Raw genomic sequence first — 72,089 nt, forward strand, 5'->3', positions numbered from 1 at the left:
CCGAGGTCCCACACCTCCTTGCCGAGGTGTTGCCTCGATGGCCACATTCAATGGAATGAAGTCGGGAAAAATCTAGGTTTCCCTTTCTTGAAGAACATGATGAACATGAAGAACATGAACATGAGGGAGATGAATGCAAAGATCGTGATTTGCTATTACCAATTTCTGAGATTTCATGCTATGAGTTCAAAAACATGGACCTGGGTACCCATATTCAAGGATCTTGTGAGAACAAACACAAAAACATGAAACTTAATATAAACTTTCAGATCAAACAAGACCTTCTTTCAAGAACACATGAACACCATTTTCTCTTTCTAAAACCAACTTTAAATCGATGCATGACATGCAAGACGGGCTCGATCATGCAATGCAGCTAGATGATCAATAAGAACGACAAGGGTAAATCAAGAATCTAACCTCATTACGCGAATCTAACGGTTTGATCTTTAGGAATCAAGCTCGAAGACCCACTCTCTCACTCTAAACTTCTTCTTCTTCTTCTAGAGTTTCTCTCTCCTCACAAACAAAGACATATAGCAAATGATACATTTCTAAGTCTGCTGGCTGACTTAACCCTCTACAGAGGCACGTGGCAGTGACTGGTTGGTGCTACACAGAAAGGTGGTTGAGGGACAAGACAAAACTATGACAAAGTGTGTTCAACAAGCAAGACGGCATGGGCACTCTGGCGAGTAAGGATCTCGGCTAATAACAAGACATCGACAAGCAGGGAATAATGACCTCGGCTAGGAAGGACAACACTTGACTAAGCTGTGCCACACCTTGACCTAGATGTACCACACCTCGGTCTAGGTCATACCTCTCCGGGACAAGATCACTTAGGTTCAAAGGTAACATCTCGGCCTAGATGATTCGCACCTCGGCCTTGGTGATTCACACCTCGGCCTAGATAATGACATATCGGCCAATATGTCAGGGCGAAGGTGGAGGTCAAACAAGGTGGTTCCAAGGTAATCCTATACAGAAAAACGACCTCGGCTAAACTCACACCAAGCAAGGTACAAAACATGCTGGAACACTTAAACGAACAAGGACAAGACTCGAAATGCAAGTTTACAAGACAAGATCACATGAATGCACATAAGTATGGTTAGGATAGCGTGAGGGTTATTACATTGTGAGTAGTATCTTCAAACCATTTTCAAAAAACAAGCATGAGATGTTTTGTTCCAAATCGAGCAATTTAATCTATACTTGTGTGTTGTGTGCATCACATAATAAGTTAGCTAATAATCAAACAAGAACACATGTGTTTTCAAAAACAACATATCATGTTAGTAGTGGCCGATCCTTTGATCGGGCCAGCAGGGGTGCTCATTTCAGGACCTTCCCCTCTCGTACCCAAGTTCCCAAGCCAAGGCAACTTTGGTGATGACAGACACATGGCATTTGACACGAGTTAGGGTTTCCTAAATTTCCCAAAAAAAAATATTTAGGTGGCGACTCTGAAATCTGGCAAAGCAATCCATGTTTGGTGCTTTTTGATTAAAATCGATTTTCCAAAACGATTTGCCGGATTTGGACTCTTTGGTGATTTATCAGTCTTACATTGCACTTTGTGAGATTAGATTCAGAACCGTGACAGGAGTTCGAACTGTAGTAGCTTGAACTACAATTCGCGCCTTCGCGCGCGGAGAGAGTTTCGGGCGGTCTACACCTTGGCATCTGGGTTATCAACCCTAGGAATACCGGACCCAGACTCAGAAGAACTGGAATCTAATTCCGACTCCACAGACTCTATGGAATCAGATTCTGGTTCACTACCCGACTCAGAACTGCTAGACATATAACCCTCCTCCAACTGCCAAATGAGGGATGGTGCGATAGATGCATCCAAGATACTACTAAAAGGGTTCACACCTGGTTAGTCCCAGATCATGGAAACAGTAAGGTTATCTCCCAAGCTCTCTGAGTTGATCGGAGGATCCGAAAGGAGACATGCCAGCGCTGCTTCCACTTTAAGCTCCCTGCTGTTGGAATCACTTTATATGTTTTTCATAGCTTCATCAGTTGGTTTAGCCATTTCTTCCGCATCACTGCCTTGCAACTGCAAGTCGAAGAAGATCTCAAAACGAGGAACCCGCTGCCTTTCAGAGTTGAACCAGGGTTTGGGGAAACCACAGAATGGGAAGTCTTCTCCCTCCCAAACAAAATAATCATTCAGGGTTCCCTAGTTTAGTCGGTGCAAAAGCTCGTAGCGCTTCTCGGTCTGCTTAGCTCTGACTCTACCAGCCATTTCTTTCCCTTTCCTAACCCAGTCCTTTTTGGTGGGCATATAGCCAAGACCAAAGGCATGCGGGTTATGTGGCACATCAGCCAATGCAGTAACGCCCTTCTGGCCACTTTTTCCCAGTCCCATTCCTGGCATGTGTTGGAGCTTGAGTTTGTTCATGAAGTAGATTGACTGGGCACTGACATACAAGCCCTCATCGACAACCAAGATATTTTGCACTACCTGGGCCTCAACTAAAGGTAAACCCCAAAAGAAAAAACATCATCTTTGCCATGCACAATCTCCAGCACAGGTGTAGTTACCTTTAGCGGAGGATGAATAGATGAATTCCCGAAGACTATGGCCACTCTTTTCCCATGGGGGTACTTCAGCATTTGGTGGAGGGTAGATGAGACAGCTTTTACTTGTTGCAGCTAGGGTCGCCCAAGTAGTAAGTTGAAAGTGGCTGGAATATCCAGGACATGGAACTTGATATCCTGTTGAGCTGGGCCAACCTGTACTCTGATCTGTACTATTCCCATTACCTCTCTATTGGAATTGCCATACGCCCTGATCACCTGGGCTGCAGGCACGAAATCCGTCGGTTTCAGAACAAGAGCATGAGCCGTGCGACAAGGACAGACGTTGATTGCTGACCTGGTGTTGACCAATACCGCTGGTATCCACTTTTCTCGGCACTCCATTGATATGTATAGAGGCTTATTATGTGCAAAGCCTTTCGGCGACAGTTCCTTGTCTGAAAAGGTCAAAGTTGGTGCAGCACCTCCTGGGAAGACTAATCCTACCAGTTGTTCTGGGGTAGTGTCGATGGACAACTTAGCTTTATCCATCGCTAACAGTACAACCTATCTGTGCACTCGCGAAGCCATAAGCAGACCCGAGATAGATATATCAGCTTGAATCTTCTTTAACTGTTTCAACACAACGCCTTCTTTCAACTGTTTTTCTTTCTACTTCTTGACTTCTTTATCCTTCCTAGATGCTTCGGGTTGGTCTAAATGCGGTGGTTTAAAATATCGGCCACTTCTCGTCATATGGTCGATCTCTTCCACATACCAAGTGTTGTCAGGAAGGTCTTCAACCCAATCCTCATCAGTATGAGCTAGGTGTAGGTCGTCATCATCCTGCCAGATTCCTTCGGTAGTCGACAAGCATTTGTCTGACTCCGTTCAGATTACCTTCTCATCACAAAACTCCCCCGCAGGGTATTGGGCTTTTCTAGCTTTCCACTTGTTTTCACCTATTTCTTGCTCAAAACACTTCAGCGCGACTTCTGGCTCTGTATGTACAGTGCTAACAATGCCTAGTTCCTGAGCTAATTATTCTACACCAATGTTTTCCAGCAGTTTACTCTTCCCATCGGCCATTCCGGCCATTGCAGCAGTTCCCGCTCTCTGTTCTTCCAACTTCAATTCAGTTCCCTTATCTCTATCGCGTTCATCGCTTAGCCACCCAAAATTGTCTGTCGACCAGTTCAGATCAAACCAATTAATATGCACGTCTCCTTGATCTTGCTCATCAAAGAACTACAAATTGTCTATGTCCTCCTCTTGGTCGGCCAAATCATCCAATCCCTGACTTGGGCTATCCTTTTGAACTACACTGACGTCCATCTCAGTTGGCAATACCACTTCCAGCTTAGCTTGATTGATTGGCACAATATAGCAGTACGGATATTACACCTCTTCAGATAAGTCCTCAAAGCCCTCGAGCAACGGACTGACATTTTCCACCAAGATCAACCTCCTTTTATCTACCACTATCACCACCACGGGTTCAGTTTGGAGTGTAGATGCGTTCATCATGCACAAGTCTGTGCTCTCAGGGATGAACAACGCCGGTTTAGTAGGTGAGAAGGGGTGATATATATATTGGGGTCATAAGGGACGGCCAGTGTGTGGATGAGGTTTATATATCGCGGTGGAGGGACTTGATTATATGGTGGGAGAGGATTTGTAGTGACGTTGGGCTTTTGGGGAGGTGTTATAACCTTATTGTCGATGAGATCTTGAATCTCAAGATACAGCCTATAGCATTGATCAATGTCATGACCATGCTCCTGGTGAAAAACACAGTATTTGGCCGAGTTGTGTTTCAGAGAGAGAGGATCGAGTAGAGGGCGAGGCTCTAGTGGCTTAAGATGCCCCTTTTTTTATCAAGACCCCTAGGGCTTTGGATAAAGGCATGTAGAGCGGGGTAAAGACCCTTTGAGATCGGGCCTGGCTAGTTGAGGCTTGTGGAGTTGTATTGGCTGTATTGGCGAAAGGGTTGGCAGTTTTGGGTGTGGTGGTGACCATACTCACATTCGAAGGCCGTGCAGAGGTGCTACCACTCGTGGTTACATTGGAACTGCTTGTAAAGGGCCTCTTGGGCTGTTCATTCTCATCCGCTATTAGCCCCTATTTCATCGCATCCTCAATTTGAACACCTATCTAATGGAGCTCAGCGAATGTAAACAAAGGCAACACTATCATCTTCTGTAATAATCTCCCTTGCAGGTTGCAGACCAACATTCTGATTTGGTCCTTTTCAGATGGCCTAATAGTCATCATAGAGGCCTTGGCCCTCCATCTCGTTACAAAATTTGAGAAGCCCTCCTTTGGCTCTTGACGAGTCGCTTCAAGATCATGGGTTGTGACCTCGATCTGGGTATTGTAGGAGTACTGCACGATGAAGGCCACAGCCATTTCCTCCCAGCTCTGTTTCACAGAGTCCTCTAGCTTTGCATACCAGATGGCCGCTATACCTGATAGGGTTCGGTCAAAAAGCGACAGCTTCTCAAGTCTAGTCAAGCCCATTGGCTGCAGGATGTCTGAGAATAACCATAAATAGACCATGGGATCCCCGAAGCCATCGGACCGATCTATGTGCGGCATCTTGAACCTGTCTGGTAGAGTTACTGTGGAGTCTGTATATCCATCCTCAATGTTAGGGATCGAGTTCACACCCTGTGCCCGCTTAAAGTGCTTTTCTAGCTTATTGACCATCAGTGCAATGGGGTCAACCTTGAATTCAAATGGTGCCTAAGTGTGGTATACTGGTGCCTTGGAGGTTTGTGGTGGAATCAGATCTACCGCAATGCCCAGATTCTCTTGGACGTTGACAGTGACTCCGGGTGCTGGAATACCTGCTGGAGGTGCATGGGATACAAAGGTTACTGTCGGTTGTGGTTGTTGTTGCTGAAGCCTATTTATCATTTTCGCTTGGTGGGCTATGACCTCAACTTGGCGGGTAGCATCTAGCAGCATGGTTTCTATGGTCTACTGAAGCTGACGAAGTATGTCTTCTATGCTAACCGAGGGATGTTGAGCCATCAGATCTGGCAAATACTCTCTCACTGGAGTAGAAGTAGAAGATTGAGTCTGGCTGGTCGCAGGTGAAGTAAAAAGTGATTGCTGGACTTATGAATTATGCCTAACCCTCTTCCATCTAGTAACCAGTGGGAGTGAAGCAAACACTGGTTGTCCTCTAACAAGATCCCTGGATCTGTAAAGTCTTCTTACATGGGTCCAGAGTGCTTGGGGAGTAACATTATTGTCTGAAGCAATTGTGAAAAACTACATTGTGAAAAGAAATAAAGCAAAGAAAGCAAAAAAATCAGAAACCGCACAACACCTCAGCTTAGATACTTGCAACACGTAGTTGCAATCATAAGCTGTAGAACTGTACTCAACACTGATTCCTGGCCCCAACATTGATTTTGAAACTTGCAACTGATATATATGCATTCTTGTAAAATTTCAGTCTAAAAGCACATAATAGATAAGTGATAACCAAAACACCCCTATGATAGGGTGGGGTTACCCTGTCCTAGTTTCGTTAGGAGCTAGGGTTCACTATTCACACGAAGTGTTTCACACAATCGTGAATTTGGGTAAGCAACCTGTCCTAGTTTGGAACAGTCTCTATGGTTTTCGATTTGCAACTAGGTTGATTGGTAAAAAAGCGTACCACAGGAAAACTACCTAATATACCTCTCACACCTAACATTGAGAAGTGAAAGGAGGATCAAATGGTACATCAGTAGTCCAGATCCAAGGGTTGTGTTTCCTTCGTCGCAGAGTCCGCAACTGGTCAGCTAATTGGCAAGCTTTTCCAAGAAAACCTCCGGCAAACCGTTCAGGAATAGCAGATGGCAAACACTGTGACTTAGGCACACTGATGCAAATGCAAATGCAAAGAAACACGTAAGTGTAGATAAAATAGCAAATCATGAGTTCGAGTCAAGTTCTGTAAATCCCCAGCCGAGTCACCATAAACTGTAGCTCGACTTTTTCGACCCCTTTCGAAAACTTGAAAAGAGCCCTACAGTTCGGACTCCTACGATTTTGAATCTAATCTCATAAGGGCAATGTGAAATTGATAATCATCGAAGAGTCCAAATCCGGCAAATCTTTTGAAAAATCAATTTTAGGATCAAAATGCCAAAATTGGACAGCTTTGCTAGATACAAAGTCGCCACCTAAATATTTTTATTTTGGAAAAATTTAGGAAACCCATGACTCATGCCAAAGGCCACATATCCGTCATGACCAAAGGTGCCTCGGCTTAGAACTTAGGTACGAGAGGGGAAGGTCATGAATTGAGCACCGCCACTCACCCGATCAAAGATCGGCCTCTACTAATCATGATATGATTTTTTATAAACATTATGTGCTCTTATTTCAGTTGTTAGGCTAGCTTTACTATGTGATGTGCACAAGCAAGTATAGACTAATTTGCTCAATTTGGAATAATTCAACTCATGTTTGTTTTTGCGAAAATGGTTGGAATTTGCCACTTCAAATGGGTTTAAAGTTTGCGAATTTTCCACCAAACATAGTGGGTTTAAAACTGGTTTGACACTCAACAAAGTGGGCTTAAAAACACGCATTCGTTGAATCGTTCCAATTCAAACAATAAGCCTTTATCTACAGGCATTCAAGCAATTTAGTAAGTAAGCATTTAGCCTCATGGTAAGCATGCTAGTCATGGTAATCACTCACGCTCATGCAACTATGCTAAAGCACCAAGAACTCACCTAGTACTCCAAGCTAAGAAAATATGAGTTAGAAAAATATTCATGATTCCTAACTCTACAAGATGCCTAATGCAACACACGCAATATGCAATTTAATTGGCTCGGCTACTAATATGGCACATGAATTAATTTGATAACATGCAGTTAACAAGTATTCAAAGAAGTATTGAAACAACAATACAGTTTGAACAATGCGCCGAGCTTCGGTGCGTGCAATACGAATGAATGGATGTAAGCATAATGTATGCTAATTGAAACATGTCCACAATCTAACCATCAAAGCAATTAAGTAAAAGGGAGAAAGACGTGTGGTTGGAAGACATACACATTATTATATTTTGTTCTCACGAAGGAGAGTCTGAAAGAATAAAAGCTAACTAACTAGCAACTAATTTAGGGCTAAGCTAATTAAGCTAATCTAATTAACCTAATTATTACAAACCAAATGAAATAAAAAGATAAGTTAATTACTTAATTGTTTCAACACTTGAATGAACTAACTAGTAAGCTAACTAATTAATTTACAATACAAATGTAAGCAACCTAAGTAACTAAGATATTTAACTACGCTGCCACTACTCCGCCTCGGGAAATAGAAGATGCACATGCTCGGATACCACTGAAAAAGACCTCTGTTTTGCTCTCGAAAGCCTCTGTTTGCCTAGTTTAACATTTCTAGAACCATTCTGTGCCACCTTACCAACATTCTGCCTAAAGTGTGTATCAATGGCCAGCCGGCCATGGATGAATGCTGCCGGGCATGAAGGTGGCCTGCCTACCATCTATGGCGCACTGCTACCCATGGATGGTGGCTTGCCGGCCACTGATGCACTGGATCATCATGCTACAATAGAGTACAAACAAAGCAAAGAGAGGGTATTTCCAATAATTGTCTGCACAACTCACCCCTCATTTTCATGGATAAATCCAAGGAGTTGTGAACTTAAACCACAAACCACCAATCCAAGCAATTTCATTGCATGATGGCTTGTGATTCAAGATGTGCAAGCTCAATAAATGCAAAACATGACATTCAAGAACCATCACCCTATTGTAGACGTCCCCCGAACGCCCCGGGAGGGTGAGCTCCCGTTCTGTTCATTTGGGGTTACTACAGCTCGGACTCTAAAAATGTTGCGGTTCCTAATCTGAACCAAAGAGTCCAAATCCGGCAAATCGTTTTGAGAAACGGATTTTTGAAAAAGTAGTGCCAAACATGGACTGCTTTGCCAGATACAGAGTCGCCACCTAAATATTTTATTTTGGGAAATTTAGGAAACCCTGACTCGGTGCCAAAAGGCCACGTGTCCGTCATCACCAAAGTTGCCTCGGCTCGGGAACTTGGGTACGATTGGGGAAGGTCACTTCGTGAGCACCCCCGCTCGCCCGGTCATAGACCGGCCTCTACTAACCATGATATCAATTTTTGAAAACATTGCGAGTTCTTATTCCGGTTATTAGCCTAGGTTACTATGTGATGCGCACGGCATACAAGTATAGACCAGGTCACCTGAATTGGAACAAAACATTTCATGCTTGTTTTTGAAAGTGGTTTGCTACCCGCAGGTAGGCTTGAAACATTTGATGATTTATTCCAATTCAGATAACCTAACCTTCACCCACAGGCATTCAGGCAGTTATATCATATAAGCACATAGCCTCATGGTAAGCATGCTATTCATGGCAACACTCACACGCATGCAAGGATGCTAAAGCATAAAACTTACCGAGTACTCCAAGCCAAAATAGGAATTTATTAGAAATCATGCATGATCCTAAGTATACAGAAATGCCTAATGCAACACATGCAAAATGCACCTATAGCAGGCTCGGCTATTCTAAGATGGTATATGAAATGCTACAACTACCATGTATTCAACTTGGAATTGAAAGTACGATGCAGTTAGTATGGTGCGCCGAACCTGGTGCATGCAATACAGATGAATGAATGCAAACATGCTGTCATACTGTATGCTAATTTAAACATGCCCTAATCTAACCATCATAAGCGGATAAATAAAAGGGAGAAAGACGTGGGGTTGGAAGACATACATCACACTCACCCACACTTATTACAGTTGTGCCCTCGCGCAGAGGGTCCGAATAAATATACAGTCCAAATATTACAGTCCCGAATAAAAGAATATTACAGTCCGAAATATTACAAAATCCTAATTAATTAATGAATTAACTAAGAAAGCAAATAAAACTGGCGTGCAAGCCAGGGACTGCCTTGCTTCTGATGGCTGATGCATGTCCGGGTCGTCTTGCGCGGAAATCCACCGGAATGCCCCAATTAGCCTCTGTTTACACCCGTTCTCGAAATGCGTGCCAAGTTCCAAAAAGTTGTTGATTCCTGATTTTGCTGCAATAGAGAGCAGGAAAAGGGCATAGCAATGTATTTGCACAAATATATGCATGTCTCGATCCTCGTGCCACCAATCACGCATACCGAGGCATGATGGCCGAGGAGTCGAAATGCACAACTCAATATAGGATGAATGCATATGAAACTACAGCTAAAACCTAACTCCATCATGGATAATCCGGAGTGTCGATGACTGGGGAATTGAGACACATTCCGTCACTCGGAGTACGAAATGTACCTCGTTTCCCGTGCCCGGGCTAACTCCTATTCCGGACACGATGCAATATGCATGATATGCATGAAATGCAACTAAGATACAATCCTAACATACACAGAATGCTATGGAATGACATGCCTCGAAATGCGTGCACACAGGCACGCAAATCGAGAAAATGACAGGATGCAATCTAAGATACAACCTAGTATGCACAATGCTATGAAAATGAGGTGCCTCGAAGTGCGTGCACACGGGCACGCAAACCGAGGCGATGATAGATGCAATGGAATGACATGGAAATGATAAATGGGCTTATACCAACATGAGTGAGCCTCAGCCACACTCACATCGGATGCCGGCGGATAGAAAAAGGAGTGCCTCGAAATGCGTGCACACGGGCACGTAAACCGAGGCGATGATAAAATGAGATGGAATGACATGGAAATGATAAATGGGCTTATACCAACACGAGTGAGCCTCAGCCACACTCACATCGGATGCCGACGGATAAAAATGGAGTGCCTCGAAATGCGTGCACACGGGCACGCAAACCGAGGCGATGATAAAATGAGATGGAATGACATGGAAATGATAAATGGGCTTATACCAACATGAGTGAGCCTCAGCCACACTCACATCGGATGCCGACGGATAAAAATGGAGTGCCTCGAAATGCGTGCACACGGGCACGCAAACCGAGGCGATGATAAAATGAGATGGAATGACATGGAAATGATAAATGGGCTTATACCAACATGAGTGAGCCTCAGCCACACTCACATCGGATGCCGACGGATAAAAAAAGGAGTGCCTCGAAATGCGTGCACACGGGCACGCAAACCGAGGCGATGATAAAATGAGATGGAATGGCATGGAAATGATAAATGGGCTTATACCAACACGAGTGAGCCTCAGCCACACTCACATCGGATGCCGACGGATAAAAATAGAGTGCCTCAAAATGCGTGCACACGGGCACGCAAACCGAGGCGGTGATGAAATGAGATGGAATGACATGGAAATGATAAATGGGCTTATACCAACATGAGTGAGCCTCAGCCACACTCACATCGGATGCCGGTAGATAAAAATGAAGTGCCTCGAAATGCGTGCACACGGGCACGCAAACCGAGGCGATGATAGAATGCAATGCAAATGACATGAAATGACATGCAAACATTCTAATGGAACTTCAGCAGTAAAAATGGGGGAAAACAGTCCCGAAATGAAGCGAAATGATACCAAATGCATGGAATTGTCCCGAAATGAAACATTAGGCACCCGAAATGGCCTATAGCTATGCCAAACATGCACAATATGGACATGCAATGCAAAGACAGAAGCTAGACAGTCCCAAAAAAGGCACTTTCACAGTTATAAACATGGCCAAACAGCAAGCATAGGTATGGCAAAAATAGCATGCAAGAATAGGGGCCAAAAGAGGGGTAATGAAGCAAGTGATATAAGAAAAACCCAAACTGAAAAATTTCCTTCTACAACACTGAAGAGGGACCAAAAATATGAATATTTACAGTATATGGAAGCCTCAAAATCAGTATACAAACATGCTAAAAATGTGATGCAAAATGAGGCTCAAAAGGTACTATAACATGAAGTATACAAAATAATCACCAAACAGAAAAAAAATGTTAATGAAACATGAAGTATAGGCCAAAATAAGGCCACTTTCAGTTCGGACCAAGGTCCAAAAGCAGAAGCAAAGGGGGTTGCCAATTTATGCAAAAATGGGGCCAAATAAGGGATATAACTACAAGTGACACATGGAGGCATCAAATGGTGAGGGGCCCTTCAACAATGTTGAAGAGGGGCCCAAAATAAGCACATTCACAGATTACATCATGCTCAAAAACAGATTAATCATGGGCCAAAAATAGCATGCAAGATTATGACATATAAGAGGATCAATGAAGCAAGTGCATCATGGAGGGCTCAAACAGGGTTGAGCCCTTAATGAAAAGTGAAAATGAGCTCAAAAGAGGGCCACTTTCAGTTAGGGCCGGAGCTCAAATTAATAAGCATGTATGGCTTAGAGATGGTGCAAAAATGAGTTAGAAAAGAGGGAAATTGGACTTACCTTTGAAGACCAACACTTTTGTTGCTTCTTGGACCAGATTTGGTGACTCTAAGCTGCTGGAATTCTTCCCCTTGCTGCTGGAATGGAAGGGTGGTGGTAGAGCTTGAAGATGATGAAGAAATGGAACCCAAAACTTGAAGGAAATGGGGTGCTATGTATGTATCTCCTCCAAGCAAGCCTTGTAACCCCTTTTTTTGAGTTGGGAGGCCAGCAAAATTCAAGAGAGAGAGAGAAGAGCCTCCCCCAAAGTGTAGAGAAAAATGAGCCTTTTTCTTCTTTCAAAAGGGTCCCCGGATGTAGATAGTTTTTGGGGGAAAACCAAGGCACAGCTGGAATGCACTCAACCTGAAGAAGCAGGCTGGCCAGGTACTTTTGCTGCAGGTGGCCGGCCGGCCACTTAACATAGCCGGCCGGCTAGGTCAAAGAAAAAAACGGCCGGCCGGCTAGAAAAAGTGGCCGGCCACCGCCTAGGATGAAGCCCCAGAAGTTAGCTTTCCAATGGCGCAAACCTTGCATTAAAATTCCTCCTGTAGAAAACGTTATGCCCTTTTCCGTGAAGCCGCGCAGATTCAGTCCAAGCGGACTTCAACCAACCACATCTCTCCCCCCCGGACTTGGACTTGGGAGATTCTTGAGTGCAAAATGAAGCCCCGGAAGTAAGCTTTCCAATGGTGGTGGCCTCATATCTTAATTCCTCTTGTACAAAGAGTTACGCCCGTTTCGGTGAAGCCGCGCAGCTTTTTCTCCTTCCCGGATTCATGCTGAAACACTTTTGACCAAAAAGAAGTTGGCTTTTCGGCAAAATTACTAGCCTCCCACAACCTTTTGGTGTCCTCTCATGTGTGTAGATCACATATATGTGGTCGAAAGTTGGCAATACAGGCTCCAGGGTGTTCAACATTGCATGTGAAGAGAGGGGTAAAAAAGTAATTTTACAATTACTGGCCGGCCATGGGTATTTAGGGGCCTCCCAGGTGTGTAGATCACAGATATGTGGTCGAAAGTTGGCAACACTAACTCCAAGGTGTTCAACATTGGCCCGGAAGAGGAGGGGCAAAAATGGAAAGAAAAATTAATGGCCGGCCATAAACTTTTAGGAGCCTCCCAAGTGTGTAGATCACAGATATGTGGTCGAAAGTTGGCAACACTAACTCCAAGGTGTTCAACATTGGCCCGGAAGTTGGAAAAACGGGCGCCGGGAGGCTCCGGAGGAGAAATAACTGGTTGCTGCAACAATTACTAGCCTCCCACCCTTCAGTGACCTTCCTGGTGATAAAACAGAGGTACCTGCCAAAAATGAGCAAAAACCGATGCAAAACGAATGCTCGGGGGCCAAAACACGCAGTTCGGAGTCCCGAAAATGGGCTGTTAAGCACCGAAAATGGAAATCAGCCACGAAGTGGGTTTCTCAGACCCCAGTGTCCCTCAAAAGGGAGCAAATAAGAAGTATGCCGAAAATCAGAGCAAACGGAGGTGGCTAGGCGGTCCCGAACCGAGGCACACGGCCTGACGGCTCCGAAAACCGAGAACCGGGCTCCGAAATGGGCAAAATGGCCTACGGCCACCAAATGTAGCTCACGGCCACTGAGAGATGGTCTACGGGACCTCTCCCTCCCCTCAGGAAAAGAAACAGAGAAAACCGAGTCTGGTTCGCAAACCGAGGCAAGGCACAGAAGAGGGTTCGGAAGCCCGGAGGCAGGGCTCGCAGCCGCGACTCTGAGACTTCTGAACAAGCACAACATGAAATATCACCGAGTGCTCAATTGGTGATGTCTGAGTCTTAAGGTTGGTCAAAAATGGGGTGTCTACACCTATCATGCATGATCAAGGGCAATGGAGACCAAGTAAACTTGATACATTTGATCACTTTGAGTATGAAAGGTCCCAATTTTTCTTGTGTTCAATTAGCGTTTGATTGAATATACAACACACAAGTTATTATCTTGCTCAATGTTAGTCCCAAGTTGTTAGTTACTCATTGTAACTTACCAACCATTCTTTATTCTAATTAAGTCCAAAAGGTGAGTTAGAGTCCTCTAATGGAAAGAAGGCTCAAAATACAAATTGCTTTGGGTATGAAAGAAGTCTCATTCTGTTGGTAATGAACCCCCAAAGGGATTAAACCATTACGTATAATACCTTAATTCCACACTTAGGCAAACAAATGACTTCAAACAACTTTTAAAGCAAAAAGAAAAACCAAGAAAGGAAGGATGCTACAGAGGTGATTAGTGCTGAAATGAAGTGCAAAATAACACCAAAGCATGTAATCAACTCAAACAAGAGGTGCCTAATGGCCTAAAACACCACCCTTGTGAGGACCTTTACACTACAACCATGAAACAAAAAAAAAAAAACTCAATTGACCCAAACAGCCCAAAACAGAGCTAAAGCAGTCTAAAAGAAATGCAAAAACATGCTGGAATATAGTCACAAAAAGCTGGAAAATCATGCTAACACATGGAGTTACTAGGCTAGCAAACAAGACACAAGGAGGGGAGGCTAAACCCTCCAATTTTGGGCTTCAAAACATGTTTTTTACCACTGAAAATACTCTAAAATTCAGTGGTTAAAAGCCACAAAAAAGATTATTTGAAAATGGGAAACAAAGGTGCAAAAGCCTTAGAAGCAAAGAATAAAGAAGGGTGAGACACCGCCCCTAACCTTAAATGACTTAAAACACCAATCTCAGCCCATTAAAATAAAGATTCTTACAACTCAAAAATAGCCCAAAAACAGTGGAAAGAAATAGAGAAACGAGTATACTAAAAGAAGTTAATAGACAAGTGTTATACCTCTTGAAGCCAAGCACAACTTTAGGCACAAATGCTAGACAAAACCACCTTTAAGAACTCCAACATGACCTCAAGAGATCTCAGCTCAAAGGTGATCAATTTTGGTTAAGGGTGTGTATGCAAAAGAGTGATATAACTAGGCAAGTATGCACAAAATTGCAAGAGAGAGAGAAATCTAGAGAGAAAGAGAGAGAATTTTTGAGTTTTAAAATCTTCTAGCCTCAAAACATGAGAGTGGGACTCCCTATATATAGAAAACATGAATTCTATACAAGGAGATCCAGCCCTTCACATGTGGACAGATGCAAGCATCTGTGCAAACAGCTGGCACAGTTGGCATAAAATATCTGCAGAAAACACTGGTGGTCGGCCGGCCATCAGTGATGGCCGTAAAGGCATCATTGATAGCCGACAAGGCACATTAATGGTTGGCAGACCAGAAGCTCTGGCCGACAGCCTTCATAGATGGCCAGCAAGCCACCAGAGATTGCTGGCTGGCAAGACCGAGGCATGGTCCAAAACAGAGACAAAATGGATGCAGGGTTTAAAAGGCTCAAATCTGTGGCATTTCGCTAAGGACTTCAAGCGCTCAGTGAGCAATTAGACTCGTCATCGGATGTACCTGCAAGAATATCCAAGTCTTGAAGGGCCATCAAAAATGGGGTGTCTACAGACCCCTTTTGATTTTTCCATGATTACGGGGCTATGAGTAGGGGGTGATCCGATCCCCTTCGATCTTGACATGGGCCAGTGGGAGGCTACCTCAATCTATCTATCTGCTTGTAACATGCCCTCCCTTGGACAGGCCGGTTATGGTGGGGTACAACTGGTTCTACGACCACTTCTATGGGAGTCAGCCAGAGACTTAGGAACAGATCGAGCTGTACACCCAGAGGCTCCTTGATCTATCTTCTCAGTACCATCTTGTTTACAAATAGGTGGAACACTGTAGGCCTATACCTATTCAGTGACCTAGTGGTGTTGTTGCGGGTCCGCTATTACAACTGGTGTGGCTCTGGCCTTGCCACCCTGTACGGCTACATGAGTTCAGGTTCCCGCAAGAAGGGAAACAAGGTTGGAGGATACTGGAGAGCTTGGGAGGTACATACTGCACTTTCTGTTTCCATTTCTATTGTAGACCATGCTTTCTGCTTTGCATTTTCTGCCTTTATTTCTGTTTCTTCTTGTTAATTTACAAACTATTCTTTTCTTGTAGCTCTAGGTCTATGTTTCCTTCTCCGTCCTTGCCCCAGTTCCACGGGATGAGGCGGTACTAGCTGTTCCCCATTCAAGGCTATATGATAGCGGATGTTATCCTTGTCGCCGCAGTGTCACCACCTTCGCCTACTATCGTTTCTTTTTTAACAAAGTGACGGCTCACGAGGTACCCTAAAACTCATATTCACTTCTATTCTATTTCTATTGCTTTGATCCATTTATTGACAACTGATTTCAACTACGAATTCTCTGTTTACAAGTTACCTGGTAGCCGTGGGCGACCATGCCGACTGGGACGAGAGATGACTACGCCACTTTGTGGGAGATTTCCCGGCTGAGGATTTTGCTAGACGGTCCCTTCTGTCGGACATGGTACTTGGGAGAGCGATTTGTGCACCAGACCTTGGGTCTTCCCGACTCTATTGTTCTTACTTCTCCCCCCACATCCACGAGGACTGCCAATAGCCTACCAGTCAAGGCTATTGTGATGTTTATGGCAGAACAGGATGCCGATTTATTCCATCGTGTTGGGGACTACACGGATTTCATCCGGACCCACCTCATGCGCCTTTGACCAGAGTTCACGCGACTGGTGTTATTGGTGTAGCCGTTGCTAGAGGCGCCATTCTTGTGGCTGAGCCAGATGCTCAGGGTGCTCCCCCTGTCGTAGATCTTGCTGGTCTGCCTGCGATTCCAGCGGCGATCACTTACTGGCAGCTAAATAGGGCAGCCTATTAGATTCTACTTGAGCGCCCAGAGGAGCGTGAGTATGTTTGGGACCTCGATGTCCAGCAGGTATGCACTTTGTTTCATAGTTTATACTTTCTACTGCCTTTTCTTTGTATTCTGATGGTCAAACTTAATTTGCAAGTTCTTGTAGACTACGTGGACATCCTCCTCGAGCTAGTTGACTCCTTAGTCCACATGGTGTGGACGAGGGAGGTATTGCTCACTTTTCATGGTCACCAGGTACTCTACTTTTCTTATTCATCTTACTACTCTGATTTCCTTTCTGCCATACTCATATTGATTTTGCACTAGGCTATTCTAATACTCTGTTTCTTGCAAACTTTTTTCAGCCTCCACTTGTACCAGTGGCACTTGTGGCACCAGCGGTACCTCCTCCGGCTGTGGGGAGGAGAGATAGACGAGCTCCTGTACACGGTAGGAGTGAGGGTAGAGGTCGGGGCAGAGGTCGAGGTGCCCTGTGTTAGAGTGGAAAGTCTTAGATATAAGAGACTTCCTCATTGTTAGAACGGACTTTGAATGGAGCTGATGCCAAGACTAGCAGCATAGAAGACATAGTGAGTGAGCACTCTAAGTCTAAGAGTAGAGAGGATGATGCCGGCTTTGAGTCACACTCTGATGACAACGGTGTTGACGGTGACAGTGATCTTGAGTTCCCTCCTCAGAAGAGGACAAAGAAGGCCTCTCGATGCAGCTGAGGCGACTGACACTGATTTTTGAACTCTTTTTATTTTTTCTTTTGTTTTGGTAGTTTAGAACTTTGTATAACTTAAGATAGATCTTTTACTTTTTCGTTGCTTTTATTTTTTTGACAACTTGCATTCTTTTGTAAAAGCTATGATCGAGGTTTGACCCTACAATTTTATGAAAGGAATTTGTTTTGCACATCATGTTAAGAATGGCACATCATTTCAAGCATACAAAAATGGATTTCTGAAATTCAAACTAAGATGAGTTCTTAATCGGATAACGAGCAAACAACCAACCAAAGAAAAAAAATGACTCAACAAAATAAGAAATGAAGTAAAAACAACTAAACACACTTATGAACACTTACCAAAATAAAAGACTCAAAACATGACTTAAACAAAAACAGGAAAACACAAAACTGTAACAAAACCAAAAATGGTCGGCCCACTTGGTCGGCTGGCCACTAAAGTGGACGGTCGGTTGATGAGGTGGCCGGCCAGCCAAGACTCACGACTGGACGGTTGGAAACAACTGTCAACCACTCACACACCCTTCTCTCCTATTAAGGTCTTCTCTTGCTGTTTTTCACGCACCCTTCTCTCCTATTAAGGTCTTCTCGCATCACTTTTTTGCTAGTTTTCTCTAATAATGGAGATCTTCCTTATTGATAGGCTCAAAGATTGGACGATCATTTTCGATGGCATGGAAAAGGTAAATTTTAGTCGTTTAAGCATAAACCCTCTTTTTTCCTTGAGCCACACTTCACTTTGCTTTCTATTTCTCCATGCTTCTGCTCGCTATTGGGACCCAGTTACTCATGTGTTTAGCTTTGGATCACAAGAGATGTGTCCCACTCTTGAAGAGTTTCAAGAATTAATAGAGTCCTGGCGTAATGAAGAAATTATGCCTCAACCCCCCTTTGGCCATGCATGTGCTCTTGAATGGATGTGCGGCCTCTCTTTTAACGAGGTTAAATCTTTAGCTCATGATGGAGAGTTGAACATTCTTGGTCTGACTCACCATTTTGCCGACATTAGAAATAGGCGGAATCTTCTTTGGCGAGGTTATCGCCAACATGCTCTCTGCATATGCTTGCTTGCCCATTATCTTCTTGCCCCTAGTGGCAATGGAGTCAACATCCAATTGATGGAAGTGGCTCAATATCTTAAGGAGGGCCAAAGAGGTATAGGCTTGGCACTAGCCGAAACCATAATGGGTTTGGATGTTTTCCACAGGTGAGAGTCTTCTTGGTTTGCGGGCAGTCCACTGCTTCTTCAGGTATTGTTTCCTACCCTTTCTCATTTTTGATTTCTCACATTACTTTGGCACTCACTCTCTATTTTCTCTCAAAGCCCTTTTTTTACTTTTTTTCTCAACGCATATCTCTCTATTCTTTAATCTCTCTTACTATTTTTATCCCTTTCCAAGTGTGGTTGATGGATAAGTTGAAAGTGGAGGACCCTTGCCCTGAGTATTCGATCATATCCTACTTCTTTCAATCGTAGCTAGTGAGCTTTCCCACAGAGGGGTTGTGGTGCTACTGGATGTGTAGCAGATTTGCGACTGACATCACTTGGCGATGCCCCTGGCTTAACTTGTCCAAGATGAGCTACAACATGTCTCGCCAGCCGGGTATACAATTGATTGGCCTTAAACACTGTGTTTTCTACTTCTTATTTTGGTTTATATGCCAATTTAGGCATGATCAGACCTGTCCAAATGAGGGGATGGAATATCCTGCTCCATTTCCAGTTTGTGCTTCGCACATGGCTTGATACCTCACCTGTTGGAGGATGCGAGAGATTTTGGCCCCTGTAGCTAGCTTCAGTTGTGCCCTTTCTACTGAGTGCTTGGCTTGGCTTGAGGATGAGACACAGGTTGGGCCATCCTTAGCAGCATAACTTTTGAGAGTGAGGTAAAAGCAACCCCTAATTAATTACTTTGACTTTTCTTTTCAGGTTTTATGATGTAAAAGCAACTTTGATTTAATCTGTGAATTGAAGGGTATACTTGTGTTGAAATCACATAATTAAAGTCGTGAGTACTGAAAAGTTTCCTTTTTCGTCCAAAGAATGGTCTATTTTACAAGAAGTAAAATTATGAGAAAATCAACTTCATTAAAATTCTTCAAAACAAATTTTTGCGAACGGTCAATACCAGATACACATGGAATTAATGTTTAAGACATACAGCCCTGAATCAAGAAGATCATAACTGCCCACAATTGCATTCACCTTCACTATTGTTTTGCCCCTTGCTTCATCTTGCAACTGGCCCTTTTGTCAAATGAAGGGAAAACAACCAAGCTGTGGGGCACTCTCCTCTGTTACTGGTTGGCATTGGCCTCACTCTCCTCTTGTAGCTCATCTGTTACTGGTTGGCATTGGCCTAACGCTTCCTCTTGGGAAGTGCAGGAAATTGTGGGGCACTCTTCTCCTATCATGGTGCCAACCATTGGTGGTAGAGATGAGATCATTTGGCTGCCCAATAAGAGTGGGTTGTTTACTATTGGGTCTGTTTGGAATCTATGGAGAAAAAAGTGGACTAAGGTATCTTGGGCTGCTATTTTGTGGGGTCCTTACAACATCCCTAAAGCTAGCTTTGTTGTTTGGATGGCTATCATAGGGAGACGGAATACTGGGGACAGACTTGCAACCTTTGGCATTAATAGGGTATCCAATTGTCAATTTTGTACTCATAATGGGGAAGATCACCAACATCTTTTCTTTCAATGTCCGTTTACCTTGCGAGTGTGGACTGTCATCCAAGACAAATGCCAAGTAAATTGGCAGAATATTCCATGGAGTGACCTGCCTCAGGTTGTGGCTGCTGACTGTAAAGGTAAATCCTTAGCCACAATCATTAGAAGATTGAGCTTCTGTGGCTCAGTCTATCATATATGGCTGGAAAGAAATAATAGAATATTTTCCCATGAAAGGAAACCTGAAGAAGTGGTGGTCAAAGGCATTGTTTCTCTTGTCAGATACAGACTTTTGGCTATCTCCAATATCAAAAGAACTCAAATTGATGAATGGTTCCTCCATGAGTGAAGGCTTCTTGCCTCTATCCTTAAATGAGTGGTGTGATGTGGATTGAGTTGTTGGTGAGCTAGTATAAGAGGGCCTAGTGATGCAAGCCAGATAGTGAGGTTTTAAATCTAATCTTTATATCTGTTTGGTTCTAATGTGTGTTATTGCAGATTGCAGGCTGTCCAGTGGAGGTATGAGTATAGTATTTGGAGGGTTGAGTGTAGTGAGTTCATACATTCTGTGAGGAGAGTTGTGAGGTGTGGGTTGAGTGGAAATAGCCCTATAATAATTTCTAATGCTGCTGCAGGTACATATGCTGGTACAATTTTTTAGGGATTTCCATTGTCGAGGGTTGAGTGATTAAGTGTATGAATTGTTGGTTATTAGGTTTCTTCTCTAACCTGCTATTAATTGTTGAGTGTCCTTTATTGGTGGGTTGAGTGACTAAGGAATTTATATGAGTGAGATTTGTTACGGGTTTCGTTATTTTCATATCCTTATTCGAGATTATATATAGCTTAATTGCTGTTGACTAATCTGAATTGGATCAGGGTTATCAAGGTTCTTACAATTGTTTTGGTTGTTAGGTTTTATTAATCTATGGAGGTAGTGTTTGCTGCGTTGCTGCTGTATAGCTTGCAGTAACTGGTTGAAGACTCTCATGGTTGAGGCTGCATTGGTGCGCCAAACCTGATGGACTATAGTTGGAAATTCTTTGTCTTTGTCTTTGTTATTTGTTTCTTTGTTTTTCATTATTTTAGTTGGATCTTTGTCTATGTTTTGAGTTACACAGTTTGCATGGTTATCTGCCTATCCCTACGGGCTGTGTAGGGTTTTTTCTTTTTTTGTTGGGACTGTTTGGCCTTTTGGACATGTTGACTTCGCTAGGTTTCTTCTTGCCTATGCTACAAAGTTGGTTCTTTCCCTGTTCATCACCCCTATGGTATATGGCTGCTGAACAGGTTTGGTAATTGTTTTGGCATGGATCTCGCTGGTTTGCTGTTGGTTGTCGCTATGAAGAATATTTTAGCGTTTGGTTTTGTTCGTTGGCTTGTTGCTTAGCTGCTATGGTGCGTTATCCTAGTGAGATATCCTGTTCGAGTTTTTGTTTTTTTTTTGTTTTTTTTTCTATAGCCTGTTCTTAGCTCATTTGCTCTTATCTGTTGGGCTTCTTATTTTGTCTACAATTCTTTGTTCATTTTCTTCTTTCTTTTGTTTTGTTTTGTCCTTTTTTGTTTGTATAGTTAGCTAGGTCTTGGGGCATGCCCCTTGCATTCCTGTATTTCTTATGTTTTTATTTCTGACTTTTTCACCCAAAAAAAAAAAAAAAACGCTAATAGATGGTGAGATGGATCGATTAAAAATGGATATGACAATTGAGTTGAAAATAGTTAGGGCTGAACTTCAAGATAAAGTTTCCTACGTATCCCAAAGATGGAAATCAGGCCTTACGTAGTTCGGTTAAGGTTCATTCGGGTATTAACTCTCTCCTTTTGTGCTCTAACTTTTGCCAAAGCCGCCCTTTCGGGTTTTCAACCTTGCGAGCTCTAATTTTCTTTTTATTTCTAATTTTTCATACTCTAACTTTTGCCTAGGTCGCCCTTTCAGGTTTTCAGCTTAGCGAGCCTCTCAAGGATAGTATTTCTTCAAGTTGTCCATGTTGATCTATTGCGAGAACTCCAAGCCATCTAAATCCATGAGGATGATTGCTCCTCCTGACCAGATAGATTTGATAATGTAGGGACCAATCCAATTGGGTCGGAACTTGCCCTTAGGGTCATGGATGCGAGCTTGGTTGTCTTTGAGCACCATATCTCATTCTTTGAGGTTTCTGGACTTGACTTGACTTTCTTGTTGAAGGCCCTGGCGATTTTGAGCTGATATCCCTAAATGTAATACAACGCCTTCAACCTCCTCTCATCAACCAACAACAATTCTTTGAACTTGTTCTGCTGTCAATCCGCCTCTGTTAGCTGACACTCGGCCATATTTCTCAGTGACGGTACCTCGATTTCAATCGGCAAAACAACTTCCATTCCATATGCCAAAGAGTAGGGGGTTGCCCTTGTAAATGTTCGAATTGACATTCTATAATCCCAAAGTACGAAAAGGCAGTTTCTCTGGCCAGTCCTTGTAGGTTTCCACCATCTTTCGCAGAATGTTCTTGATATTCTTGTTTGTGGCTTCAACAGCTCCATTGGACTATGATCTATATGTTGATGACTTGTGAAAGGCCACATTATATTTCTTGTGCAAATCTACCATCTCCTTCTTCAAGTGTGAGCCATTGTCCGAGATTATCTCATTTGGCACTCCGTACCTGCAAATGATGTTGTTCCTGATGGATTTGGCCACATGCGACGCTTTCAACACAGAATACGACTGCGCCTCCACCCATTTGGTGAAATAGTGAGTTGCTACTAAAATGAACTCATATCCATTCGAGCCCTTTGGCGAGACTGCTCCAATGACGTCAATTATCCAGACTGAGAAAGGCCATGGTGAAGTCATATTATAGGGCTTTGATAGCAAGATATTCATGCGATTGGCATGGATTTGATATTTGTGGCATTGCCGAACAATGTTTGATACAATCATCCTCCATGGTTAACCAATAATAACCTTGCCTGAAGATCTTCCTGGCCAACATCACACCATTGATGTGTGCTCCACACTCTCCCCCATGAATGGCCTCCATGAGATGTTTTGACTATTCCTCTTTGACGCAGAGCTTGTGCATTCCTAGATGCCCTCTTTTGTACAACTTTCCTCCGCATATTATGAACTGGACGGCTAAACCGATATTCCTATTTATCCTTGGCATTTGCCCCTAGTGGATACGCATCCTTCTCTAGAAAGTTCAAAATGTCATAATACCAGGGGTTCTTGTCTTGAACCTCGTCTATTGCGACTATTGTCTCGTAAGCAGGAGCATACTTTTGTTCAATGATAATCGGACACATCTTAACCCCGACTGGTATGTCTACCATAGAGGATAGAGTTACCAGTGCATCAGCAAACCGATTGTTCTCTCTTAAGAAGTACGTAAATGTCAGTTTTTCAAACCTTGGAATCAGAATGTCTAGGGTCTGGTAATGAACTTTCATTTTCTCTTCTTTGAGCTTCTAATCTCCATTGGCTTTATAAACACCCAAGTTCGAGTCTCTGATGACGTCGAACATTATTGTCCCTAGTTCTAGGGCAGCTTCTAATCCAGCAATACACACTTCATACTCTGCTTTGTTGTTGGGTACTTTGAACCAGAGTTTGAAAGCTGCGGATATATGGGAATCATCGGGTGCTATAAGTAACACGCCTATTCCATAACCATAATGATTAGCCACTCCATCAAAGAACATTTTCCATGTCTCTTCTTCTACTTGCAAGATCTCTTCATCTAAGAATAGGTACTCTAGTTCTTCCTCTCCTTTCACTGGGTGGCCTGCCAAAAATTTCGCTACAGCTCTTCCTTTGACTGACTTGCGAGTGATGTACTTGAGGTCAAATTCAGAGAGAAGAAGCAACAAATGAGCTAGCCTACCCGTAAGTACCGATTTCTCAAAGAGATATTTGATGGGCTTCAATCTCAAAACCAAAATTACGGAGTGGGCTAACAGGTACTGCCTCAACTTCCTAGTGGCCCAAGCCAAAGCTAAGCAAGCCTTCTCCAAAGGAGTGTAGCGGGTCTCATAATCCAATATCATTTTACTCAGATAGTAAATGGCCTTTTCCACCTGAGCTTCGGATTCTTGTGCTAGCATACATCCCATGGTTGACTCTGTCACTGACAGATACATAATCAGTGGCTTCCTCAACTTTGGTGGCGACAATGCAGACGAATTCGGAAGGTACTGCTTAACTTGCTCTAAAGCGAACTGACATCGATCGTCCCACTGGAACTTCTTCCCCCTTTTCAAGAGACCAAATAGTGGTTTACAAGTCAAGGATAATTTTGAGATAACCATCTTATGAATTTCATTTTCCCTAGAAAGTCGTGCATGTGATAACCCCACCTCGTATTAGACTTAATTATGAAAGTGCTCATGTGTATGATGTGAATTTTCATGTTTACTTGTGTGAATTATGTGGTTATGAATTTCTGTATGTTGGGTGTAGGAAAATCTATCAAAATCACATCTTTGAACTGCAAATTAACAATCTTAAAGGAGACAAAAACCAAAACAAGTTACATATTTGTGATCAACATGATTTTTAGACTCTAATGAGAATTTTTGTAATAATTTGATTCGGAATGAATTAATTAGATTTACTAAGTGAAACTTTAGCTATTTAATCTTAACTTGGATTAACTAATCCTATTCACTTATGAACCTAAGTTAAGAATACTAAATATGAGCTTGGTATGAAATTATGAGTTAATTAGGTTTGTATTAAGTGTGATTTAACTTTAGATCTGTTGATCGTAGAATTATCTATTATGATTACGACTTTGAAACTGAAATTGACGGCGTTAATGGGTCCAGAAACCAAAATGGAGTACATGGATAGGTTAATGGGAATTCGTAGAGTCATTTGAGAAGTTGAATTGAAATTTGATTGTGGCTGATTTGTTATGTCATGTTTGGCTCTTGTTATTGAAGTAACCTTTTAGATAGAGATATTTATGAGACAAGTTATAGATATAAGTGTATTGAGCTCATATTTTGCTCATTCTTATCCCCTAGGAAGCAAATATCTGAGGGAAAGAGATAAATAGTTCTAGAAAGAGAGAGAGAGAGAGAGAGAGAGAGAGAGAGAGAGCTCTAAAGAACTCAAAGAGAATAAGAGGAAAGTTAGAGATTGAAGGGAAAACTGAAGATTTAGCTTGGATTCTCCAAGATTGTGCAAGAATAAGGGTTAATGAAGGCTTTAGGTAAGATTTTACCTCTCAAACCTTGAAGATCATGAATTAAAAGTTGGATTTATAGATTTTATGGAAGCTTTTACATGTATTTTGTCATAAAAGGCAAGAACATGGCATGATTTCATGAGATTCATGTTTATAACTCATTTTCTTGCATGATTTCTAAGATTCTTAAAGATTTCAATGGACCTTCTCCATGGATTTTGGAATTAGAACTCATCAAATGCATAGCTCTTGATTTTGTTCTTGACTTCAAGTCTTTGAGCTTGTAAATGGAATTTTGGTTTTGCTTTGAAATTACGATTTTGATTGAAGTTAGAATTTTTTTAATTCAACATGGTTTCGATAAGTTTGGGCCTTGATTTGTATAAAATGAAGTTGATTTTGTAAAAGGTTGAGCTCCAAGTTCAAGTAGAATTTCAGACTAGTTTTGAACCCAGACCGCACATGAGGCCTTGAGCCTCGCATGTGCAAAATGTTTTCTCTGCTTCATTTTTTATTCTGCTTTAATTGCACATGCAACCCGCACGTGCAGAATTGGCTACCACACATACGGTTTTCGGGGCAGACTCGGTTATGTTTTTGCTCTGATTTTCTAACTTTCGAACCTCCATGGGCATGGTTTTGAAATGTATTTTGAAGGCATATGCATCTCAAAAATACGAAGAAAAGTAAAGAATGAATAAGAAAAATGAACTGAATGACTAAGAAGTTAATGTAAGGGCAGTTAGCTCATATAAATATATAATGATAAGATATACATTGTACTATATGCATTGTGATTGTAGGTGAAGATTCAAAGACCGCACAGTTGTCTCTGGAAGCCCACTATGAGTAATAGTATTGGAAAGATATGTTCTTGTATATTTATTTTGATATACGAATGATATAAATTACCTCAAATTGTGTTTTACTCGAAATGAATGAGTTTCAAGAATGCTATATGTCTTGTGAATATGAAATGTAGACTTAAGGTCATTCTATTTAAGCGATCATATGTTGGGCCCAAGGTCATTTTATTTTATGTGAAAGAAGGAGATATGCCGATGTTCCATCTACTCTAGCTATGAGATATGTTTGGACATGAGGTCATTCTGAACAGTTGTTGATATGTAGGCCCGGGGCCATTTTGTTAATATGTGGGCCAAGGTCCTTCTATATCATGTGTGGACCTGAGGCCGTTCTGATAGATATTGTGCCTGAGGCCGTTCTGTGGACCCCTGGTCGTTCTGTAAATGTGATTAAAGAAAAAGTGAATTTATGGTATTATACTTACTATGATGTTGGGCTGAGGTTGATCTGTTAATGAAGGTGATTATGGATAACGCTGTGAATATTGTACTTTAGACAAGTATCGTGTTCATGTAACATGCTTTCTTTTAATTCAAGATTAGTCATTTGACTCTCTTCACTTTACTGTTATTCATTGAGCTTCACTTACTCTATTTATATATATGTATGTAGGTGATCAGTCTGGAGCTCAACCCTAGAGTCAGCCTTAGGATGTGTTTCAGTGGACCCGACATGTTGAATCTCCGAGTTGAAGTTTTGTCAGTTTGGTTTTATGTCAATGTTAAGTCTTTTATTTTGGTCTGTGAGAAGTTGGTTTTGACAATGTAACTAGTGAATTATGATATGTGGATAAGTATTTGATCTTGTTTAGATAAGCACTGCTGAATGGACATTATGTTATATTATTTGCTTCCACCTTAGGCCCTATTATTATAAATATTTGTGGTATGTATGAGGCCGTAGGTAACCGAGTGATTACTAGCTAGTCATGGTCCAAAATGTTAGGGGCGAGTTTGGGTCGTGAAAGAGTGGTATCAAAGCACGAGTTAATATCTCACACGCATGTGTCCATTGGGCAATAAAATGTCTAGAACGGATTTAGTTGCATGCATCTAGTAAGTAAGTAATGAGTTGTGCATTCAGGAAAATGTATATGTGATTATTCAATAGGGAAAGTATCGAGATTAAGAATTATGGGTTCTTATGGAATTTCGATGATTGTAAGGGAACCGAAATGTGTTTGTGTAGTAAGTGTGGTATTGAGACTAAAAGTTAAGAGCTATTGCAGAATTTTGAAATTACAAGGAAATTAGAATTTTGACTAGAACATTAGTGGGAGCAAGTGTATTGATCTATGAGAATCTAGTATTGTAAGTAATTAAAATCTTCGCTAGAAGCCATGAAAATTATATGGGTTAAATTAGGAGAGACAAGAAATTTTATGTGAAGCCCCTGAAAAATGTATTTTCTTTAAAAATCCTTAGGTTTGAATTATTTCCTTAAAGCCCCCTAGTTTTTTAAATTATTTCAAATCTTGCCGGTTAGTAATTTTAATTTTTATCAGAACAAGAATATCCCAGCCAAATTAGGTTCCTTAGCCTAATTTAATTTAATTCTACATTAATAAGGTTCCAATACATGAGTTTAATACCAAGCCCTCACTTCTTTTATTAATTTCAAGATTTGCCCCAAACTAGTACATGTACTTTTTATACTATAGTACCAGAAAATCAATTTGTGGATCTATATATATACTGGGAATATCTCCATAGTATACATATATTGAATAGAATATTCTCCATTTCCCTTTCCCATGCCCGGCCAACCTAGGGGAGTGTGAGGGATCAATTTTCAAGGCTTGTAATCATGGCATTCTAGTAGCAAAAGTACCAAGTACCCCTAAATCAAGGGATAGTGTTCCCAACCTAGTTCCATTCCAACTAGAGGCTAACAAAATCTTGTCTAATCACATAATTAAGTCCCCTAATGACTCCCTATTCCTTTAGACTCGAAGTAAATCCAAACTTCTCAATCCACTTCTAACTAATGGGCCTTTGTGTCTTTTCACACCAAATTCGCCTATATATACAACCACCCTCTTAGCATAGCATACACAAACAACACACACACACACACTTACAGTCGGCCTAGAGGAGGGAAAGGAGAGCAAGAGAAAAGTCTTGAGAGAGAGAGGAAGGAAGAGGAGAGCAATCTTGTTCAACTTGGCCTAGCCTAGCAAGTAAGCGACAACACAACCCTCTCTTTTATTCTCCTTTTTCAAATACATGCTCTTAAGGGTTCTAAACATTGTCTTCAGATGTGTTTTAGTGATTTTCTAGCGTTAAAAATGAAAAGAGTTGAGCCATGATTCTACTCTTCTTGTAGTTCCCCTTATTCGGTACAAAACTATCTTTTTCATACCGATCTCTCAAACTTTCCAAAGGCACCCCTTCAACGTAAATTATGAGTTTAATATATATTATTTAGCATATTTTCATCACACAAAAGAAATGAAAAATTTCCCTTAGTGGATCTCTTTCCTCACAAATCTTCTTGTTTTGAGTATTGTGCATTAAAAATCTGTTTTTACAGCCAAATTTCAAAAATTCTAGAAAAACGTTGAAAAATCTTATGGACCTCGTTTTTATTCCAAAATCTTCCTTAAGAAGTTAGTTTTGAATGAAAATTTGTTTCATTGAAAAAGAGTGAACAGTTTGTAAGAAAATCTGATTTTCGTGACGGTCGACGAATCTAGACAGCACTGGAGTGTTTCTTAAATAACTAAAAATCTAGAAAAGCTATCCCATTTCTGAAATTTGTTCTGGAAACTAGATTAAATTCTCTTCGAACCATAGGAAGGCCGAGTTAGCAAAAAATCTGAAACAACCCTTTTGATTTTAATCTTTAACGGGTACTAAATTTAAAATTTCTGTTTGACATTGGTATTTCATGCTATTGTGTTCATGAATATGCTTGTTAATATATATGAATGTGTCTTAATATGATATCACACTTTCCTTGGTTGTATATCTTATATTTTAGCCCTTCAATGATGCTTACACTTATGCAAGTTTATTCTAGTCACTTGCTTGTACTAACTAACTTAAAACATTAATCTAAACGGAAACTTAATGGGGTGGCTAATGGGGTCTCGATCACATGAGTATTATTATGAGATAAATTTATGTCCCAATTGAATTGTTTGGTGGGGCCTGTTCCGTTTTGAAAGTTACAGTCTTGCGCAAGTAGTTGTTCGGAACCTTTGAACGGAGCGGTTGCATTCGGACCCTAGGTTGTTTGGTGTAAGGAGGGAATGGGCAAGGCCCTATTTTACCGTCTCTTTTGAGGCCCTGTGGTTGGCGCTACGTGGTACATAACCGTTGGTAGGCATCCGAGGTCAGGTTTGCAACAAAGTAGCAAAAGAGGGGGCATACCGAATAATCCGCGTCCGATTCTTGTGGTTGGGAGGACGAAGTCTCTTTGGGGCATTTCTAATTTACTAACATCTAACTTTGTAACCTTTTGTTTGTTTAGTTGAATATCATGCTTCATGACTTGTTGTCATATTTGTGATTGTGCATTGGTCTGGGAAAAAAGGACGGGGTGTGTGTGCTTTTACTGGGCATTCAAAGCTCACGACGTATCATGCCAGGTACCGAAGAGGAGCTTATAGCTGGAGACAATGAGCCGGAAACCTTTGAAGACATTTGGCTATCTTAGAAAAGTTAGAAATTTTCCTTTTGATATTTTGTAAGGCTCATATGAAGATTTAAATTCGCTTTTGGGATGTAATGTAATGGAACGAGCTTTTATAATTAGGGATATTCGTGGTTATTAAGTACTTAAATTCTAACACCAATATTGCCCCTAACGTTGCTTATGAGACCTTGTGTCAATACCTCTTAAGATCTGTCAAAAAGGTAATGCCCTACCTAAGAAAGTTGGACTTAGAAGGGAAGCTAATTTGACTCCTCCGGCGATCTGGGATCTTGCTTGGTTATTGACCATAGGACTCATTAGTGACGTTCCCTTGACTATAACCAATAGTGTAGATTTGGGGCATCACAATTTGGTATCAGAGCCTACGTTCAACTCTCTACCCGCGCAACCCAATACGCACTCTAGAATCCTTACCCTTATGCATTAATGTATTCTACTATCACGCTACAATAGCTATCAAAAAAACAAAAAAAAAAGAGACTAACAAATAAAAATATTTTTCCACCTTAGGATGTCATTGGGAGGCCATCCAAGACCCGACATCAGTCTCGACTCGTGGGGTACTTTTCGTATGCAGGGAAGGAGGGCTATGTCTGTCAGCCCCTACTTTAGCCGTCGACACTGTGCGATTGCCGCTGAAGAAATGATCATAACAGAGATACGTAAGGTGGAAACAGAGTACTCCCGCTATACGAGGGAGCAAAAGAGGTCCCTGGTATGGCGCCGCCTACAATTTTTAAGTCGGGCAGCAAAGAAAACGATCCAAATGGAGGGAGATGACCAGAGAATGAACTCTTTGATACACCGAGCTTTGACCACCACAGCATTCCACCAACCACCGACGCAGGCCGAAAGTTACGAATCTCGTTATCAAGGGCCAGGCAACAAACAACCAATGGATACGGAGCAGCCACCCGAACAACAAGGGGCAACCCAAGCCTACCCTATTGAGGTGTCATCTGAACACAATCCCCCTCACCGATGTACACCCCCCGCTCTCCGGACCAGGCAACTGACTCCGCTGATGAAGACCCAGAAGAAGACTTTGATTGGTCGGGAAACGAGAACTAGTTCGAGGGATAGTAAAACTAGACTTTTGTAACATCCGCTGATAGGGATCCTTAGAATAAGATAACTTGAACTTTGTAATGTGTAGATGCCCTTTGAATGTAACTCCGATTGAGGAGCCATTTTGTAATGATGCCTATTATAATATATGAATGATGTGTTGATCTATGTTCTTGACTGTTACTTACTTTAGTACACCCTAAGGAAAGTGAACCTTCATTTCAAATCTAAGTAGCGAGATTCTCTTTAGCTATAAAACTGGAAACCAACTCACCACGTACCATGAACAGAATGGTGGACACGCGAGCTAATGACTATTCAGAAACTAGCAACAATGCACATAACTGTCCCAGAGATCAACACAGACTCGTACCCGCAGGGGCCAATATCCCCAATAACCTAGGTGATCAAATTCTGGAAGAACTAGGGCAATTAAGGAACAATCGGCAAAATGAGAGGACTCAACTCTTTTCCGAATTTCGAAAACAGAGGCCCTTAAAGTTCGCTGGTGTACCGAACCCAAAGGCAGCTAAAAATTAGCTTCAGTAGATAGAGAAAATGCTAGAAACTATGGGCATAATCGAAGCCGCTGATAGAATAGCTTTGGCAGTATTCGAGCTCGATGATGAGGCTGACCACTGGTGGGAGCTAATCAAGAATACTCGTGACGTTGCGAGCCTATCATGGAACCAGTTCAGGGAATTGTTCCTAAATAAATATTTCACAAGTACGGTCCGCCGAGAGCGAGTCAAGGAATTCCAAACCTTAGAGCAAGGGAATATGACCGTAACCTAATACGTTGCAAAATTTGAAGAATTAGCCCATTACGCAACTAGATATGTAGCAAATGACGAAGAGAAAGAAAGGACGTTCGAGTGGGGGTTGGACCTTACAATCAGGGGAAGAGTTCTCCCGTAATGACTCCACTCATATGCCGAGGTGTTGGAGACGACATTAGAATCTGAAAGGGAAGTAGTCGACAATAGGAAAACTTGGAATAAGCGGAAAGGGGGTTAGACATCTGTCGGACGTCAGAGGAACCAAAAAGGAAATATGGCCTCGAAGCCCTACTCCCGACCACAACCACAACCACAACAGCAACAACCGCAACAATAGATTTAGAGAGGAGGCTATTAACCAAGGCCGGCAGGACAACTCCAGTGCTTTCATTGCCAACAATTGGGGCACAAAAAGAGCGAATGCCCCTAACTCCCTCCATCTGGATACCAGGGAGGAGGTTCTGGAGCAAATGCCCAGGCATTAGGTGGGTAGAAGCCTTGGACAAACAAGACAGGATCTACCGGGCAGCAGCACCAGAAGAGTGGAGGAACTCAGAATGCCAGGACCAGTGGCAACCAGAAGGCAACCGGCAGAGTCTTTGCCTTACAAGAGGAAGAAGCGGACCCTTTTGTAATTGAGGGTAATTTAGTGCTATACAATTATTGGGTGCATGTTTTATTTGATACTAGTGCATTACATTCTTTTCTATCCTCTACTTGTGCTAAGTCATTAGAACTTGTATGTGAACCCTTAGAGACTACCTTAAATGTAATGTCACCCATGGGAGGATGCGTTCGGATAGGATTGATTTGTAAGGATTGTAAAATAGGAATGTCGAACCTACACTTAACTTGCGACCTTCGTATCATGGAAATGTCAGACTTCGATATCATTTTAGGCATGGACTGGTTGTCTGCCCACCGAGCGATGATCGACTACTGTTAGAGGAAAGTAGTAGCTTACACGCCTGACGGAACACGTTTCCAGTTTAAGGGGGATAGACAAGACTCCATGACTTCAACAAAACGTAGGACGCAGTGGCACGATCAACTTGCGGGTAGGATAGCAAGTTTGATTTTAAATACGGAGGGCCAAGAAGAATTAGAACTTCTGCATGTAGTATGTGAATATGCAGATATATTTCCTACGAAATTACCAGGATTGCCACCAACCCGGGAGGTGGACTTTAGTATTAAGCTACAACCTGGAACTACCCTAATATCCATGGCCCCATATCGCATGGCACCAACAGAACTATAGGAATTAAAGACACAACTACAAGAGTTGCTCGAGAAAGGATTCATTAGGCCAAGTACTTCACCATGGGGAGCACCCGTGCTATTTTCCAAAAAGAAGGATGGGTCGTTAAGGCTATGCATCGATTACCATCAACTCAATCGAGTCACAATCAAGAACCGATACCCACTCCCAAGGATTGATGATCTTTTTGATCAACTTAGAGGCTCAAGGTGCTATTCAATGATCGATCTTAGGTTAGGTTACCATCAACTATGAGTTAAGGAGGATGATATACCAAAAACTACCTTTCAAACTAGATATGGTCACTATGAGTTTGTAGTAATGCCCTTCGGACTAACCAATGCACTGGCAGTATTCATGAGCCTAATGAACAAGATTTTCACACCATATCTTGACCAGTTTGTAGTAGTGTTCATTGTTGACATCTTGGTATACTCAAGGTCTGAAGAAGAGCATGAGCAACATTTAAGGATTGTCCTTCAAATTCTTAGGGACAATCGGTTATATGCCAAGGCAAGCAAATGTGAGTTCTGGTTGAATGAAGTGAAATTCTTAGGGCATGTAGTGTCTGAGAATGGAATTGCGGTGGATCCAACCAAGGTGGAAGTAGTCTTAGATTGGAGACAATCGAAAACCGTGTCAGAAATCCGCAGTTTCTTAGGATTAGATGGTTACTACCGAAGGTTCATCCAAGATTTCTCCAAACTAGCTAAACCAATGACTCGTTTGACGCAAAAAGGAGTAAACTATGAGTGGGATGAAGCTTGCGAGAAATCCTTCCAAGAGCTAAAGAAGAGATTAACTAGTGCGCCAATTTTGACCATCCCGGAATGAGATGTGGGGTACACTATGTATTGCGATGCTTCTAAGGAAGGATTAGGTTGTGTGCTCATGCAAAATGGAAAGGTAGTCGCGTATGGATCCAGGTAGTTGAAACCACATGAGCGTAACTACCCCATACATGACTTGGAATTAGCAGCCGTAGTTTTTGCCCTAAAGCAATGGCGACATTACCTGTATGGGGAACAATTTGAGATTTTCACAGATCACAAGAGTTTGAAGTATCTATTTAAACAGAAGGACCTTAACTTGAGACAGAGAAGATGGATGGAGTATCTTGAGGATTTCCAATTCACTCTCTCATATCATCTCGGTAAAGCCAATGTAGTAGCATATGCTCTAAGTCGCATGAGCAGAGGGATGATGGCTAGAATTTCTTTCAAAGAATGGGATATGGTTAAGACACTCAATGAATTTAGAATCCAAGTCGAATCTCAAGATGCAAAGGTATACCTTGATGCACAAAAGTTGATGCCTAAGTTGATAAGTGAGATCATGGAGGCCCAGAAGCACGATCAAGAAGTAGCCTATATCAAGGGACATCTGGAATCAGGCGAGCCAATGCTCGATTGGGTAATTCACTCCAATGGAAGTTTAAGATATCAAGGTAGATTGTTTGTACCAAGTAACGAGTTACTTAGAGAAAAGGTACTGTAATTGCGGTACATCCAGGAGGGACTAAAATGTACAAAGATTTGAAGAGGCAGTATTGGTGGAGCTGAATGAAGAAGGATGTGGCTAAATTTGTAGCAAAATGTCTAACATGCCAACAGGTGAAGGCGGAACATCAAAAACCAGGAGGAATGTTGCAACCCCTATCAATAGCCGAATGGAAGTGGGAGTACGTGACAATGGACTTTGTGATAGGGCTGCCCAAGACACCCAGAGGGCGCGATGCTGTATGGGTAATAGTGGATTGCCTCACTAAGTCAGCACATTTCTTACCCTATAAGATAACCAATACTTTAGAGTCTATGTGCAGGCTCTACATTGGGAAAATCATTCGACTACATGGAATTCCGATATCTATTGTGTCAGATCGTGATCCACGGTTCACCTCTCATTTTTTGGGAAGTCTGGAAGAAGCCCTAGGTATTGAGTTATGTTTCAGTACCGCCTTTCATCCACAGATAGATGGGCAGTCAGAACGCACCATCCAAACACTTGAAGATATGCTGCGAGCTTGTGTAATGGATTTTCAAGGAAGTTGGGAACGACACCTACCCCTAATTGAATTCTCCTACAACAACAATTTTCAAGCTAGCATCGGTATGGTGCCTTTTGAAGCATTATATGGACGACCTTGTAGATCGCCGATTTGTTGGACTGAAGTGGGTGAAGTAAATCTGATAGGTCCCGAACTTGTTCTAGAAACTACTGAGAAAGTCAAACTTATCCAACAATGATTAAAAACTGCTCAAGACCGTCAAAAGAATTATGTAGATAGGAGGAGAAGGCCACTGATGTTTGAAGTAGGCAACCATATGTTTCTAAAGGTATGACCTAGGCGTGGGGTAGCACGATTTGGAAGAAAAAGGAAGCTATCACCACGATATGTTGGGCCTTTTGAGATATTGGAAAGGGTGGGTGAAGTGGCATACAGACTGGCTCTACCCCCGCAGTTAGCAGGGATACACAACGTCTTCCATGTAACTATGTTAAGGAAATATATCACCGACTCGTCACATGTCCTCAATTGGGAAGAAATCAGTCTTGACGAAGATATTACCTTCGAAGAAGGACCGGTAGCGATGCAACATAGTCGAGAGAAGAACCTTAGAGGCAAGACGGTTCACTTAGTAAAAGTTCTTTGGCGTCATCGGGGAATTGAGGAATCTACTTGGGAACGCCAGGGTTGGGTGAAGGCAAACTATCCTGAACTTTTAGAAAGCAGTATATAGTTGAATTTTGGGGACATAATTGTTTTAACGGGGATAGGTTGTGAAGCCCCTGAAAAATGTATTTTCTTTAAAAATCCTTACGTTTGAATTATTCCCTTAAAGCCCCTTAGTTTCTTAAATTATTTCGAATCTTGCCTGTTAGTATTTTTAATTTTTATCGAAACAAGAATATCCTAGCCGAATTAGGTTCCTTAGCCTAATTTAATTTAATTCTACATAAATAAGGTTCCAATACATGAGTTTAATTCCAAGCCCTCACTTCTTTTATTAATTTCAAGATTTGCCCCAAACTAGTACATGTACTTTTTATACTATAGTACCACAAAATCAATTTGTGGATCTATATATATATTGGGAATATCTCCATAGTACATATATATTGAATAGAATATTCTCCATTTCCCTTCCCCATGGTCGGCCAACCTAGGGGAGTGTGAGGGATCAATTTTCAAGGATTGTAACCATGGCATTCTAAAAGCAAAAGGACCAAGTACCCCTAAATCAAGGGATTGTGTTCCCAACCTAGTTCCATTCCAACTAGAGACTAACTAAATCTTGTCTAATCACATAATTAAGTCCCCTAATGACTCCCTATTCCGTTTAGACTCCAAGTAAATCCAAACTTCTCAATCCAATTCCAACTAATGGGCCTTTGTGTCTTTTCACACCAAATTTGCCTATATATACAACCACCCTCTTAGCATAGCATACACAAACAACACACACACACACACTTGCATTCAGCCTAGAGGAGGGAAAGGAGAGCAAGAGAAAAGTCTTGAGAGAGAGAGGAAGGAAAATGAGAGCAATCTTGTTCAACTTGGCCTAGCCTAGCAAGTAAGCGACAACACAACCCTCTCTTTTATTCTCCTTTTCAAATACATGCTCTTAAGGGTTCTAAACATTGTTTTCAGATGTGTTTTAGTGATTTTCTAGCGTTAAAAATGAAAAGAGTTGAGCCATGATTCTACTCTTCTTGTAGTTCCCCTTATTTGGTACAAAACTATCTTTTTCATACCGATCTCTCAAACTTTCCAAAGGCACACCTTCAAGGTAAATTCTGAGTTTAATATATATTATTTAGCATACTTTCATCACACAAAAGAAAAGAAAAATTTCCCTTAGTGGATCTCTTTCCTCACAATTCTTCTTGTTTTAGGTATTGTGCATTAAAAATCTGTTTTTACAGCCAACTTTCAAAAATTCTAGAAAAACGTATAAAAATCTTATGGACCTAAATTTTATGCCAAAATATTCCTTAAGAAGTTAGTTTTCAATGAAAATTGGTTTCATTGAAAAAGAGTGAGCAGTTTGTAAGAAAATCCAATTTTCGTAAAGGTCGACGAATCTGGACAGCGCTGGAGTGTTTCTTAAATAACTAAAAATCTAGAAAAGCTATCCCATTTCTGAAATATGTTCAGGAAACTAGATTAAATCCTCTTCGAACCATAGGATGGCCGAGTTCACAAAAAATCTGAAACAACCCTTTCGATTTTAATCTTTAACGGGTACTAAATCTGAAATTTCTGTTTGGCATTGGTATTTCATGCTATTGTGTTCATGAATATGCTTGTTAATATATATGAATGTGTCTTAATATGTTATCACACTTGCCATGGTTGTATGTCTTATATTTTAGCCCTTCAATGATGCTTACACTTATGCAAGTTTATTCTAGTTACTTGCTTGTACTAACTAACTTAAAACATTAATCTAAACGGAAACTTAAGGGGGTGGCTAATGGGGTCTCGATCACATGAGTATTATTATGAGATAAATTTATATCCCAATTGAATTGTTTGGCGGTGCGTGTTTCCTTTCGAAAGTTACAGTCTTGCGCAAGTAGTTGTTCGAAACCTTTGAGCGGAGCGGTTGTATTCGGATCCTAGGTGGTTTGGTGTAAGAGGGGAATGGGCAAGGCCCTATTTTACCATCTCTTCTGATGCCCTGTGGTTGGCACTAGGCGGTACATAATCATTGGTAGGCATCCGAGGTAAGGTCTGCAACAAAGTAGCAAAAGTGGGGGCATACCGAATAATCCGCGTCCGATTCTTGTGGTTGGGAGGATGAAGTCTCTTTGGGGGATTTCTAGTTTACTAACACCTAACTTTGTAACCCTTTGTTTGTTTAGTTGAATATCTTGCTTCATTACTTGTTGTCATATTTGGGATTTTGTATTCGTCTAGGAAAAAAAAACGGGGTGTGTGAGCGTTTACTGGGCATTCAAAGCTCACGGCGTATCATGCTAGGTGCCGAAGAGGAGCTTATAGCTGGAGACCACGAGCCAGAAACCTTCGAAGACATTTGGCTATCTTAGAAAAGTTAGAAATTTCCCATTTGATATTTTGTAAGGCTCATATGAAGATTTAAATTCTCTTTTGGGATGTAATGTAATGGAATGAGCTTTTGTAATTAAGGATATTCACGGTTATTATGTACTTATATTCTAACACCAATATAACCCCTAACGTTGCTTATGAGACCTTTTGTCAATACCTCTTAAGATCTGCCAAAAAGGTAGTGCGCTACCTAAGAAAGGTGGACTTAGAAGGGAGGCTAATTTGACTCCTCCGGCGATCTGGGATCTTACTTGGTTATTGACCATAGGACTTATTAGTGACTTTCCCTTGACTATAACCAATAGTGTAGAATTTGGGCGTCACATTTTAAGCAAAGTGTAAGTCCATCTAAAAAATGTTCAACTTGTTACAAGGATTATACGGGGTGTGTTATTGAATTTCGGGAGCGTGTTTCACTTGTGAGAGGATAGAACATCTAATGAAGAATATGTTTGAAATTTTTGTGGTAGAAGAGATCAATCAGAATATGTCTAGTACATACAAAAGTCTTAAGTCAGAATATGATATATTTACCGAGACTGTTTAGTCGGATGAAGCCATGTGCTTTTGGGGATACGTTTAACTACTGAAGCCATAAACCTATATGGATTGGCTTCTCAAGAAACATCGTAACTTCCATATATGAGTAACATTCTTGTAAATGTTCACTTTCAAAATGATATTCGCAAATGTAAAGATATTTTTGTATAAACGATTGTTTTAGAATTTGGCTATGCTATTCTATATTTTGCTCTCGAAATGTTTTGACATGATTAGTGTTCTAATGCTAGTATTTTCTAAAATGACAAGATGTGCTGCAGAAGTCTGAAATACTTATGATATGGTACGTTTTATTGAAATTATGTTCTTAAGTGTATATTTTGAAACGTTATGAAATGTTATGTTTTCCAAATGTTATGTTTTTCTATATGATAACAACCATAAATGAATTCTCTGTGCATAAAATATTGGACCAGATATCGTTCTGTCAAGGTTAAATATGTCTAATGATATTGGGAATTATCCTGTCACTTGAAAATCTCTGAAAAGTCTGATAAGTTTATGATAATATGCCTCTAAACAACGTGATGTGTGAAATTATAAAAGGTTTGATGAACCTTATGTATTACATATTTATGAACAATGCTTTGATCATGATAAGTGTTTAGTTTTATTAATCTGAATATGATCTATCTCTCTTTTGGGATTGCCTTCACTACTTGTATATAAGATGTCAATTTGTTAAGTGATAATATTCCTTTAATGTTCAAAATTTTTTGCTATAACTTAACATATGAAACAGTATCTGGGGATTATTAACCATTTAATGAAAATACATTGAACTCATGTGAAGAGAACATTGAAGGGTAAAGAAGTTACTTAAGAAGGAAGAGAAATAAAACGGGACAGAAATGTATAATTTGTTTTCCTTGCGAGTAACACAAGTTTGGAGGACCAAACTTCCTAAAGGGGAGAAGACTATGATAATCTAACCCGTATTAGACTTAATTATGCAAGTGCTCATGTGTGTGATATGAATTTGCATGTTTACTTGTGTGAATTACTTGTTTGAATTATGTGGTTATGAATTTCTATTTGTTAGGTGTAGGAAAATCTGTCAAACTCACATCTTTGAACTGCAAACTGACGGTCTTAGAGGCGACATAAACCAAAACGGGTTACATATCTATGATCAGCATTATTTTTAGAGTCCAATGTGAATTTTTGTAAAAATTTGATTTAGAAAGAATTAATTAGATTTATTAAGTGAAACTTTAGTTATTTAATCTTAACTTGGATTAACTAATCGTAATCAATTATGAACCTAAGTTAAGAGTACTAAATAAGAGCTTGGTATGAAATTATGAGTTAATTGGGTGTGTGTTGATTGTGATTTAAAGTTAGATCTGTTGATCGTATAATTATCTATTATGATTATGACTTTGAAACTGAAATTGACGACTTTAATGGGTCCAGAAACCGAAATAGAGTGCATGGATAGGTTAATGGGAATTTTTAGAGTCATCTGAGAAGTTGAATTGAAATTTCATTTTGGCTGATTCGTTAAGTCATGTTTGGCTCTTATTATTGAAGTAAGCTTTTGGATATAGAAATTTATGAGACAAGTATAAATATAAGTGTACTCAGCTCATATTTTGCTCATTCTTATCCCCTAGGAAGCAAATATCTGAGGGAAATAGAGGGAGAAGAAGAGAAAAGTGTAGATATTGAAGGGGAAACTTAAGATTTAGCTTGGATTCTCCAAGATTGTGCAAGAATAAGGGTTTGTGAAGGCTTTAAGTAAGATTTTACCTCTCAAACCTTGCAGATCATGAATTAAGAGTTGGATTTATGGATTTTATGGAAGCTTTTACATGTATTTTGTCATATAAGGCAAGAACGTGGAATGATTTCATGAGATTCATGTTTATAACTTGTTTTCTTGCATGATTTCTATGATTCTTAAAGATTTCAAGGGACTTTCTCGATGGATTTTGGAATTGTATCACATGCATAGCTTTTGATTTTATTCTTGACTTCAAGTCTTTGAGCTTGTAAATGGAATTTTGGTTTTTCTTTGAAATTACGATTTTGATTGAAGTTAGAATTGTTTAATTCAACATGGTTTTGAAAGGTTTTGGGTCTTGATTTGTATAAAATGAAGTTGATTTTGTATAAGGTTGAGTTCCAAGTTTAAGCAGAATTTTGGACTAGTTTTTAACCCATACCGCACGTGCGGCCTGGAGCCCCGCACATGTAGAACATTTTCTCCGCTTCATTTTCGATTATTCTTTAATTGCACGTATGGTCCGTACATGCAAAAGTGGTTGCCGCACGTGCGATTTTCAAGGCAGACTAGGTTGTGTTTTTGCTCTGTTTTCCTGACTTCTGGGCCTCCATGTGCATGGTTTTCAAATGTATTTTGAAGACATATGCATCTCATGAATACGAAGAAATCTAAAGAATGAATAAGAAAAATGAACTGAATGACTAAGTTAATGCAAGGACAGTTAGGCCATATGAATATGTAATGATATGATATATGTTGTACTATATGCATTGTGATTGTTGGTCAAGATGCGAAGACCGTACAACTGTCTCTGGAAGCCCACTGTGAGTAACAGTATTGTAAAGATATGTTCTTATGTATTTATTTTGATACACGAATGATGTGAATTGTCTGCAATTGTGTTTTATTTGAAATGCATGAGGTTCAAGAATGCTATATGTCCTGTGAATATGAAATGTGAACCTAAGGTCGTTCTGTTTAAGTGATGATATGTTGGGCCCAAGAATGTTCCATTCTATGTGAGAGATGGAGACATGCAGATGTTCTGTCTACTCTACAAGATATGTTTGGACCTGAGGTCATTCTGAACAGCTGTTAATATGTGGGCCCGAGGCCGTTCTGTATTATTATATATGGCCCGATGGCCAATCTGTATTATATGTGGGCCCGAGGCCATTCTGTGTCATGGGTGGGCCTGAGGCCATTCTGATAGATGTTGGGTCTGAGGCTGTTCTATGAACCCAAGGTCATTCTATAAATGTGATTAAATAAAAAGTATGAATTTATGTTATTATGCTTACTATGCTGTTGGGCCCGAGGCTGTTTTGTTAATAAAGGTGATTATGGATAACGTTGTCAATGTTGTACTTTAGATAAGTATCATGTTCATATAACATGCTTTCTTTTAATTCAAGATTAGTCCTTCGACTCTTTTTATTTTACTATTATTCATTGATCTTCGCTCACTCCATTTATATACTTGTATGTAGGTGATCAGCCTGGAGGTAAACCCTATAGTTTGCCTCAGGATGTTTTTCAGTGGACCCGACATGTCGAGTCTCCAAGTTGAAGCATTGTCAGTTTGGTTTTATGTGAATGTTAAGTCTTTTATTTTGGTCCGTGATAAGTTGGTTTTGACAATGTAACTTGAGAATTGGGATATGTGGATAAGTGTTTGATCTTGTTCATATAAGCACTGCTCAATGGGCATTATGTTATATTATTTCCTTCCGCCTTAGGCCCGCTATTATAAATATTTGTGGTTTGTATGAGGTCGTAGGTAATTGAGTGATTACTGGCTGGTCATGGTCCAAAATTTTAGGGGCGGGCTTGGGTCATGACAACGCACCTCCTTTTCAATCCTTGGTGGTGGCATTTCTAAGATGACCTTGATCTTGGATGGATCTACTTCAATTCCTCTCTGTGTAATTAGCAAACCCATTATTTTCCCTACAATCACCCCATAAGTGCATTTTTGTGGGTTCAACCTCTGCCTGTACTCCCTAATCCTTTAAAAAAACTTCTCTAGTGCGATGTACTGGCCTTCTCGCTCTTTGGATTTTACAATCATGTCATCTTTATACACCTCGACTTCTTTATGGATCATGTCGTGTAGTATTGTGGTTGCAGCCCTCTAATATGTAGCCTCGATGTTCTTCAACTCGAATGACATGATCTTGTAGCAATAGGTACCCCATGGCGTGGTGAACATAGTCTTTTCTTTATCCTGAGGCGCCATCAAGATCTAGTTGTACCCCAAAAATCAATCCATGAACAATAACAAGGCATGGACGGCAGTGAAGTCTACCAACTCATCAATGTGTGGCAATAGAAAATTGTCCTTCGAACTAGCCTTATTCAAATCCTTGAAGTTGATGCAAACTCTGATTCTGCCGTCTTTCTTCAAAACAGGAACGATGTTGACTAACCAAGTTAGATATTCGGATATCATCAGAAATCCTGCATTGATTTGTTTGGTGACTTCTTTAATTTTCAGTACCCAATCTAGACGAATTCTGTGGAGTTTCTACTTGACTGGTCAAGCGTCGGGGTCGAGAGGGATCTGTGTTGTACAATGTCAGGATTGATTCCAGGCATGTCTTCACAGGACCATGCAAAAACATCTTAGAAACCTTTTAACAAAGCGATTAAACAATCGCGTTCCTTCGAAAACAACGTGGAACCAATCTGGACTAAGGGTGTATCGTTCTCAGTACCCACGTTAATTGCAATGATCTCATCTATGCAAGGCATAGCACACCTCTCCTTCTCTTGGTCAATCAAGTTTTTCAAAGTCCAAGGAATTTCTTCTTCATCGTTTAAGTTAAAATTTTGAAAATCGTTATCAGCACAGCAAGCTAAAGGCACAGAGAAGTAAGCAAAATCAACTGCATTTCCATTGATAAAGTCAGGGTCTTACATTACAGTTGACTCAAAAGAAAAACTGACAAAAGACCTAGACAGGACTTTGGCACTCGGGTTACCCCCCCTAGAAGTGCCAGACTCAAACTCCTCAGACTGACTCGAATTTGACTTCGAGGCAACAGACTCGGTGAAATCAGACTAAGGCTCATCATCTGATTAAGAACTATCAATAGAGCTCCTCTTGATTTGCCAAAACTAGGCATGGAGGCTCGGCTATGTCCATAATGAGATCGGTGTAATCCACTACTGGTTCATCCTCGATCACAGAGATATTAACACTATCCCCCAGGTTCATGGGCTCAGCCCCTACATTGGAATCCTCCAGGAGGTCAGCCAGTGTTATCCCCAATAGTTCCTCTTTATCTCTATCTGAGCTTGCACTACTGTCTTGCCTGATATTGATGCTTGGGTCAATCCACTCCACCTTACTATCTGACAACTAGTGATTGAGAAAGATCTCAAACCCAGGTTATTTCTTCTTTGTTTCTTCTTCGACCCACTGCTCCGAGAATCCACAAAAAGGGAAGTCTTTTCCTTGACGGACAAAGCGTCTCTTTAGGGTTCCCCTGATCGGCTTATAGACCAACTCAAATTGCCTCCTGGCTTTCTTTGCTTTGATTCTCTCCTTCAATTCGTCTCCCATCCTTTTCCAATCCTCGGCAGTCGACTCATACCCCAACCTAAAAGCATGGGGGGTTATAGCTTACTTCTTTGGCAACAGTATTTCCCTGCCTTCCACTTTTACCTAGTCCCGATCTGGGAAGGTGTCCTTGCTTGTTCATCATATATATATAGATTGGGCACTCACATAGTCCCCCTCATTCTTTGCCATGACAGTTTGTACCATCGTACCTATGCCAAGGAGAGCCTAGAGAGGAACACATCCTTTTCTCCATGCAGTATTTCCTATGAGCGTGTGGTGGTTCCCAGGGAAAGGTGGATTAAAGAATAGCCACAAACAGTCGTAATCCCCCTTTTGAACGGATACTTCGCCAGTTCGTATACCGTTGAAGAAACAACCTTCATTTGGTGCAGCCAAGGTCTGCCCAAGAGTAGATTGAAGGTTGTTGGCACATCCATCACATGAAATTCAACCTCATGTTCGAATGGACCAATCAGTATTTGGCTCTTAAAAGTTCCCATGACATTGCGACTGGTATTGTCATAAGCTTGGATGGCATGGGTCGTAGGCGTGAAGTCAGTGGGCTTGAAGCCTATGGCATAGGCAGTCCTTGCCAGATATACATTGATTGTTGAGCCGGTGTCCACCAACACTACTGGGATCTACTTCTTTCGGCTTTCCAAGGTTACATGCAGAGGTTTGTTATGGTTGGCCCCCTTGGGTGACAACTCTTTGTCTATGAAAGACAACAATGGAGTAACATCCCCATATGTGACCAAAGACACCAGTTGGTTGGGCGTGACGTCTATAGGCGGCTTGGTCTTGTTTAGCGCCTCCAGGAATGCCTGCCTGTGTTCCCGGGAAGCCATCTGCAGCCCCCAAATTGAAATATCTGCCTGGATTTTCTTTAGTTGCCTCAACCCTAGGTCTTCTTCTATCTCATTCTCTTTCATCTTCTCGACCTCTTTCCCAGAGAGTTCTCCTTGGTCTAGGGATGGGGGTTTGAAATAGGGACCACTTATTGTCATGTGATTGATCTCTTCCATATACCATGTATTGTCAGGAGTGCCGGTCTTTCACCATTCATAGATGCAAGTGAAGCTTAGATCATTGTCCTTCCACCATTCTCCCGTGGTCATTGCAAGGCCACTGTTTAGCTCTACCCAAATCATGTTCACATCGCACCTTCTGCAATTAGGTAGATATGGCGAGTTTAGATAGATTCCTGAAAGGATCTCCTTCTTCCATGTTTGAGTACATGCTCTGTCGGCACATTACTTCTCCTCTGAGGATGACACAATTTTTGCCTCGCGATAATGTTTCAGTTTCCTCGGCATCTTCTCTCTGTTACTAGATTCCCATTCAGACTTTTCTTCAATGTTGACGTCGCTCTCCCTAACTCGATGTCCTCTTTTCCTTTTCCTTTTACCTGCTTCCGGTCTAGTTTTGATCTTTGTATCTCATCCATTCTCTCTTTTGAAATTGTTCTAGCACTTGTTTCTTTTCAGCAATAGTCATGTCCTCAGACTTGTTCTCGTCAATTTCTCCTTCTTTCGGACCCTTTTCTTCGGTCTTCCTTCCTTCAATCTTGATTGTCTTTTTTGTCTGCTCCTCTATGTCAGATTCCTCTTCATTGCTTACCAACCCATGGCTAGATTCAGGCTAGCTCCGATCCCACCATCCGATCTGCACACTTCCCACATCCTCTTCGTCAAAGAAATAAAGGTTCTCTAAGTCTTGCTCTATCTTTACTAAGTCATCAAGATTTTGTTCAAGCCAGTCATCAAGACTTTGCTCAGGCCTATTTTCTTCAACAACATTGATGCAAAGTGAGTTCGGTAGTATGATCGCTAGCTTTTGTTGGCTAGAAGCCACAATATACTAACTGGGATCAAACTCTTCCATGGGTGATGGTCCCTTCCCCGTAATCTAGGTCTTAGACAACCCTTTTTTCAATGACTTTCCCTTCTCTTCAACTACCACCGCCACCACAGGCTTTGGTTGTGTTTCAAGTGTTATATCCATCATGAACAAGTCTATACCTTCAGGAATAACCACCTCGGGTTTAGGCAAATGGGATGGGGTGATTTATATGCTGGGGTTGAAGACAGGCGATAGTGTTTAAAAGGCGGGAGATAGTGTTCAGATGAGGTTGATATTTTTGGGTGGGGGGACTTGGTTGTGGGCGGGCAATGGGTTGGTGGTTACATTTGGCTTTGGGGCTATGATCTTATTGTCGATGAGATCCTGGATCTCATGACGAAGACGAAAGCAACAGTCAGTGGGGTGACAATGCTGTTGGTGGAAGATACAGTATTGAGTGAGGTCAAGTTTGGCTGGAAGTGGGTTAGGGAGAGGTCAAGGATCAAGGGGCTTAAGATGCCCTTTGTCCATCAGAACCTTGAGAGCATGAGTTGGACTTATGTGAAGAGGAGTGAAGGTTCCAAATTGGTTTCGGGCTGGGCCGGTGGTTTGTGAGGTTGTGCTAGCGAATGGATCGACCATCTTGGCTGTTGTGGTGACGGTACTAATTTTGGCAGGCCTAGGAATAATGCTATTGCTAGCATTAGTACCTCTAGTAAACAGCCTTTTTGCTGGTTCACTTGTTCTTTGGATAAGTCCCTTCTTGAAAGCACTCTCAATCTGAACCCCCAATTAATGTAAAGCAGCAAATGTAGATAGTGGTACGACTATCATTTTATGTAACATGTCTGGTTCAAGGTTCTGAACTACTGATTGAACCTGTTCCCGCTCTGAAGGCCTGTTTGTCATTTGAGCTGCCTTTGCCTTCCTCTAGCAATGAAATTGATAAAGGTTTCCTTGGGATTTTGTAAGGTTACCTCCAGGTCGCTGATCATTACTTCTATCTCTAGTATTGTAGGATTACTGATTAACAAATCACTTAAATAGTTCTTTCCAGTTACGCTTGGTCGAGTCTTCCAGTTTGGCATACTAGGTGGCTGCCACTTCTGATAAGGTCCTTTCAAATATTGACAATTTTTGAGCTTGTGTGAAGCCCATTGGTTTCAAGATATCTGAGAAGAGACAGACATGGACAATAGGATCTCCACTTCCATCAAATCTGTCAATGTGCTTTATTTTGAACTTCTCGGGCAATCTCACAGAAGCCTCAGTTTAACTGTCTTCAATGTCTAGGATGGAATTGAAGCCTTGAGATTTCTTATGCATCTTCTCCAGCTTGGCGATTTTTATCATGGCAGGATCGATGTCATTGATGTTGAAATGAAGAATCCTCCATGAGGTTGTGCTGGAGGCTTGAAAGCCTGAGCCTGTGCTAACACCTCTTGGAGATCCTGAACTTGAAGGTTTTTAGTTAGCGAAGGTGGATCAAGATTTGGCTGGGTAGCCGGGACTGGATGTGTGGTAGATGTTGATGCCCTAGATAGGCGTCACATTTCAACAATGGTCTGATCTTGCATAACTATCCTCTAGTTTAGTGTATCCATGGCCTGTTGAAATGCTGTCATCATAGCCGTAACTTCATCCGCACTTTGCGCCATTAGAGATCTAGACGAGTCAGATATTGGTGAACTAAGCGGGTGAGAATGAATGGGTGACTGATAAGTGCTCTATACTAATTATAATTGTCAGGTTCTTCTCCTTTGAACAACTAGTGGGAGAGAGACTAACACTGGCTGACCGTCCATCAATTAGATCTCAGATTTTGCAAAGCCTACCTACGCAAGTCCACAAAACATAGGGATATCAGGTCTCTCTGAAGCAATGATTTCAAGACTACCTAGCAAAAGAAATAAAGAAAAACAAAAGAAATATTCGAAAATCAGATAGCTCCTCCGCCCAAATTTGTAATAGATATGATCACAGTTGTATGACCGTACTCCTTACTGATAAAACTGAATTCTGCCTCACAAACTGATACTGAACCGATAATCTGAATTCAAGAACCCTTGTATAGATCCAGAGTATAGCACATAGCGGGTAAAGATAGCCAAAACACCCCTATGAGGGGGTACGGTTACCCTGTCCTAGCTTTGGCATGATCCCGAGTTTCATTATTTCAAACAAGCGGGTTCAAAAAATCCTGAATACGGGTAAGCATCCTATCCTATGTTGGAATAGTCACTAGAGCTTTACTATATACGGTAGGCCAATTGGTCAAAAGAGTACCTAAGCAAGGTTACCTAATATACCTTTCACATCTAATACGAAAAAAGTAAAAGGAGGATCAAGCGGTACAGCGGTAACCCAGATCCAAGGGTTGTGTTCCCAATGTGACATTGCCTACGTCCTACCAGCCTTTTGGCAAGCTTTTAGTATGCCTCCGGTCACTCGAGCGACACTTCTTGCACTCGAGCTATCTATGCGTACATTAGTTTGTAAAAAGTTACTTTTGAGCCACTTTTTCAATTCTCTCTCTCTCTCTCTCTCTCTCTCTCTCTCTCTCTCTCTCTCTCTGTAAACATTCTAAAGACCATAGATCTATACCCTCTCTCTCTCTAAAACTCTACTTCTCTCTACAAATACACCTAGATCCATGGAGTTCTTCACCCGTGACCCTTTGTTAAAAAGGTTGAGCATACCATGGACTTTCTTTTGATCCAAACGAAGTTGGGTTTGGGCAATGTTGAAGTTCCTTCACTCTTTCTCTCATCTTTTAAGCTTGAGGTAAGGATTCTCCGTACTTTTTTTATTTTTTATTTTTTTTATAATGATTTTTAACGTAGATATTTGTCTTTACAAAACAACATTGTGATTTGGAGGAATTTTTGACAATCCTAGGGTTTGCCTTGATTTCAAAAGAGGGGTTTTCAAATGTTTTGTTGGAAATGATTAAGAGAATGTATTTATTGTTGAGTTATGATGAATTAGTGGATTTTTGCCTTTGAAATGCGTTTATAAAGAAATGGGGGTTTTACCTTAAATAATGTTGATTTTGAAAAGATAAATGAAATTGATGTTGGAAATGTGGAATTGGGTTGATATTGATGAGGATGATGGAGTTGGATATGTATTATCACTCACATCTTGAAATTTGGAAAGTTTATCTTTATTGAAAATTAGGAGAATTGAAATATCTATGTCGGGCTATCGGTGGAGGATACCTTTGATTGTTGTAGAAATTGTATGAGAATTAGGAGAATTGAAATTATTGTCTCATCAATTTGCATCGAGCATTATTTCATATTTATACATTGAAAATGTTTATTGTTTTGAGAAAATGGGTGAATTTGGGAAGTATGTGTTGTCTCATTGAAATAAATTGGCCTAAGTGTCCATGGTGAAAGTCCTAAAAATTGCGCATATACATGGGTATCAATCTTGCGGATGAAATTTCCATGAAATAGTAGTGCTTGTAGAGCCTATGTTTACATGGGTGCCGGTTTATGGTTTCTCGCGGACGAAATTTTCATGAAAGGTTGGAATTGTTTTGTGATTTCTCAGAGTGTGATTCACTGCCCGATTTTCTATTGTAAAGGAAGTGATTTATGAATTCTAATATTAACCTGGCATTCCATGGTTTTGAATAAAGATATAAAATGCTTTGATACGAGCATTACATATGCATTCACTTGTATCTTTGTTAAGATTCATATACTGTGCTGAATTATTTCTGCTGGGCATTCGCTTACCTTATGTAGGGAAAAAGAAATTTAGGTGCTAATGATATGGCTCCACCAAGGCAATAGCTTGGGAGGATTTGGAGCAAGAGCTTCATTTTGTTTGATTGTTGTATATGCTTTGTACAGGCCAAGGGCCTTTAACTATATTGTATTTAAATCCACTTTTGTTGTAACCAAGTATCATCTTGGAAAGTTATAAGCCTTTCATATTATATCTCTTGTTGTAATAGATGCTACAGATTCAGGGTTAGAGTTTGTGAATGTCCAAATGCATGTGTTATCTTTTGTATAATTCAAATTATATATGAATGGAAAGGATATTCATTTTGAAAATGCGTTATCTTATTTAATTATATGTCATGAGCTATCATTATATTTTCAGTGCGTTACAACTTGGTATCTGAGCGTACCGGTTTTGAATACTTTGGGTATGTGAGGAGTGGTTCTTACCACAATGGGTTTGTCTCACTTGATAGAGATATTTGTATGTGTGGTTTGCTTTGTGATAACATGTTTATGTGGTTAAATGGGTATGGCATTTAATTTCTAAAATGTTGATTGGGTCTATGAGTTTTTAGAATTCCTGTTAGAAGAGCACTTGATCACTGTTATTTCTAACTGGAACTTTGGCTACGTCGTGGGACGATCATTATCTAGAAAAGAAAGTTGTATGTGTTTATGTGATTGTCTGCTTATGTGGAGTGAATTAATTGTTGTCCATCGCTTTAGGACACGAGTGAGTTAGCTTCGGCACATTTGTAAATGTGCTAATCTTTGTCGTTACCTTTATTAGGATTCTAGGACATGGACGTGGTTGTCTTAGGCATGGCAGTCTTAGACGAGTAGGAGGTGCTGTTACCAGTTGAAATTCTGGCACAGGAGGAAAGGGTTGGTCAGGCCAATATGGCCGAATAGGTTGGCCAACAGGCTATGGGCACTTTAGCCTGAGAAATGGCCAGACCTTTGCGGGAATCCATGGACATTCTCAGGGCTAAGAATCAAGTCCAAGCCCAAGTTGAGGAAGTAGGGCCATCATTCTTGAAGAGAGAGTTCCTCTGGTTTGATCCAGATGAGTTTTTAGGGGATCCTAAAAAGCCTTTAAAACCGTATGAATGGCTCGAGCAGGTGGTGAAGACGTTCGAGATACTTGGCATCGCGGACAATGGGCTAAAAGTGACCTTGGCATCCTTCCAGTTGAAGGGAGATGCGGGTCAATGGTGGAAGTATGCGCGTGGGTGCATTAGAGTGACTTGGGAGGCCTTTGTCAACGTCTTCCAGGACAAGTTTTTGCCTCCCACTGCTAGGGAGAAGTTGATGGGCCAATTCTTTAAGCTCAAGCAGCTTAATTTGCCAGTAGCTGAGTTTGAGGTAGCTTTCACAAGCCTCTCTATATTTGCATGAAACTCGTGGCGATAGAGAAATGTTGTTGTGTAGAGTTCGAGAAAGGATTGAGGACCGGGCTTCTTTTCAAAGTGGCTGGATCGATGATTTATAGGGACTACAGACGGCTTGTCGAGCCAGTAGCTTATCTTGAGACTGTAGTTCAGGCGGATGAGGGGCTGCAGGAGGAGCCAGGAGTTTCAGAGTGGGGCACGGGACCATAAGAGGTAGTAGGGTTCCACCCCATAGTAGTTCCAGGGAGCACAACTTAGATACACCTTTCCTATGCTGAGTTCGGGTTCAAGGAGAGATAATTAGAGAGGTTTCACTTGTTTTAGATGTGGCCAATTGGGTCATAAATCTCTAGCTTGCCCACAGAGAGGACGACGGCAATAGTCTGCACTGTCTTTGGCTTGTCCTTAGAGCCAGAGTTAGGGGAAAGGGCAATCGCTTACCTGTTATGTGAGACCCCTAACATTTGTAAACCTTATTACGTTCTTAAATTTTGAGTTATTATAATAAAGCCCGTAGTTCTTCGTTTATTCACAAATTTAACCATAGAATCAAAGACTTATCGCGAATAAATCCGTACAAAACTAAATCGACCCCAATAACTTAGTAATCTCTTTTACATGCTAATATTAATTATGAGGCCCCTGACTTTTGTAATTTTATTTAGACCCTTCTTTTTGAACTATTTCAATATAGACCCTCATTCCTTTATTTTCAATTTTAGTTGTAGAGCTGAAAATGCACACCAATCGAAAAACTAGCAAATCTTGATTGAAACCAGGAACACAGGGAGCATTCCAAAGCCCTAATAATAATTAAATTAATTCCCTAACTATATTTGCCAATAAAAAACCCTAGGCTTTCGGTTCTCATTACGACTCGCCGTTTAATTCGAAATAAAGAAACTTTAACCGAATGGAAGTTCTAGATCCTAATTAAATTAAATAATGCACTTAAATAATGTTACAATACATGAATTAAAACCAAAGCCCTCACATTTTTATTAAATCACTAATTGACCCCGAACTAGTACTATATATATACACTTGTACCTTTAAACCTATATTATACACTATGTTTTTCAATTTCCAACAATTGTACACATGAAAAAAATAAAAGAATTCCCTCAAATTCCCCCACATGGCCAGCCACCCTAGGAAAGTGAAATGGATACAGCTTTTTCAAACCATATCCATGAAAGCAAGGAAAAGTGTTGGCCAGTACCCCCAAAACATGGAATCATGCCTCCACCCTAAGTCCACTCCTAACCAAATCCTAACTAGATCATGATTAATTGTATAATTAAGGCCTCTAATCACTCACCATTCCATTAGATTCCAAGTAAATCTAAAATATCCAATCCAATTCCAACTAATGGGCACTTTAGACCTTTTTCACCAATTTTCCTATAAAAGAAACCTCACCCTTAGCAATTTACATACAAGAACACACATAGAAACACTTCATTCGGTTGAGAGGAAGAGAGGTGAAGAGGGTGAGCTTGGTGGCAGAAAAGAAAGAAAGAAAAGGTCTTGTTAATTAACCAACCAAGCCTCAAGTAAGCCACATTACCATCTCTCATTCTATTTCCTTTTTCAAATACATGATATTAGAAGTTTAAAACCATACTTTCAGATGTGCTATAATGGTAATCATGTGTTCAAAGTTCACTACTACAAATATAGATAAAGATCACACTTTTTTGGTGTGATGTATGTTTTTTAATCACACCTTTTAAGTTTTATTAAAGTGTGGTCTTTAGGAGTGTGATTAAAAATGGTCATTTTTAATCACACTTTTTAAGTGTCATTAAAAAATGCTTTCATCACATCTTTTAAGTGTGATTAATAATATTTAGATCACACCTTTTAAGTGTGATTAAAAACATTTAGATCACACCTTTTAAGTGTGGTTAAAAACATTTAGATCACACCTTTTAAGTGTGATTAAAAACTTTAGATCACACCTTTTAAGTGTGATTAAAAATATTTAGATCACACCTTTTAAGTGTGGTTAAAAACATTTAGATCACACCTTTTAAGTGTGATTAAAAACTTTAGATCACACCTTTTAAGTGTGATTAAAAACATTTAGATCACACCTTTTAAGTGTGGTTAAAAACATTTAGATCACACATTTTAAGTGTGATTAAAAACTTTAGTTCACAACTTTTAAGTGTGATTAAAAACTTTAGATCACACCTTTTAAGTGTGATTAAAAACATTTAGATCACACCTTTTAAGTGTGATTAATAACTAATAAAACCTGTGATAAAAAAAAATTGACATATTTAAAGAATAATCAATGTTATTTTTGCACGCGCATTTGAATAATGTAATACACACTATATACTATATTTTGAATCACAACCATATATTGAATGAAATAATATCATATATTTCATAAATGAAAGTTAAATGTTTAAAAGTATATGCAAAGAAATTAATAAAAAAAAAATTAACTGTGATTACATACATTAAAAAATAAAAAATAAAAAACTTGAAAAAAGTAAGTTCTTGAATTCTTTGACCATATTTTGCATCTCTCCAAGAAATTTCTGACCTGAAAAATAAAAAAAAAAAATAATTTAAAAACCGCCAGAAGCATATGAATAAACTTACTAATTAATTTATAAACTTACATTTAGATCACACCAAAAATAATGTAATTTATCCAGTTGTTAAACTGCCCCAATCCTTTCCCCACAGCCACCAAAAATGACATAATTATTTTGATTCTCCACACAAATAATATAAAGCTACAAAAGATATTGATACCCTTGTAGAAGCCAAAATAAATCATCAAGGCATGAATGATTTCAAACTTTCTTAAGCTAGAATAATTTAATAATAAAACAAAAAAGTGATCTAAAACTCAAGATATGCACTTGTAGAAAATGACAATATTATTTGAGAAACAAGACATTTAATAAAAGATTAGATACTAAGCACGACACAACAAAAAGAGTAGGGGTAATATGTATACATCCACTCACTTATAGATCAGTGTATTGTGCTAGTCTAAAACAATACAGTCTACACCATTCAAGTTTTTTCGGTGTCACTTATAGATCCACTCACTTCTCTCAAATTACTTCTTCTGGTTTTGGTCAGGAAGAATCAGAAGACGATGCCTTACTGATCATTGTGTCCCATGGAAAATTTGGAACTCCATTTTCATTTAACCTATGAATTTTTTTATGAATAAAATTGGTGTTCCATAAATAAACACAAATAGAATAATGATTCATTGCTCTATATTATACTATGAAGTACAGATACTTTGAGAAGGGAGTCGTATCCATATGATAGCGATATTGGATATAGGTACTCCTTGGATACTGGCAAATACATATCCAATATTTGATATTAATTTTCTTAAATTTTGAGAAGTAACGGATACTCTAAGTCACGTATCCAAACTATTGAAGTTAAGATTGTAGTAATTCTTGTGTAGTATTAGAGTATATTGTCATGCTCAATGTAAGAATAGTTTTTTAATACTTATCTTATTTTTAATGGAAGAAGAAAATATTGAGTTTAGACTTGTACCCTTGTGTATCCTTGGTGTGTCATACATGTGTCTCATATCTATAGCCATACTTTGTAGGAACTATGGATAAACAATATATATAATGATACTAAAATGAATTTTAACAATTAAATAAGCAAATAAACTAGCATTTCTAAATAATAGTTTCTCACCATTCGCTGAGCTTACATATAATACAATACTAAAAATTATTTTTAAAAAATTCAACTTATCTTGGCTGTTTCAGTGTCCTATTTTTAAGATTTTGTCGCGTCGTTGTAGCCTTATCGTATATGGCAATAATTGCTCAATTGAACCAGATAATAAGGTGAGGCTTTCCTTAGATGTTCTTTTTTGGGAAATTCCATTTAAAGCTATTTTTTGGGGAATTGGGGCCTTTTTTTATCTAATAATTCTCCTTATCACTACTTTTTCCAGCTCTACTCATTTAAAAATTAATAAATAAAGTCCCGTTACTTATCTCGAAAATTTGACATTTAAATCAGTTTATCGGACAATTGAAGTAGTGTTTAACTCCCAACCAAATCCGGATCTAGACTCTTTATCCTTTATGGAGTAGCCCATCATAAAATTTGATGGATTAGTCATTCCCATTAAAACCTCCAGCCTGTGGTGTAGCTGGAATTTGTTTTTTTTATACCTTTGGATGGATTTCCCGTCGCTGTTTTAGCGTTATGAGTTATCTTATGACGCGTGTATGGTTATTTTTGGCGTTTCCTTGAAGCCTGGCTTTGAATTTTTAGGGTCCTTTACTTTTTTCCTGCCTCCTATTCATATATAGAGTAATAGACTGGCGTTGCTTGCTGTTCCCCGCATTTGTGGATTTTGTGTCAAGCTTAATTTTACACCTGTCAGTAAAGGGCCAACAGGTTTGCCCGTGGATATGATCTTATTACCATTTCTCCTGATCCTAAATTTTGATATAGAATTCCATGGGAATGTGTCCTTCCTTTTTCACTTGAATAAATATGAAAGGGCATGGAAATCCATCATCTAACAGTATTTTGAATTGCATTCTATATTAGTTTGTGATAGATTTCTGCTGATATTTTGACTATTTATCTGATAGGGTAAACTGGCATCTTACAATGAAGGCTCTTATTCTGGTTGGAGGTTTCGGTACTCGGTTGAGGCCATTGACACTCAGTGTCCCAAAGCCACTTGTTGATTTTGCCAACAAACCAATGATCCTGCATCAGGTATGAATGATATGATATCTTAGCAAATCTTCAATGTTTCATGTGTAATTTATTTCGATAAATTCAAGTATGTTTCTTCATTGAATTCCTTTTTTTGTACAAGTTCTTTGATATTAAATTGTTGACATGAGCAATACCAGTACACAATTCTTTTAATGATTCTTGTGTCCCTTCTAAAAGTTTCTGTTGCTTACATATTTCCATGTTCGACTCCTCTAGGCGAAACAGGTTGTTTCTGTTAAATGGGAAGGTTTCAAAGCCTAAGCATGTTATTGATAATTTGATTTCTCAAATCTTACAATTCAAATTTTGAATTCTTTACCAGGGGATTTCTCTGTTTATTTAAATAATCCGAATATAATAATCCCTATTTCATGACATTTCCTACTTTAAGTACTATCAAGTAAGTTTTGGGTAAGAAATACTCAAGTTCTTCCGGAAAAGACGAACTTCTGTCTGATTGATGAGAAAATTTCATACTACCTCATGCATATCCCCTTTTCTGTGTGTGTGTCATGTGTGCTCAACATAGATTAATGTAATTGATTTATGATTTATATCAGATTGAGGCTCTCAAGGCTATTGGAGTAAGTGAAGTTGTTCTAGCGATCAATTACCAACCAGAGGTAAAAAAAACTAGAGCTCTTTTTACTATGATAAAGTTCAATATCATTGTCAAGAGCAAAAAACATATTGGCATGCATAATAAAATAAAATAAAATTACATATATTCATTGTCATTTGGAGTTCAGCAATTCCAAATTAGAAAAACTCTACTTCATATCATATTTGAACGTTTGCTTCATTTCAAATAACTTAACTTTTTTCATATCAAATTACAACTCACACCCCAACTTCAATTTTGCTTCACATTTCAAAACTACCACCCACCAGTAATGTGTTTTGTGATTTTTCTTATCCAAAAATATAATTTAAAATAAAAACAGAAACAACGTTTTAGAAAGTACATTCAAACAAGCACAAAGACAGAAATCAGCTACGCAAACATAATCACAATCTCAAATCAAAAAAAAAAAAAAAAAAAAATCCATTTTCAAGTCAACAACAATACAAGATCTAAATCGAATTCAATCAGAAATAAAAAATAATAGTTGAAATTATTACCACTTTGCGCAATTTCTTGATCAAAGCCATCGGCTTCCTCTTAAGGCCTCTTTGGAACCTTTTCATTGTATAAAAACAGATCAATCAGAACCACTTCCAGAGTACAACAATACATAAAATACATATATATATATGTATGTACACATGTATCTATGTGCACAATCACAAACTCAAAATTCTACCTTCTGCGAGCTCGAGCGGTGAAGAGCTTGACGAGCTCATCGGTGGACATGTCAAGGAGAGCATCCAAATCGACACCCCTGAAGCTGAACTTCTTAAACGTCCTCTTCTTTGGCTGTCCTGTAGCCACCTCTGTTTCGATTTCCGCCTAACAAAGAAAGAGAAATACATATAGAAAGATGAGTGCTAACAGATGGATTAAGAGAGAGAAACTGTGTTGCAGATTGGAGGATGGATGTGAACTCACCATGGCTGTAGAGAGAGAGAATCAGCAAACCCTAATCTGAAGAAGTTTGATGCGTCGCGGCTAGGGTTTTGAGAAGATGACTGTGTGTGTGTATTTATAGTGTAACGCTGAAATGGAGGAAAAAAATATATAATCACACTTATTTAAAAAGTGTGATTAAAATGTATATACACTGCAATGTATATATAATCACACTTTAATTAAAATGTGTGATTAAAAAATATATATAATCACACTTATTTAAAAAGTGTGATTAAAAAGTAGTAGTGTATATATAATCACACTTTAATTAGAAGGTGTGATTAAAAAATATATAAATAATCACACTTTAATTAGAATGTGTGATTAAAAAATATATATATAATCACATTTATTTAAAAAAGTGTGATTAAAAAGTAGTAGTGTATATATAATCACACTTTAATTAGAAGGTGTGATTAAAAAATATATAAATAATCACACTTTAATTAGAATGTGTGATTAAAAAATATATATATAATCACACTTGTTTAAAAAGTGTGATTAAAAAGTAGTAGTGTATATATAATCACACTTTAATTAGAAGGTGTGATTAAAAAATATATATATAATCACACTTAATTGAAAAGTGACATAAAAAATAAATATTATCACACTCAATCAAATTAAGTGTGATTAAAATATTAATCTAGTTTTTTTTATCACACTTCTAATAAAAGTGAGATCTTTTTTTTTTGTCAAAGTGTGATCTTTAACTCTTTTTGTAGTAGTGGTTGATGAATTGGGCTTGATCCTTCTTCTACTCATATTTTCTCTTAATAAATGCAAAACTACCTTTTTTGTCCCATATCTCACATTTTTTTTTAAAGGCATACCATCACCTTTTTTTTAGTATGTTTTCATCACAAAGAAGTGAAAAATTTCCCTTAGTTGGTCTCTTTTTTCATCAATCTTCTTATTTTGATTATTGTGCATGAAAATCTGTTTTGCAGCCAAATTTCAAAAATTCTAGAAAACTATAGAAAAAGCTTTTGAACATCGGTTTTGTGTCAAAATATTCCTTAAAGAGTTAGCTTTCAAGAAAAATTAGTTCCATTGAAAAAGAGTGTGCGGTTGGTAAGAAAATCTAATTTTCGTAATGTTCAACGAATCTAGATAGTGTTGGAAAAAGCTATTCCATTTCTAAAACATGTTCTGAAAACTAGATTAAATTATCTACGAACCATAGAAAGGCCGAATTCAAGAAAAATCTGAAATAGCCCTTTTTGATTTTAATCTTTAAATGGTACTGAATATGGAAATTTAGTTTTGCATGAGTGTTTTATGCTATTGCGTTCATGAATATGGTTATTTACACATGATCATGTATTGGTATGATATTGCATGTGTTATGGTTATGTTCCTTTTCTTCGTCAATTGATGATGTTCATGCTTATGTGGATATTTCTATCTTGTAAAATTGTTTTAACTTTATTTTAAGACATCTAACTCAACAGAAACCTTAATTAGGGTGGTATTGGGTTTTTGATCACTTGCATAATAAAGAGATGATAATGTGTTATGTATAGATTGATGGGATGAGCTCTCTAATTGAAGGTTAAGTCTTGCGCAAGCGGTTATCGTGTTAACCCTAGAATGGAATGGACGTATTCGAACTCTTTGTGATGGTTTGATTGGTGAGATAAGGTTGAGTGCAGATGGGACATTCAAAAGGATAAAACTTTTTTGCGAAGGATAAGATTGGATTTAGGGTGATAAAACCTTTTACTTTTTTCCGTCTCTTTTGAGGCCCTGCGGTTAGCGTTATACGGTATATAACCGTTGGGAGGATGAAATCCTTTTGGGGGATTTCTAGAATACTAACATCTAACCTTGTAATCCTTGTTATCCTTGTTATTGACATGAATAGAAAGCTTCATTACTTGCTTGTTATAAATGTGATGGTGTATTAGATTGGGAAAAAAAGACAAAGCGTGTGAGCATTTACAGGGCATTCAAAGCTCATGGTGTTTCATGCCAGGTATTGAAGACTATTAGACCAGTCGAAGTCAAAGCTGAAGCATTTGAAGACATATAGCTACCCTAGGAGGATTAGAAACAAGTTTGTAAACGTGTTTAGAGATTGTAAATGATAGATCCTATGTTGTATTTAAGACATGATTTTGTAATTATTATATATCTATACATATCTTTTGTATTACCTATTCCTTATTTTCTCGTCGACTCATGTACACCTTGTGTTAATATCTTGTTAAGATCTGTCAAAAGGTTTGAAGGGAGGCTATATTGACTTCTCCAACCTTCCTGGAATCTTGCTTGGTTATTAACCAAATGACTCATTAGTGGCATTTCCCACTCTTGTAACCTTAGATAAACCATGTATTTATTTGTTAATATATCATCTAATGTTTTCAATTTTTTTGGAGGCATCACATGTTATCAGTGTGGGCAATCAGGGCATGCGAGAAAGTTTTTCCCTCAATCAGGTGGTACACCTGGTACGTCTGGTTTGAGGCAGACAAAGAGCCATCAGCTTGCACAGTCAGCTCAGGTCTCGAGGGCCAATGAGGAAACCTCTTCAGCTTAGTCTATGCATCAGACTTATGCTTCGAGGGGTGAGCAGGTAGAGCAAAGACCTACAAGTCGTGTGTATGCTGTTACCATGCTAGACTTAGATCCAGTGCCTTCAATAGTCAGAGATAACTTCTTGTTGTGTAATTCTATTTCTAATGTGTTGATTGATACGAGTGGATCTTATTCTTTTATCACGTCTGCATTTGCATCAGCATTAGGGTTAGAAGTGGCTCGGTATCATCTCCATTCAGGATAGAGTCACTAGTTGGGGATGAGGTCGTGTTGGAATAGGGATGTTAGGGTCGTGAGATAGATGTTGTCGGTCGTCGACTTCCTTTTGCAGTTACATTGATTGATATGTAGACCTTTGATGTTATCATGGGCATGGATTGGTTGTCATCTTATCAGGTTGTTATAGGCTGTTATCGTCAGAGGATTACTGTATGTACCTCGAGTGGTGATTTTTTTTATTTCTTGGAGGACCAAGTTGATAGAGTTTTGTTTCCAGTGTGTTATGCACATGGTCGGGGCAAGCTTAGTCTCCTTCCTGCTACATTTTCGGGTGTTGAGAGTGATACAGCCCTAGTTAAGTTGTCGAGGGTAGTTTGTGAATACCCAAATGTCTTTTTTGAGGATCTGACTAGTTTACCACCTTGCCGTGAGATTGTGTTCTTTATTGATTTAGTGCTTGGTACAACATCGATTTCTATGGCACCATATAGATTTGCATCTACTGAGTTGAGTGAGTTGAAGATTCAACTCCAAGAATTATTAGATAATTGTTTTATCTACCATAGTACATCACCTTAGGGAGCACCTGCTCTCTTTGCCAAGAAGAAAGATGCCACATTGCTACTTTATATTGACTATTGAAAACTAAACCGGGTAACTGTTAAGAACAAGTACCCAATGCCTCATCTAGATGATTTGTTTGACTAGTTGAAGGGGTCTTGTTGTTTTTCTAAGATAGACCTGAGATCAGGTTATCACCAATTAAGAGTGAAGGAAGAGGATATCTAGAAGACAACATTTCGTATGCGGTATGGCCATTACGAGTTCCTAGTGTTGCCTTTTGGGTTAACCAACGCACTGACCTTATTTATGGATTTGATGAATCCAATCTTCCTTGAGATTTTAGACGTTTCGTAGTCATCTTTGTTGTTGACATCTTGATTTACTCACCCTCTGAGGAGGAACACCGGGAACACTTGCGAGTTGTGCTTGAGTTACTTAGAGCCCACAAATTGTATGCTAAGTTCCGAAAATGTGAATTCCGGTTGAAAGAAGTGAAATTCTTAGGCCATGTGATATCCGAGGAAGGGGTGTAGATTCTTCCAAGATAGAAGCCGTGCAAGATTGGGAACAACCTAATAATGCCTTTGAGATTCATTGTTTCTTGGGGTTGGCCAGGTATTACCATCGGGTTGTGAAGGATTTATCCAGATTAGCCTCACCATTGACTAGGCTTACAAACAAAGGGGTTAAGTTTGTGTGGGATAAGACTTGTGAAAAGTCATTTCAGAAGTTTAAGGTTAGACTTACCATTGCTCCAATGTTGATCATTCCGAAGAGGAGTTTTGGTTATTCTATGTATTGTGATGTATCTCGGGAAGGTTTAAGTTGTGTCTTGATGCAAGAGGGGAGGGTAGTAGCATGTGGCTCACGTTAGTTGAAAACATACGAGAGAAACTATCCTACTCATGACTTAAAACTAGCAACAATGATCTTTGCCTTGAAGATTTGGGGGCATTACTTGTTTTGTGAGAGATTTGAGGTCTTTTTCGATCACAGGAGGCTGAAATATCTATTTTCACAAAAAGATTTAAATTTGAGGCAAAGAAGATGGATGGAGTTCATGGAGGACTATGATTTAGAGTTGCACTATCATCCGGGGAAGGCCAATGTAGTGGTCGAAGCCTTGAGTAGAAAGTCCTTTAACAGTGTAGCGAGTATTGCCTTTTGGGAATGGGAGATGATGGGCCCCATTGGTGAGTTTAACTTGCATCTCGGTGAGTCTGTTGAGTCGGCTGCTTTATTTACCATAGTTGCACAACCTACACTTGTGAACTGAGTTATAGAAGCACAACAAAGTGATCTTGAGGTAGAAACCCTCTAGGAGAAGATCTCTAGTGAGAAGGAGGAGAAGAACTCTAGTGAGAAGGCAAAGAAGAGCTTGAACGTGTTTTATAACTCGAGTGTTAGATACGTCGACTGTCTTTTCATGTTGGAGTCTTGCAGAGAGGAGGTACTCCTAGAGTTTCACCATTTGTGCCTTGCGGTACATCTAGGAGGCACAAAGACATATCATGACCTTAGTCGCCAATTTTAGTGGAAGGGGATGAAGAAGAACGTAGCCTTGTTTGTATCGAGGTGCCTTACTTGTCAACAAGTGAAGGCCAAGCATTAGAGGCCAGCAGGTTTGTTACAAACCTTGCCTATAGCCGAGTAGAAGTGGGAGCATGTCATGATGGATTTTGTTATGGGTCTTTCGAGGACTCAACGGGGGTAATGATGCAAGGGTAATAGTCGACCGGTTAACTAAGTCGGTACACTTTGTACCTATGCACATGAGTGACTCGGTAGATTTTCTTGCCGATCTATATGTTAGGGACATTGGTCAACTTTATGGGGTCCCTATGACTATTGTTTTGGATAAAGATCCACGTTTAACGGCTCGGTTATGGCAGAGCTTGCAGAATGCTTTGGGCACTAGATTGACTTTTAGTACCGCCTATCATCCACAGACTGACGGGTAGTCAGAGTGTACCATTCAGATCCTTGAAAATATGCTTCGGGCTTATGTTCTTGACTTTAAGGGGTCGTGGGAGAGGCACTTGCCTTTAGTAGAGTTTGCTTATAACAATAGCTTCCAATCGAGTATTGGTATGGCAGCATTTGATGCCTTGTACGGTCGACCATGTAGATCTCTTGTGTGTTGCGCTGAGGTGGGCAATGCACCTATGATAGGTCCAGAGTTAGTCTGAGAAATGACAGAGAAAGTTGCACCTATTCGTAAAAGGTTGGTTAAGCCAAAGAGTCGTCAGAGGAGCTATGCCGACCATAGAAGGAGGCCATTATCCTTTGAGGTGGGAGATCATGTCTTCTTGAAGATATCACCTAGACGAGATTTGATGAGGTTTGGAAAGAGTGGGAAATTGTCTCCCAAATTTATTGGGCCTTTTTAGATACTAGAATGGATTGGGGAGGTAGCTTACCATTTGGCCTTGCCGCCACAGATTTCAGGGGTTCATGACATGTTCCATATTGGTATGGTTCGTAAGTATGAGTCAGATCTTTCACGCATGTTGGATTGGACTGAGTTAGAGGTAAACGAGGATGCGTCGTATGAGGAGAGACCGGTTAGAGTTTTAGACACTCGAGACCAAGTCTTACGAGGCAAGATGATTCCTTTGGCAAAAGTGTTGTGGCGACACCATGGGGTTGAGGAGGCCACTTGGGAGCGTGCGGTGGAAGTCCGTCAGAAGTATACGGACCTATTTGTTGATGTTTAAAAATGTATTGAAAACTTTGATATGTTAATATAATATAAACATTGTACGTGTTTTGGAAATATGAATTGCATATTCAGTATTGGAAACTCATTTATCATGTTGATGAGAATGGATGACTAGTGGATAGGTCATAGTGACAAATTTGAATTACTATCATTGCGGTAATTGGTTTAAACATGGTTTTAATGTTTGGTTAAAAATTTCAGGGACGAAATTCCTTAAGAGGGGAGGTTATAGCGATTCTACTTTAGAACTGACCCATTTGATGTTTTGGATCTGGGTTTCATTGTCTCATATAGTTGCTCATGTCTTGTTTCCCCTTATTTCTCTTTGAGTTTGCCTTTTGGGGTGTGTTGGTTATGTTTAGAATTGGTTGGTAGCTTGTTTTTCAAACTGTTGTTGTTACGCCCCAAACCCACCCCTAAAAGTTTGGGCATGACCACTTCAGAAACGGACACTTAACTCAATGTACATAAGATATGGGGCCTGAACGGAAGCATTAAATATAATAAAATAACATGAAATAAAAAGAACTACATCCATCGAGCGACCACTATCATGCCAGGATCACAAACAGTGCATCAGATAATAAATATTTACATACACCTATACACCCCGCCCCTTGATTGGGCGTACCACAAAACATTGGAAACTTCAATGTATTCTAAATAATCAGAGTACAAGGCAAAGCTTAGCGAAACTCCACAAAAACGGGCAGGCTTCATCCGAATGCCTGGACACACAGAGGCTGACAAAGGGAGACGAACACCGAAGGTTAGGGTTGACCTCCCGATTTGCTACCTAGAGAATCAGACAAAATACAGAGTGAGACAATCTCAATGAATAATAGTACTTTAATAATTCGATGATTAATTTGAATTACAATGCATAACAATGTGTATATAATGCAAAATACATGTAGTTAATCTTATCCTGTAATTGTTTCCAGAACGGCCTTGGGCTTAGTCTTTAAACAGAATGGCTTTACGCTCTTGAACAAAGTGACATTAAGCCCTTAAACAGAATGGCGTTAAGCCCTTTTCATGCATGTATGAACTCAAGAGGTGGTTCGCACGGATTCTAGAGGTGATTCGCACTGCAGCACTAGTTCCGTGCAACACTTTGTTTCATACTAACAGATCATACAGAATGGCCATAGGCCCAAATGTCACAGATTGGCCATAGGCCTCACATATGTCACAGAACGGCCATAAGCCTCACAACTTTCACAGAACGACCATAGGCCTCATAACTTTCGCAGAACGGCCATAGGCCTCAATTCACATATGTATGGATTCAAGAGGTGGCTCGTACGGATTCTAGAGGTGACTCGCACTGCAGCACTTAGTTCCGTACAACACTTTGTTCCATACTAGAAATCAATAGTCTTGAAAACAGAACAATTTATATCATGTCATTGCAAAACGGAACAGACAAACAGATCAGAATAATTCCAGATACGCAAACATCATTGTTTCATTTGTTCACCTTGAATCAATAAAGTCAACTTACAGATAACAGAATGTTAATAATACCTATTGACAGTGCACAAAATGTACCATTACAGTACTATCCATAGGTCTATCCGATTATCCATTTTGATGATTCATTATAGGATATTCAAAACGTTATGTTCCCAGTGGGTGAGGTTTACATTCCCAATTCTTTCCTGTCAATACATTCTACGGTATTAATTCTCAAATACAGAAACATGGAAGAAGTCATCCCTTTAAGCATACAGTTCACATCTTTCCATAACAGAGGTCACTTCCTACCACAATGGAGATATTCTTGACTATACTCATCTCTACACCAATCCAGTTTAGTAGTTCACATGCCATTTTCATATGGAAACATAGGCGATTTACAGATAACAGAGCATAAATGATAACCAATACAGTAAATGGAATATAATGCTACAAGACTATTACTCACAGTGCGACAACGACGTGCTTGTTCCTCCCGAATTGTGACCTACATACACGAATAACTTGCAGATTAATTCTTTTTCCTTGTTAAGTCATTTTCGGACTCGTTTCGTTTCGAATGAATTTACAGATATTAAAATGCACCAAATACAGATTTTAACAACATTAGAGGGTCAAGCACGTAAAACGGAGCAATCCATATTTTTCAGCATGGGCCGCACGTGTCGCACCCCAAACTCGCCCCTAAAAGTTTGGGCATGACCACCTCAGAAACGGACACAAAAACCTGATGAATATAACCTATGGGGCCTGAACGGAAGCATTTAATAACATATAATAACGTAAAATAATATCCATTGAGCTACCACTACTATGCCAGGATCACAAACAGAACATAATGCAGATAAATATACAGTGACGTGCATCTGAAGATAGCCATGTACATATACACATACAGACCCAACCCTCAAGGTCGGGCGTATAACAAAAACATGAGAAACTAAACGGATTACATACACATCAATCTTAACAGACTTTTAGGGTACAACTTAAAAACTTAGCAAAACTCCATAACTTGAATGGTCAACATCTAAGAGTTTAGATACTCAGGGATTGACAACTGGGTAACGGAAGCCACAGGTTAAGGTTGACCTCCAGGTTGAGTGCCTACAAAAATAGACATAAAATAAAGTGAGCCAAGCTCAGTGAATAATAGGACATAACAATTCAATGTTCAACATGAATTATAATACATATCCAAGCATTTATCAATAAAGAGAACATATGGTTAATTTGTTTCTGTATGCATAGCAAAGTATCTTCTTCAGAAAACTTGTCATATCTTGAACATTCGGAGTTTCGTAGCGTATCTAGGCATTTTGGGAAAATTATCCAGCAAACGTATCATAACATAAACATGTCGGAAGTTCATAGCATTTTTATCATTTCATAAAATACTTATCATATTAAACATTCCGTAACCCAAAATATGGATTTCATTAAACATTGTATAGCATAGTCATTTTCAAAATCATTTATACAAAAGTATCTTTTACAGAACGGCCTTGGGCCCCATCTTAAATGGAGTGGCTTTCAGCCCTTAACAAAATGGCATGAAATCCTTAACAAAATGGCATGAAGCCCTTATCAGAATGGCATAAGCCCTTATAATGGCATGAAGCCCTTGTATTGGCATAAGGCCCTTGTAATGGCATAAAGCCCTTGTAATGGCATAAAGCCCTTGTATTGGCATACAACCCTTGTAATGGCATAAAGCCCTTGTATTGGCATAAAGCCCTTGTATTGCATGTATGAACTCAAGAGATGGCTCGTACGGATTCTAGAGGTGTCTCGCATTACAGCACTTAGTTACGTACAGCACTTTGTTTCATACTAACAGATCATACAAAATGGTCATAGGCCTCATAACTTTCACATTGGCTTTACGCCCAGTTCACATATGTATGGACTCAAGAGGTGGCTCGTATGGATTCTAGAGGTAACTCGTATCGCAGTACTCAGTTCCGTACAACACTTTGCTCCATACCAGAATTTCATAGGTCTTATAGACCGAATCATCATATCATGTCATAGCATAGCATAACCGAAATAGTAATAGAAGTAATTTCAGTTTCCTTAGAATTCCATTATGCAATAATGCACATAAGTTTCCCATGGCTTGGTTACAAATTAATACAGGTGTCTCGCGTACAACTGAATAATAATAATAACAACAATTATTAACTGAGCCCACATATATCATTACCATATGCTTAATAAGGGCAGAATAACCCACATTCTAACATGAGTCACATAATAATGTTAAACATTTGCATGGATGTCATAGGTTCTTAACGACCTCGGGTCCACATGTAACATAATGGAATAATCTCCGTTTCATACAGATACTTGGTTTAAAGATAACCATAATTCCATTTATTCATTAAGAAACGACGCAGTTTGCTTATAGATCATAGAGAATTATTACTCGTTATTGATAGAACAGAGTCATTTCAAAGTCATACCGATGTATGCCAATCTTTCAACGTTCACCTTGACTTTCAATCATAATAAATGTTCGTGTAACATGTTCATGTAACACTTACAAGAAACAGAGCGTTAGTGATAATAATTATCAATGGTAAATAAAATGTACATCTTCATACTATTACTCACAGTGTGTTGGTGGAACATTTATTCCTCCCGAAGCGTGTCCTACACACATATGAAATCACACATTAATTCTCTAAATCATTTCCCCTAATTTCCTTTCTCATTTTAACATGATTCACAATGCTCATAATAAAGTTCATTCGCAAATTTTTAAAATTATTTCAAAACATCTCAAAAATCCAATTAAACTTGTACACGTATAATTCAACCCACCAATTCCATGATTCTATTTTCAATTTGGGCAAAATCATTATTTATCATCACAAATTAACCTAGGGTTTCAAGAAAAATAAAGTTTTCCATAAAAATTCAAACTTCTCATACCATTACCTTACATCCCAATTTTCTCCTTGATCATACATCTAAGGGTCATACTCCATCACCTTAACCCATCAATTGAACCCTCAATGCTTCAAACCCGAAATTCCCAAATCTCATAATTACTCTATATGCTCAAAATGAAAATCTGTACATTTATACAATGAAAATACTACAAATCTATCTCTTGATGTAAGTATTGAAGAGAACTAGATCCCCTACCTCAATAATCAAGCAAAGGAGTGAGCTTGAGAAGAAGCCTTCGCAAATCCGAGTTCCAATCGGGTAAAAACATTGATCTTCTCTTATTCTCCATTCTTGATGCAAAAACCATGGTGGATTGTTGATCAAAGTAGAGGAAATCAAGGTTTTGGGGCTTGGGTTTCGGACTAAGAATGAGAGGAAAGAAGAGGGGAAAAGAAAAATGTGAGAAAAGATCTAAAATCCCGTTTTTAAGTTGCCGTACTCGCAAAACCCGCTCGAGTGTCCCTCTTCCCACTCGAGCGTACCTGCTCCCAGCACAGATTCCAAAACTTCAAACATGCATAACTCTCTCATCCGGACTTCGTTTTAGGTCGTTCTTGTGTAGAGATGGCAATCTGAAACCGGCCCGACGGTGACCCGACCCCCCGTCCCCGAATTTAATGGTTATTCACCGAAAAATATCCCCTACGGGCCGGGGACGGTATTCAAAATTTCATCCCCGATGATATCCGGGCCGGGGACAGGGATAGATGTTTCATACCCAGACCCGGCCCGGCCCGGCCCCGGCCCCGCCCCGCTTATTCCCCGAGATGAAATTACCTTTTTGTCCTTGCATATATATATCATATATGCTTGTGTTTGATTAGGGTTCACTTTCAGACACCAAACTCCCTCTCACACACGGCGCTCCTCTCCCTCTCTCGCAGCTCGCCACTGGTCTCTCCCTCCTCACCGGCGATCCTCCATCACCACCGAGCCTCTCACTCACCCACGGCGCTCCTCTCTCTCTCTCTCGCTCACCACTGGTCTCTCCCTCTTGCTCGCCACTGGTCTCTTCCTCTCTCTTTCATCTGTCACCGCCAAGCCTCCCTCCTCACCGGCGATCCTCCGATCGTCCCTTACCGCCGCTCCTCCGGCTCTCTCTGTTTCGGTATCTCTCTCTCTCTCTCTCTCTCTCTCTCTCTCTCTCTCTTTCTAGGGTTTACATATATGTATATATTATATATATATATATATCTGAGTGTTTAGTATTTAGATCTGAGTGTATAGATCTGTAAATATTTTGTATATTTGAGTTTAGATCTGTAAATATTTTGTGCTGTAATCAACAGCCTCTAACCCTATCGTAAGGACTGCCTAAACATTTTTTTTATTTTTATTTTCATTTCTTTCGGGGAAGTTGTTTGGGTGTAAATAGAATTTCCCGCGAGAAGAAGATGGAGAAGATCCAATCTTCGACTCGCAAACACAAACACACAGAGAAAAAGAGAGTGAATGTGTGTGTGTGTGTGTGTGTGTGTGAGAGAGAGAGAGAGAGAGAGAGGGAGAGGGCTGTTGATTTGGGAGGTGAAATCATCGGCTCAGATGATCCTTGATCTGATCATCTTTTGTGTTGCAGAGAGGGCAACCACCCTTAAAAACGTCCCAGTCTCTCTGCTGGGAGCCTTATTCATTCTTTGAGCCTAAACCCTAATTGCTGTCAACAAAGCTATTTATTTGTAGTGCATCATCATTGAAGATTACTTTTCTACCTTTTTCGACAGCATCTTCAACATTGACACCCTGTTTAGAAGATTACTTTTCTACCCCTTAGAGCATCTTCAACATTGACACCTTGTTTCGGAACAAATTATTTTAGTACTTTAGGCAGCAGTCTAATTTCCATGAGTTGATCTCTATTTAGGTGTTGTGCCACATCAAGTATTTATGATGTAGTTTCAAGTTTTGGTTTGGATTACATCACACAGTTGACATTTTGTGCTTATTGAGAAAATGTGGACAGCTCCTTTATTACACCTTTGTTCCATTATTTATAATTTATAACCCCTTGTTTGCTTGGATAGAAACATCCTTAAAACTTTCGCTGTTAGCTTAATTATGTAAGTCTGTAGTTGTTTCTTGCTTGTCATAACTGATTTAGTGCTGTCATAATGTCAGTCTCTCTCTTTCCCCCTCCCCCTCTATCTTCTTGTGTGTGTTTGTGTTCACTTGTGCATGCTTGTGAGTGTGTGGGGACACGTTTCTTAATTTAGCTTTGTTAGATATGTTTGTAGATTTTTAAGTGTACAGCACATGTTGCTGATGATTTGACTATTGAATGTGGAATTATTGTGTCTCCGTGTTTCATCAGCTACTAACCCGACTGCTGTGGAATTCTTCTTTAGGTTAATGATGAATATATGAGAACTAAATAGGCAGCAGCCTAATTTGGACATTCAGTCCAACAACAGAAATTTACATTTGATGAAAGATTAAACCTCCCTTTATTTGTGTTTGTTTATTGAAGAAACAGTCCCTATACTTCATCAAGAATATTTAAAAATATGCATGTGGAAGAAAAATGTATCCTAAATAATGAGTTTTCTTCTGGATTAGGAGTCTGTCTAGCTATGTTAAAAGTGATGAATATAGCTCATGGTGCATATTTATAACTTATTGTTCATGTAACAGCTGCTTAGTGTGTTGTCCACTAATCACACTACTCTTTCTAAGAGAAAGATGATGAGTACTTAATTTGTTTTAACGAGACTACTGTTTCTAATTGTTTCAATCATGTCATAATTTGTTTAAAAGATGATGAGTACTTAATTTATTTATATTAATTCAATCCATATTATTTTTATAAAGGTTAAAAATGTCAGATGTTAACTCTGAAGCACCAGTTAACTCTGAAGCACCCGTTAACTCTCAAGTACCATTTGAGAGTGACGCGTCACAACATTCATCGCCACCTACGAACGCACCTGTGAACTCACCGTCTCCCCTCTCTAATCAACATGTTATTGATTTAGAAGAGTCTAATACTACTTGTGGAGGAACTAAAAGAAAATCAAGTGTTATGTGGGAACATTTTAAAAAACAGCAAGTCAATGGGGTGTGGAAGGCAATATGTAATTATTGTATTAAGCATCTAGGAGGTGATTCAAAAAATGGAACAAGGCATTTGCATGATCACCATAAGAGTTGTACTAGGAAGAAAGTGATGGACATGAGGCAAAAAGTGTTAACTAACAACTTTAATAGAGAGATTCCAAAAATGAATTCTTATATCTTTGATCAAGATTTTGCTAGGAAAGAGTTGTCATATGCCATAATCTTGCATGAATATCCCCTCTCTATCGTAGACCATGTTGGTTTTAAACGATATTCAGCAGCACTTCAACCATTGTTTAAAGTGCCTTCTCGAAATACGATAAAGGGTGATATTTTAAAGATTTATGATTATGAGAGGGTGAAGACATTGAGTTTGGTGGAGCATAATAAAAGTAGTGTGGCAATCACAACTGATATGTGGACTGCTAGCAATCAAAAGAAAGGATTTATGGCTGTCACCGCACACTTTATTGATGATTCATGGACATTGCAAAGTCGCATTTTGAGGTATATTTTTGTTAATTTGCAAATCATTTAAAAATTCTAACTTATTCAGTTCAATTTGCATGTTATTAATACTTGTTTATGAATATCATATTTTAGGTTTATTTATGTTCCATGTCCACACACAAAAGAAGTTCTTTGTGATACTTTGCTTGAGTGTATGATGGATTGGAATATTGATAGAAAAATCTCGACTGCTACTGTTGATAATTGCTCCACAAATGATGCCATGATTACCATGTTGATGGATAAGTTAAGTAATTCATCTCTTTTGTTGGGTGGTACTTTGTTTCATATGCGTTGCTGTGCGCATATTTTGAATTTGATAGTGAAAGATGGATTGGATGTCATACGAGTTGGTGTGGAGAAAATTCGAGAGAGTGTAGCTTATTGGATAGCAACACCAAAAAGAGTAGAAAAATTTGAAGAAACAGTTAACCAATTGCGTATTCCACATACTAAGAAATTGGGACTTGATTGTGTAACTAGGTGGAATTCAACCTACTTGATGCTTCAGACAGCCTTATTGTATAAGGATGTTTTTTCTAGATTGAAAAGTAGAGAGCCCCAATATAAGACTGTGCCAACTGAGCAAGAATGGGAGTTTGCTAGAGAGATTAGTGGGAGGTTTAAGATTTTTTCTTCTATCACTGAGTTGTTTTCTAGTACAAAGTATCCCACAGCCAATGTTTGTTTCCCAGCTTTATGTGAGATTAGGATGACACTGTCTCAATGGCTCTCTTGTGAAATTGAAGTGATCAGAACAATGGCATCAAAAATGGTGGAAAAATTTGATAAATATTGGTTAGTGATACATGGTGTTATTGGGGTTGCAGTTGTACTTGATCCTAGGTATAAGATGAGTGTATTGGAGTTTTATTTTGAAAAA

At 39.6% G+C, this 72,089-nt stretch overlaps 1 protein-coding gene, 2 long non-coding RNA genes and 1 pseudogene across 3 annotated transcripts in view; 2 read left to right on the top strand and 2 right to left on the bottom strand.

Annotated features, from left to right (window-relative positions):
- Positions 1–23,243: 23,243 nt before the first annotated feature.
- On the bottom strand, positions 23,244–24,401 carry LOC145803420 (uncharacterized). Its single transcript, XM_082896691.1, has 3 exons — positions 24,200–24,401; positions 23,664–23,878; positions 23,244–23,561 (listed from the first exon to the last, which is right to left on the bottom strand). The coding sequence occupies exons 1-3, from the start codon at positions 24,399–24,401 to the stop codon at positions 23,244–23,246; spliced, it is 735 nt and encodes a 244-aa protein (XP_082752817.1).
- An 8,840-nt stretch (positions 24,402–33,241) lies between these two features.
- LOC145803421 (putative mitochondrial protein AtMg00860 pseudogene) lies at positions 33,242–33,754 on the top strand (annotated as a pseudogene).
- A 22,952-nt stretch (positions 33,755–56,706) lies between these two features.
- On the bottom strand, positions 56,707–57,271 carry LOC145804094 (uncharacterized). Its single transcript, XR_014345693.1, has 3 exons — positions 57,136–57,271; positions 56,891–57,036; positions 56,707–56,766 (listed from the first exon to the last, which is right to left on the bottom strand). It is a non-coding gene; the product is annotated as an uncharacterized LOC145804094 (long non-coding RNA).
- A 13,482-nt stretch (positions 57,272–70,753) lies between these two features.
- Positions 70,754–72,089, top strand: part of LOC145804095 (uncharacterized) — a 2,327-nt gene continuing 991 nt past the window's right edge. Inside the window, exon 1 of the long non-coding RNA XR_014345694.1 lies at positions 70,754–71,203. This is a non-coding gene — a long non-coding RNA (uncharacterized LOC145804095). The remainder of the gene's footprint in view (positions 71,204–72,089) is intronic.

Source organism: Camellia sinensis, chromosome 12 (genome assembly GCF_055761805.1).
Source record: "Camellia sinensis isolate YWXY chromosome 12, ASM5576180v1, whole genome shotgun sequence".
Lineage (NCBI taxonomy): Eukaryota > Viridiplantae > Streptophyta > Magnoliopsida > Ericales > Theaceae > Camellia > Camellia sinensis.

Excerpts from the sequence above, each read along its gene's own strand:
- LOC145803420 (XM_082896691.1), bottom strand. The coding sequence starts at position 24,401 with ATGGTTATCTCAAAATTATCCTTGACTTGTAAACCACTATTTGGTCTC. Across the intron at positions 23,879-24,199 it reads GACAGAGTCAACCATGGGAT|GCCACCCAGTGAAAGGAGAG; the intron begins GTATGCTAGCAC and ends AATTTTTGGCAG. Across the intron at positions 23,562-23,663 it reads ACAACAAAGCAGAGTATGAA|AAGCTCAAAGAAGAGAAAAT; the intron begins GTGTGTATTGCT and ends AATGGAGATTAG.